This window comes from Helianthus annuus, chromosome 16, assembly GCF_002127325.2.
Source record: "Helianthus annuus cultivar XRQ/B chromosome 16, HanXRQr2.0-SUNRISE, whole genome shotgun sequence".
Classification (NCBI taxonomy): domain Eukaryota; kingdom Viridiplantae; phylum Streptophyta; class Magnoliopsida; order Asterales; family Asteraceae; genus Helianthus; species Helianthus annuus.
The window spans coordinates 4141-76229 of NC_035448.2; the positions used below are offsets into that span (position 1 = coordinate 4141).

Sequence of the window (72089 nt, forward strand, 5' to 3'; positions counted from 1 at the left end):
ATCGTTTAACTAATTACAAGACATCCAAAGACCAAATCTAAGCTGTTGTCACAAACATGCACCAACAAACTCCCCCTTGACAATAGCTTCATAAAAACTTTGTCTTCGGTCAAAACTTTGTCTTCGGTCTTCTTGCAATCTTCATGTAATCTTGCACTGTCTTTGGTCTTTGGATAGCTTCAGCTTCAATAGCTTCTGTCAGCAACAGACTGTCAGCAACAGACTCCCCCTAAGCTGATGCATCCAATCACCAAACCTTCAACACGTTAGCGTTTGAGTAAACTCCAGTTTAGCATTTGCACAGCATTCTTCAAACTCTTCAATCTTGTCTGCAATATAGAAAGGAGGTTCTACCATGCAGCCAATCAAACTCTCATCTTCACACTTCACAGCAACTTCTCAGCAACAAACCGCTTCAATCTGTATACTATAAAACAAATATCTCGAGAAACCATAAGAATTTTTCAACTTAAGTTAAACAAATCATTATTATTTTTCAAGAGACAGTTAAACTGTATCACAGATTAAGCATTTTCAACTCATCACCAACACGCAAAACTTTTTGTTCAACACACAAGAACCTGCCTGATTGAAAATTTTGAGCTCACTTACTAACACCGTCTCTCCCTATCAGTAACAATTCCTCCAAGAATAACAGTTTTCCGTATGTTAAGAATTTTAAACAGAAAAAGACACTATTTTTGGATTTTATATTTTTCTGAAAGCAAGTAAATAACAAAAACAATAAACACTCTATTTTTGTGAGAATCACTGGTAAGAAGATCATATCAGCATAATCAAACTGTTTTACACAATGAGATTATTCTTTATTTAATTTTTCATGAAAAGCAGTTCAAGACGATTACCAGTATATTTGTCCACTTAAACAAAATGCATGAACATTTCAAGTACCATCACCATATGATACTTTAAGGTAAGTTTATTTATTTATTTATTGAAATACGAGCGTGTCCCACAACAGGATATACCCCCGCGATCAAGGTATGCACAAAGATTCATCGTAGTAGGTGAGTATACTGATGTCATCCTTTAAGATATCATGACTGTATCTAGGTCTGCATATAATCTGTTTTATCATGTTTTGATTGCTTAACAATGAACACCCAAATAAATACTCATCAAATCCTGGAAATATAAACAGCACACTCTATCATGCAAGTATGTTCCCTACCACATATTTCACAAGTCCAATCCAGATTTCTGAAATCTTAACTGGGAATAGGTTGAGAAGAGAACAGAATAGATCTTTAGTAGAGAAGGTATAATATACAGATCAAATGAGTTTTACTCAATTTGATATAGGTTTCTTGGGTTTCTTTTGGGCACTTGAGGGCCTCTTTCAGGTGTATTAGATCTATAGTGCGACAACGTACAGCTAGGTCAGCATGTATCTGGATGCAGCAGAAGCTGGCGTTGCCTAGCACCTCTAGGTCAGCATATATCTGGATGCAGCAGAGGAGGTACACGACTTTGTTCAGAGAAGATTTCAGAATCAGATCAAAATTCTGTGTATCGGGAAATATACAGACATTCAAATAGAAATGAGCTAATTCCAAGTGACTATCTTTCCTGGGGTCATGTACAATTTTATTTCTAACAGACAGACAGCCAAGATATCCCTAGTTGAAACAACAGTATAAAGACCCAAAACTTCAGATTTTGGCAATCTATCAACGCAAGAATTAAGGTCATTAAACCATACACCACTAATGTGTTCCCCACTCATATTCAGTTCATTTAAGTTTATATCACATTAGTAAGTTGATTATTTCATGCTTTTTGCCTACTGGTACATCATATAATGAAGCTGCTATCACACTTAAGCAATTCATGTTCAATTTCAGTGTGACAGTCTAACTTGCTGATGTACTATCATTTCTTCTTTTTCACACAGTGAAATCTCATTTTTGATTTTCTATTTTTTTTATGTTTTTTATTTTTCATTTTTTTTTATGTTTTTTATTTTTCAAATTTTTTTTTTAAGAAAAACAGTAAACTATTTACAAAAATTCTTATGAAAAACCAGTTATTCAGGATTCCTCATCCCGTTGAGTTCGACTAAATGTTCAAAGCGAGCCCTGTCAAATGCTTTAGTATAAAGATCTGCCAGGTTATCCTCTGTGTCGACTCAACACTTTGAACTTCAAATTTAAATCATTTAATATACATATATATCAACGATCTCACATCCCCCGTCCAATGCATTAAGCAGCCACTATCAACATAAGTTGATAATCCTCCTTAGCAGCTCCTGCACACACTAACTTAAGAAATTAGTTAGATTGGGGGACCCAAGCCTTAATGGTCTTGGGTCGTCCAAATTCACCAACCACCGGAACATCCATCCAATATCCATTACTCCTAACTGGAGTCTTGGATCTTAGACCTGTTGATGGAATTTGATTTTGATTTCCACTAGGCCTTTGGTCCTGAGGGTTCCTATATACATTTGGACAATTTGACCTTTGGAAATTTTGATTTTCAAACCTTGAACTTTGATTCCAAGAAGCATTATTGTTGTAATTTCTAAAGCCATTGTTATAAAAATTTCGACCACCATAATTTTGGTATCGATTTTGATATTGACTTTGACCTCTGAAATTATTTGAATTATAATTGTTCATTCTAGGTGAACTGCTTCTAGGTCTCTGATATCTGCCTGGTGGAGATCTAGGCTGAAATCTTTGTTGATTTCTTTGAAAACGTGGAACTTGTGGAGTTCCTGTTCCAGCCTTATCTACACCAACAGCCACATTTTGTGGTTGCTTAGGAGCAGATTTCTTTGGAGAATCTGAACCTTTCTCCTCACTATCACCACTCTTCTCTGGCAATTTCCCTCTCTGTTTGTCACTCATTTGTGCTTCACTGTTTTTGTTAGGACAACAGCTAGCTAGCTACATGTCCCTTTGCATGACACCTGAAGCACGATCTCCTTTTCAAAGACTTCTTAGCAGGAGTCTCTGAGGTAGATCCCTTATCCGATGGTGATGATGCCTTAGAAGAATTCTGTTCAGTTTGCTTAATTTCAGATTTTTCTATGTTCTTATTCTTTGCAAACTCTACATTTGATTCATTTTCAATAACAGCTGTTTCGTTTTTCATGTCACTTCCTTGAACAAAACTAATCTTTTTAACAGAAGTTGAGTTTTTATTCCTAGGTTGTGAGGTTTTCGTTTTCAAAACAGGTTTGCTGTTATTATCCTTCTTGGCCTCATCTCTCTCAGACTCCTCTCCTCGACCTGCTGTGGAACTACTCGGTGCTGTTGACATGAATTTGGTTAGCTCATCTTCATCAGGTAGGAATGAATAATCATGACTAAGAGGAGGTGGGACTTCATTATAGCCTTGGAATCCCACACTAGTCTTGTCATTACTCTTCTTTAACCCACCCATCATGTGTTTCATAACAAAAGCAGAATCCCTGAATTGACCCAATTTCTTTTCAAGTTCAACAATTTTGAGTTGAGCATCTGACAACTCTTTGTTTTTATCAGAAATCTCTTTTGTTTTTTCAGCCATCATGTCATGAGCTAAGTCAATGACTTGAAGTTTTTCATTTAATTTGCAGGTTACGGCTTCAAGTTCACTTTCATAACCTTTTATTTTCTTCAAGTATGACGTTTCGTTTCTTTTAGCAAAAAAGTTTGATTCTTTAATGTTAGACATTTCGCTTACCAAACTTTTGTTTTGTGCAGACAGTCTGTCAACCTCACCCTGCAGTTCACGACATTTTAAACACACAGAATTAGATTTTACCTCTCCTGTTTGTTTGTCAAGGTTGGCCATGAGAGCAGCAAGCTGAGCTTGCAATTGTTTATACTTGGCATCCTTTTCCTCAGCTTCTTTTTCATATTCAGACTTTTGTTTTTCGTCTTCAGCACCTGTTGTCTGATCAACCTTCTTCTCTTCAGCTCTATTCTCTACCTTTACCTCAGCATCCACCTTCACATCAACATCCACCTTCACATCAGCATCCACCTTCACATCAGCATCCACCTTCACATCAGCATCATCTACTTTAGCTTCACCGTCAACGACTGGAGTAATCTCTGCCATGAATGCTTGAGAGACATCCCCATCATTTTCTAAGTGAATGCTCCAATCATATGAACCCTCTCTTGCAGTAGAGATCAACGCCTTTGAGCTAGAGTTGTTTGATGCATTTCTGTTGTTTGAACTCTGGCTCGAATTATCTTGCTTTTGTTTCTGACATTCCCTAGCAAAGTGCCCATAACTTTGACAATTAAAGCACCTCACTTTGGTCTTGTCGAAACCAACGCTCCTTCCAACAAATTTCCTCCCAGTTCTATTCATAAACCTCTTCACACGCCTAGAAATCATGGCCATTTGCCATTGCAAATCCATCTCTTCAAGATCATCAGGGTCAATCTGATCATAGTCTTCATCTAAAGTAGCAGGATCAGAAATCTTTCCCTGAATATAGTTTTCATAGGAAGCAACAAACGAAGCAAGCAGAGCCAGATGCTCTTCAGCAGACTTCACACTCATTGGCATTGACTTAGCAGTAGTACTCTGCTTAGAAGCTGACGATTTCTTAACTCCTGATGATCCTCCTGAAGCAGCAACAAAACACACATCACCATCCTGATTCACCATAACCTGCTCATTCTCACATGATAAAAACGCAGTAGCAGAGTCGCTAGAAGCGTTGTGAGATGAAGAAGATGTAAGCCCATTGTACACTGCCGGATCTTGAACCTGATCATATCCAGTATCTTTCTTCTTCATGCTGAGCTCATAAGCTCTCAACTTTCCTACAACCTCTTCAAGCTCTTTTGTTTCATAATCTGCTTCACCCTTGATCATTAAAGTGTAGATATCCCACTTAGTAGGCAAAGCATCTAGCAGCTTGTCATTCTTCTCTACATCAGAATAGCAATCGATCTCATAATTGTCCATTTCTGACATCAGATGGTAGTAACGTGTGATGACGTCTTCAAGTGACTCATGCTTCATGTACTTGAAAACAGCAAACTGCTTCTTCAGTAGATCAATCTTGTTCTTCTTGACATCAGCATTACCAGCGTATCTTTTCTCCAAAGCATCCCACATATCCTTTGAGTTAGTGTACTTTTTGAAGGTATGTTTGATGCTATCAGGCAACGACATTTTGATTGCAGCCAAGGCTCTCTTTTCAGCCTCATACATCTTTTTATCATTGTCTTGCATGTTCACATATTCTGTTCGACGTGGTCTGCCCTCAAAGTCGTGTGTTGGATTCACGTAACCATCTTCGATGCATATCCACATGCGCGTATCCTGATATTCAATGAAGGACTGAAAACGATCCTTCCATGTCAGATAGTTTTCCACCTTCATCATCTTAGGTGGTTTGTTGGTAGTACCAACCTCATGCTCCATCTTCAACAACTCGTTCAAAGTAGACATGTTTGACATTTTAACGTTAACAGACTGAGAAAACCGTACAAAATTTGTCCGAAAACAGTGGTTACCAAATTACACCGTTAGAATCGTCTCGAAAAGACGAATCCAATGATATATAATGTCAAAGACCGAAATCGGGATTTTCCAAACGGTTTCAACGGTCCAAACGTTTTTTTTTTTTTTTTTGTCCTAAAAATCACACGAGTTCAACGGTCCAAACGGTTCTGTCAAACGAGCTACGGATCGATTTCTATTTTCAAAACACTGAAATTTTTCCGACGCTTGCCAACGAAAATTCCACCCCTTAATTTCTCTAGTAATTTCGCTGGAAAATCAGGTCAATTTCGCTGGTCAGTCCAAGTTCAATTTCGCTGGAAAATCAGGTCAAGTTCGCAGGTCAAATTCGCTGACAACTTCGCTCCAAACTCGTCAAATTCGCTGGTCAATTTCGCTATTACGACGACCAGTAAATTCGCCGAGAAACCGTGTTAATTTCGCTGTGGAAAATTTACACGGTCACCAAAGTCGCCTTTGGATTTAACTTCGCTGATTAATTTCGCAGATCAGTCAAATTCGCCAGAAACAGCCAATTTCGCCCAGTAACTATGGAAAGTCAATCTGTTCGAAATTTTTGATGATTTTCTGGATTTTCTAACAACTTCCTGCAAAATCAAAGCAGCAAAATCAGCAACAAATTTCGAAAATTTATCAAGAACAGATTGAATAAACTCAAGAACACGAAGAACAGTCTTCGAATCTTCAAGTCTATCAGCCAACAAACTATTCCAGAATCAGCCAAATCTTTCCAGAAAACCTGCAAACCACCAAACAAACAAACCAGAAGATCAAAACAGCCAACAAAAATCAAAAATCAGAATCAAAACACACCACAATTTCGAAAATTTTAAAAACCCTAATTATCAGGTTTCAAAAATTTCGAATTTTTACTCCCTGTTTCTGTAGCAAACAATTCTGAACCGAGTAATCAAGAGCCTAATGCTCTGATACCAATTGTAGGTCCCCTTGATGTTATGGATCTTAACAGAATCGTCTTTCCAATCAAGAGTGCGGAATCCTCTTGATCAGAATCAGCAGAAAACGTGTAGGAAACAGAAACAGCAAGACACTTTCAATCAGGGTTTCTATTGATTATCAATCAAACAAGAATTACAATCAATCTAAACCCTAACCCTCTCAATTTCGTCCAAGACTTAATCTCTCACGAAATCTCTCTCACACAAACTGTTTTGGCTGATTAACCTAAACCCTAATGTGTAACCTTGTTTATATAACACAAGGTTTACAAGTGGGCTAGGTCAAGACTCTTGGGCTGCGAATTGGACAGGCCCAATTCGCCCCCATCACCCAATTCCTTGGGTTTAGTTAGCCCAAACATAACAACTAACTATTACAAAGCTAAACCCGCTAACTGTTTATCGTTTAACTAATTACAAGATATCCAAAGACCAAATCTAAGCTGTTGTCACAAACATGCACCAACACTTCGCGCATGCGTCATGGATCTAGGCGGCAGCTGGGATACTCACCTACCCTTAGTTGAGTTTTCCTATAATAACAGTTATCATACAAGCATAAAGGCCGCGCCGTTCGAAGCTCTGTATGGCCGCAAGTGCTGATCGCCCCTATGTTGGGCAGACGCTGGTGACAAACGTATGGTTGGTCCTGAACTAGTACAAGAAACAACCGACAAGATTGCGCAGATGCGAGAGCGCATTAAGGCGGCTCGAGATCGACAGAAGAGCTACGCTGATCAAAGACGAAAACCCTTAGAATTCGAGGTGGGAGACAAAGTATTGTTAAAGGTCTCACCTTGGAAGGGAGTAGCCAGATTCGGAAAACGTGGGAAGCTGAATCCACGATACATCGGACCATTCAGAATCTTGGAGAGAATTGGTACCGTGGCAAGTTGGAGTTACCGGAAGACCTTAATGGAGTACATGATACGTTTCATGTGTCCAACCTCAAGAAGAGTCCAACACAAGAGAACGTGATCATCCCCGCGGATGAAGTGCATATTAATGACGCCCTCCAATTTACCGAACAACCCGTTGAGGTTACCGACTGGAAAGTCAACAAGACCAGGAGGAGCAGTGTGAAACTTGTCAAAGTAGGTTAGAACTCTAAGCATGGGCCCGAATACACATGGGAACGCGAAGACCAGTTCAAGGAAAAGTATCCCCACTTATTCAAGAAGACTCCTGCGAGAGTTAGTTCAGTCAGAATTTCGGGACGAAATTCTTTTAACGGGGGGAGACTGTGACAACTGGCACAAAACCGGTAACTTCTGTACACTTTAATTATTATTTAATGACTGCAATTATGTGCTTAAATGTCAACATTGACTGATTAGATGCTAAGCAAGTGAATTCATGCACGTTGTATACTACAAAATATTGCTTCATGCAATCGAGAGCGCTGCGTCAGAAATATTAGTAAACTCACCGGTAAGACACACTGTGTCAACGGAACTGCAGAAAGCAGTCAGACATTAGAATTGAGGCCTAGGTGTAGGTCCTACGACAAAGGTACATTAAATCCAAGAGTACATATAATGGTTTAATTTATGGTCGTTACGAAAGCTAAAACACGCACTAAAAGGCACCCGAAACACACTTTAAGTGCAGAACTTTATTAAATTCAGCACAATTCAGCTTTTAACAACATAAATATTGTGCAGAGATGTCGTTTTATCATCCAGAATATTTCCCTAAGTGACGGGAATTCTTTGTGTCACTAAAAATAACACTAACGACACTTTAATGCTTATTAAGCACTTTAACGAATCAGTATCTAACCGAACAACCGAACAATTTGATTCGATACCGATTTCAAGCTTTAAATCACTTTCTGGAAGGTTATACGCAAACTGGTGCTTAAACGCAATCAGTTTAACGCGACGTACACTCCAGAACTGTGACGTAAGCCAAATATACCCAAAATATCCCTTACATAACTTAGAAATAAGTTTCGAAGGATTCGGTATGGCGAAAACATGTTTATTTGAACTAAAGAACTAATTACGACAAAACTGCGAAACGAACGTTGGTGGCCGCCCGGATAATATTTAATCCCACAAATATTTTGTTATGATTGAAATTAGGTTCGTGTTGAAAAATAAATTAAAACGCTTAAAAACGTTATTTTTCAAGTTTAAGCGCGTACCGTGTGTTCCTACGCGACACAGTGCTTACACTGCAAAACGCAGACAACGCAGCAAACCCAGGAATATGCCAGGAATATGCCAGGAATATACCAGGAATATGCCAGGAATATGCCAGGAATATGCCAGGAATATGCCAGGAATATGCTATATGGAAGATCTATAAATACCACCATTCCATCACTCCATCTTCACTTCCCTCTCTCCCTCCCTTGTTCTCGGCCCAACCAAGCACCACCGCCACCCTCATTTTCCAACATCATCCATCCATTCCAAGGTGATATTGAGGAGTAATAAGGCCACTAACGAAGCTCAGTGCAAGCGGATCTTGAAGGATCTTCTTCATTTGCTTTTATCCACCTCTTTTGTCCTCTTGAACTCCCCTAGCCTTGTGCTAGTAGTAAGTGCTTCTAAACATCTTCTTGTTCTTGTTTATGATGGTTAATAGATGATTTAATGGCTAAAAATCATAAACACTAAAGATCACCAACTAAAAGTCTTGTAAAATGATGAACTTAATGGATAAAAGGAAAGTAATGGTGTAAAACTTGTTAAACTTGTTTTGTGATGATTATTTTGTGTTGTTTAATGCTAGTAGTAGTTCGGTTCGTCATCTAACCCGGCTAGGTTATGTTCATAGAACATGAACTAGTGCATGTCAAAGTATGAAAAGGACTAGATGATGAACACTACTACACAATAACATGAACTTGTGTAAAAGTAAATTTTCTTGTAAAATGAAGTTCTAACCTAGTAGATCTAAAGATCTACAAGTGGTATTTTTGGGAAACCAACTGTAAGACGAAACCATGTTTTAAAACCGGATCTTTCATGAACTAGAGGTGTTTTTATGAACAAACAAGTGTGTGGACACTTGTGTAACAAAAGTTTTAACAAAGAAATAATTTTCGTAAAAACCGACTAGAAGTTGTGAAACTTCATATTCCTTAAAAATAAAGTTTTTAAGAAATTAAACTTATTTTTAAAGATAACAAGACTTACTAAATGTGCTAGTAAGTTACTACACATTTTTGTGAATATTCAAGTTCATGGAATAGAGGAATTAGTATATATTGTTGGTGATTATTGTTGAAGACTGATTGTTGATGAATTAAAAGAAAATAAACACATGTTTTGAAAACATGGGAAACCTCCACTTTTAGGGGAAACTCTGTCAAAATTTTTATAAATTTTGACACTTAGAAAAATATAAGTATTTGAGAAACTTATTCCCTAAAAATGTATTTAAGAGTATTACCAAGGTTTCCCTAAATTTTTGTGATAAGAAATAAGGATTTCTTCAAGAATAAAAATGAATATAAGTATGTATATTTTTTTTAGAGAAAAATATATATTATTTTATCACCAACTTTTGTGCTAAGTGTATATACGTGCTAGCGTATTAAGACTTAAAAATACACTAAATACTCATGAGGAGTATAAACATAAAAATACACATACAACATACAAGATACATAATTCGGGTGCAAAGTGCAAAACACGAGATACTTATATTAATTTTAGAGAAAATAATATAAGTAAGATACTTAGTTAAAAATATAAAATATTTTTAACACAAGAATATATACACCAAAGAGAGTGACTGTACTTGTGCGATACAAGTCTAGTGACTAACGTTAAGAAAACGCGTATAGGTTACCACGTTAATTAAGCAAACCCGGTGAAGTTTACGACGCACAGGAACGCAAAGTTGTGAGTTCATGCTCCCCCTTTTCTTTTAACTGTTTTTAGTTTTATAACTCGGGGGTGAAATACATGTTACAAATACTTTAATATTTACAAATTGGTATGTTGTGTACTGAAACGAGAAGTACTCTTGGCGAAAACTAGTGCCAAGAATTGATACGAGAAATCGTGTCACGAATAAGGTACCATAAGCACCATTAATCGTGTACATACTAAGACCGCAGAACAAAAGGTTAGATCTAATGGGTTTCAGGGCAGCCCCACTCTTGGTGACAACTAGAACCAAGTAGTGGTTTTGTGTCTCAGTCGTGAATCGACTATAGAAAAATGCCTATGGTTTGGTGACTTCCTATGTCGTGTCACATGTTAATGGCTTTGCAACCCATTAACACTTGATACATATAGAGATACTTGACTCATTCATGAATACGCGTTTTGAAACAAAATACATACCATGTTTTTCATACAAAGTATACAAACGTTCAATACAAAAACTGCATGAATTCACACCAACATTATGTTGATGTTTTTCCAAAACTCTCATGTATTTCAGGTAATTAAAGGTGGATGTGCGCGCGGTCTTACTTATGCTCGTGGATGTCGCTATGTTTTAATTTCGCTAAATGAAGTTGTAACTCTTAAGACAATATGCTATCACGTGTTGTAAACACTTGATTTATGTTTTAGTAATGTAATGTTTGAAGTTATTTTGAGCATATAGTATGTTTACCTTTCGTATGCAATGAGAACCTTTCATGATCACACCTCATGCTTCCGCCGCAGAAAGGGGTGTGACATCGGCATTGAAAAATCTTCGTAAACTAAATCACACGTGTATATGTTAACATTTAAGAGATATACAGTCAAGAAAATCAAGGGCAATGGTGATATATATGCGGATTAGACTCCAAAAAAAAACACTCGACAAATGGCTACAATTTAAGCAATGTGTTTAGTGACGGCATCAGATTCCTAATTGATGGAGAAAGGTCTGGTGGCAATAAAAGCTGCTTCTAGGAGGTAGTCAAGTGTTTTCGCTCGACGATTCCATTCTTGGGTGGTTGGTTTGGCCCTTGTACCCGTAACTCAAATCCTAGCCCGGTATATCACATTTAAATTTTACACCGTTGTGAACCATACGCCTTTTTAACTCTCTGATCGAGGTTCTCGGCATTGAAAAATCTTTGTAAACTAAATCACACGTCTATATGTTGACATTTAAGAGATATACAGTCAAGAAAATCAAGGGTAATGGTGATATATATATGCGGATTAGGCACAAAAAAACACTCAACAAATGGCTACAATTTAAGGAATGTGTTTAGTGACGGCATCAGATTCCTAATTGTTGGAGAAAGGTCTGGTGGCAAGAAAAGCTACTTCTAGGAGGCTGTCAAGTGTTTTCGCTCGATGATTCCATTCTTGGGTGGTTGGTTTGGACCTTGTTCCTGTAACTCAAATCCTAGCCCGGTATATCCCATTTTAATTTACACCATTGTGAACCTTATGTCTTTTTTACTCTCTGATCGAGGTTCTCTGCATCGAAAAATCTTCGTAAACAAAATCGCATGTGTATAGGTTGACATTTAAGAGATATACAGTCAAGAAAATCAAGGGCAATGGTGATATATATGCGGATTAGACAAAAAAAAAACACTCAACAAATGACTAAAATTTAAGGAATGTGTTTAGTGACGGCATCAGATTCCTAATTGATGGAGAGAGGTCTGGTAGCAAGAAAAGCTGCTCCTAGAGGTTGTCAAGTGTTTTTGCTCGACGATTCCATTCTTGGGTAGTTGGTTTGGCCCTTGTTCCTGTAACTCGAATCCTAGCCCGGTATATCCCATTTTAATTTTACACCATTATGAACCTTACACCTTTTTTACTCTCTGATCGAGGTTCTCGGCATTGAAAATCTTCGTAAACTAAATCACACGTGTATATGTTGACATTTAAGAGATATACAGTCAAGAAAATCAAGGGCAATGGTGATATATATGCGGATTAGACTCCAAAAAAAACCACTCAACAAATGGCTACAATTTAAGGAATGTGTTTAGTGACGGCATCAGATTCCTAATTGATCGAGAAAGGTCTGGTGGCAAGAAAAGCTACTTCTTGGAGGTTGTCAAGTGTTTTCGCTCGACGATTCCGTTCTTGGGTGGGTGGTTTGGCCCTTGTTCCTGTAACTCGAATCCTAGCCCGGTATATCCCATTTTAATTTTACACCATTGTGAACGTTACGCCGGTTCTCGGCATTGAAAATCTTCGTAAACTAAATCACACGTGTATATGTTGACATTTAAGAGATATACAGTCAAGAAAATCAAAGGCAATGGTGATATAAATGCGGATTAGACAACAAAAAAACACTCAACAAATGGCTACAATTTAAGGAATGTGTTTAGTGACGGTATCAGATTCCTAATTGATTGAGAAAGGTCTGGTGGCAAGAAAAGCTGCTTCTAGGAGGTTGTCAAGTGTTTTCGCTCGACGATTCCGTTCTTGGGTGGGTGGTTTGGCCCTTGTTCCTGTAACTCGAATCCTAGCCCGGTATATCCCATTTTAATTTTACACCATTGTGAACCTTACGCCTTTTTTACTCTCTGATCGAGGTTCTCAGCATTGAAAAATCTTCGTAAACTAAATCACACATGTATATGTTGACATTTATGAGATATACAGTCAAGAAAATCAAGGGTAATGGTGATATATATGAGGATTAGACACAAAAAAACACTCAACAAATGGCTACAATTTAAGGAATGTGTTTCGTGACGGCATCAGATTCCTAATTGATGGAGAAAGGTCTGGTGGCAAGAAAAGCTACTTATAGGAGGCTGTCAAGTGTTTTCGCTCGACGATTTCATTCTTGGGTGGTTGGTTTGGACCTTGTTCCTGAAACTCAAATCCTATCCCGGTATATCCCATTTTAATTATACACCATTGTGAACCTTACGCCTTTTTTACTCTCTGATCGAGGTTCTCGGTATTGAAAAATCTTCGTAAACTAAATCACACGTGTATATGTTGACATTTAAGAGATATACTGTCAAGAAAATTAAGAGCAATGGTGATATATATGCAGATTAGACACCAAAAAAACACTCAACAAATGGCTACAATTTAAGGAATGTGTTTAGTGACGGCATCAGATTCCTAATTGATGGAGAAAGGTCTGGTGGCAAGAAAAGCTCCTTCTAGGAGGCTGTCAAGTGTTTTCGCTCGACAATTCCATTATTGGGTGGTTGGTTTGGCCCTTGTTCCTGTAACTCGAATCCTAGCCCGGTATATCCCATTTTAATTTACACCATTGTGAACCTTACGTCTTTTTTACTCTTTGATCGAGGTTCTCTGCATCGAAAAATCTTCGTAAACAAAATCGCATGTGTATATGTTGACATTTAAGAGATATACAGTCAAGAAAATCAAGGGCAATGGTGATATATATGCGGATTAGACAAAAAAACACTCAACAAATGACTAAAATTTAAGGAATGTGTTTAGTGACGGCATCAGATTCCTAATTGATGGAGAGAGGTCTGGTAGCAAGAAAAGCTGCTCCTAGAGGTTGTCAAGTGTTTTTGCTCGACGATTCCATTCTTGGGTGGTTGGTTTGGCCCTTGTTCCTATAACTCGAATCCTAGTCCGGTATATCCCATTTTAATTTTACACCATTATGAACCTTACGCCTTTTTTACTCTTTGATCGAGGTTCTCGGCATTGAAAATCTTCGTAAACTAAATCACACGTGTGTATGTTGACATTTAAGAGATATACAGTCAAGAAAATCAAGGGCAATGGTGATATATATGCGGATTAGACTCCAAAAAAAAACACTCAACAAATGGCTACAATTTAAGGAATGTGTTTAGTGACGGCATCAGATTCCTAATTGATGGAGAAAAGTCTGGTGGCAAGAAAAGCTGCTTCTAGGAGGTTGTCAAGTGTTTTCGCTCGACGATTCCATTCTTGGGTGGGTGGTTTGGCCCTTGTTCCTGTAACTCGAATCTTAGCCCGTTATATCCCATTTTAATTTTACACCATTGTGAACCTTACGCCTTTTTTACTCTCTGATCGAGGTTCTCAGCATTGAAAAATCTTCGTAAACCAAATCACACGTGTATATGTTGACATTTATGAGATATACAGTCAAGAAAATCAAGGGTAATGGTGATATATATGAGGATTAGACACAAAAAAAACACTCAACAAATGGCTACAATTTAAGGAATGTGTTTCGTTACGGCATCAGATTCCTAATTGATGGAGAAAGGTCTGGTGGCAAGAAAAGCTACTTATAGGAGGCTGTCAAGTGTTTTCGCTCGACGATTCCATTCTTGGGTGGTTGGTTTGGACCTTGTTCCTGTAACTCGAATCCTATCCCGGTATATCCCATTTTAATTATACACCATTGTGAACCTTACGCCTTTTTTACTCTCTGATCGAGGTTCTCGGTATTGAAAAATCTTCGTAAACTAAATCACACGTGTATATGTTGATATTTAAGAGATATACTGTCAAGAAAATTAAGAGCAATGGTGATATATATGCAGATTAGACACCAAAAAAAACACTCAACAAATGGCTACAATTTAAGGAATGTGTTTAGTGACGGCATCAGATTCCTAATTGATGGAAAAAGGTCTGGTGGCAAGAAAAGCTTCTTCTAGAAGGTTGTCAAGTGTTTTCGCTCGACAATTCCATCTTTGGGTGGTTGGTTTGGCCCTTGTTCCTGTAACTCGAATCCTAGCCCGGTATATCCCATTTTAATTCTACACCATTGTGAACCTTACGCCTTTTTTACTCTCTGATCGAGATTCTCGACATTGAAAAATCTTCGTAAACTAAATCACACATGTTTGTGTTGACATTTAAGAGATATACAGTCAAGTAAATCAAGGGCAATGGTGATATATATGCGGAATAGACACCAAAAAAAAACTCAACAAATGGCTACAATTTAACGAATGTGTTTAGTGACGGCATCAGATTCCTAATTGATGGAGAAAAGTCTGGTGGCAAGAAAAGCTGCTTCGAGGAGGTTGTCAAGTGTTTTCGCTCGACGATTCCATTCTTGGGTGGTTGGCTTGGCCCTTGTTCCTGTAACTCGAATCCTAGCCCGGTATATCCCATTTTAATTTTACATCATTGTGAACCTTGCGCCTTTTTTACTCTCTGATCGAGGTTCTCGGCATTGAAAAATCTTCGTAAACTAAATCACGCGTGTATATGTTGACATTTAAGAGATATACATTCAAGAAAATCAAGGGCAATGGTGATATATATGCGGATTAGACACCAAAAAAAACACTCAACAAATGGCTACAATTTAAGGAATGTGTTTAGTGACGACATCAGATTCCTAATTGATGGAGAAAAGTCTGGTGGCAAGAAAAGTTGTTTCTAGAAGGTTGTCAAGTGTTTTCCATCGACGATTCCATTCTTGGGTGGTTGGTTTGGCCCTTGTTCCTGTAACTCGAATCCTAGCCCAGCGTATCCCATTTTAATTTTACACCATTGTGAACCTTACGCCTTTTTTACTCTCTGATCGAGGTTCTCAGCATTGAAAAATCTTCGTAAGCTAAATCACACGTGTATATGTTGACATTTAAAAAATATACAGTCAAGAAAATAAAGGGCAATGGTGATATATATGCGGATTAGACACCAAAAAAAACACTCAACAAATGGCTGCAATTTAAGGAATGTGTTTATTGACGGCATCAGATTCCTAATTGATGGAGAAAGGTCTGGTGGCAAGAAAAGCTGCTTCGAGTAGGTTATCAAGTGTTTTCGCTCGACGATTCCATTGTTGGGTGGTTGGTTTGGCCCTTGTTCCTGTAACTCGAATCCTAGCCCGGTATATCCCATTTTAAATCTACACCATTGTGAACCTTACGCCTTTTTTACTCTCTGATCGAGGTTCTCGGCATTGAAAAATCATCGTAAACTAAATCACACATGTATATGTTGACATTTCTGAGATATACAGTCAAGAAAATCAAGGGCAATGGTGATAAATATGCGGATTAAGCACCAAAAAAAACACTCAACAAATGGCGACAATTTAAGGAATGTGTTTAGTGACGACATAAGATTCCTAATTGATGGAGAAAGGTCTAGTGGCAAGAAAAGCTGCTTCTAGGAGGTTGTCAAGTGTTTTCGCTCGACGATTCCATTCTTGTGTGGTTGGTTTGGCCGTTGTTACTGTAACTCGAATCCTAGCACGGTATATCCCATTTTAATTTTACACCATTGTGAACCTTTCGCCTTTTTTACCCTCTGATCAAGGTTCTCGGCATTGAAAAATCTTCATAAACTAAATCACACGTGAATATGTTGACATTTAAGAGATATACAGTCAAGAAAATCAAGGGCAATTGTGATATATATGTGGATTAGACACCAAAAAAAACACTCAACAAATGGCTACAATTTAAGGAATGTGTTTAGTGACGGCATCAGATTCCTAAGTTATGGAGAAAGGTCTCGTGGCAAGAAAAGCTGGTTCTAGGAGGTTGTCAAGTGTTTTCGCTCGACGACTCCATTCTTGGGCGGTTGGTTTGGCCCTTGTTCCTGTAACTCGAATCCTTGCCCAGTATATCCCATTTTAGTTTTACACCATTGTGAACCTTACGCCTTTTTTACTCTCTGATCGAGGTTCTCGGCATTGAAAAATCTTCGTAAACTAAATCACATGTGTATATGTGGACATTTAAGAAATATACAGTTAAGAAAATCAAAGGCAATGGGGATATATATGCGGATTAGACACCAAAAAAAAACACTCAACAAATGGCTACAATTTAAGAAATGTGTTTAGTGACGGCATCAGATTCCTTATTGATAGAGAAAGGTCTGGTGGCAAGAAAAGCTGCTTCTAGGAGGTTGTCAAGTGTTTTCGCTCGACGACTCCGTTCTTGGGTGTTGGTTTGGCCCTTGTTCCTGTAACTCGAATCCTAGCTCGTTATATCCCATTTTAATTTTACACCATTGTGAACCTTACGCCTTGTTTACTCTCTGATCGAGGTTCTCGGCATTGAAAAATCTTCGTAAACTAAATCACACGTGTATATGTTGACATTTAAGAGATATACAGTCACGAAAATCAAGGGCAATGGTGATATATATGCGGATTAGACACAAAAAAAACACTCAACAAATGGCTACAAGTTAAGGAATGTGTTTAGTGACGGCATCAGATTCCTAATTGATGGAGAAAGGTCTGCTGGCAAGAAAAGCTGCTTCTAGGAGGTTGTCAAGCGTTTTTGCTCGACAATTCCATTCTTGGGTGGTTGGTTTGGCCCTTGTTCCTGTAACTCGAATTCTAGCCCGGTATATCCCATTTTAATTTTACACCATTGTTACCCTTACGCCTTTTTTACTCTCTGATCGAGGTTCTCGGCATCGAAAATATTTGTTAACTAAGTAACACGTGTATATGTTGACATTTAAGAGATATACAGTCAAGAAAATCAAGGGCAATGGTGATATATATGCGGATTAGACACCAAAAAAAACACTCAACAAATGGCGACAATTTAAGAAATGTGTTTAGTGACGGCATCAAATTCCTAATTTATGGAGAAAGGTCTAGTGGCAAGAAAAGCTGGTTCTAGGAGGTTGTCAAGTGTTTTCGCCCGACGACTCCATTCTTGGGTGGTTGGTTTGGCCCTTGTTCCTGTAACTCGAATCTTTGCCCAGTATATCCTATTTTAGTTTTACACCATTGTGAACCTTACGCCTTTTTTACTCTCTGATCGAGGTTCTCGGCATTGAAAAATCTTCGTAAACTAAATCACACGTGTATATGTTTACATTTAAGAGATATACAGTCAAGAAAATCAAGGGCAATGGTGATATATATGCGGATTAGACACCAAAAAAAACTCAACAAAAGGGTACAATTTAAGGAATGTGTTTAGTGATGGCATCAGATTCCTAATTGATAGAGAAAGGTCTGGTGGCAAGAAAAGCTGCTTCTTGGAGGTTGTCAAGTGTTTTCGCTCGACGATTCCATTCTTGGGTGGTTGGTTTGGCCCTTGTTCCTGTAACTCGAATCCTAGCCCCCGGTATAGCCTATTTTAATTTTACACCATTGTGAACCTTACGCCTTTTTTACTCTCTGATCGAGGTTATCGGCATTGAAAAATCTTCGTAAACTAAATCTCGCGTGTATATGTTGACATTTAAGAGATATACAGTCAAGAAAATCAAGGGCAATGGTGATATATACGCGGATTAGATACCCAAAAAAACTCAACAAATGGCTACAATTTAAGGAATATGTTTAGTGACGGCATCAGATTCCTAATTGATGGAGAAAGGTCTAGGGGCAAGAAAAGCTGCTTCTAGGAGGTTGTCAAGTGTTTTCACTCGACGATTCATTCTTGGGTGGTTGGTTTGGCCCTTGTTCCTGTAACTCGAATCCTAGCCCGGTATATCACATTTTAAGTTTACACCATTGTGAACCTTACACCTTTTTTACTCTCTGATCGAGGTTCTCGACATTGAAAAATCTTCATAAACTAAATCACACGCGTATATGTTGACATTTAAGAGATATACAGTCAAGAAAATCAAGGGCAATGGTGATATATATGCGGATTAGACACCAAAAAAAACACTCAACAAATGGCTACAATTTAAGGAATGTGTTTAATAACGGCATCAGATTCCTAATTGATGGAGAAAGGTCTAGTGGCAAGAAAAGCTGGTTCTAGGAGGTTGTCAAGTGTTTTCGCTCGACGACTCCATTCTTGGGTGGTTGGTTTGGCCCTTGTTCCTGTAACTCGAATCCTAGCCCGGTATATCCCATTTTAATTTTACACCATTATGAACCTTCCACCTTTTTTACTCTCTGATCGAGGTTCTCGGCATTGAAAAATCTTCGTAAACTAAATCACACGTGTATATGTTGACATTTAAGAGATATACAGTCAAGAAAATCAAGGGCAATGATGATATATATGCGGATTAGACACCAAAAAAACACTCAACAAATGGCTACTGATGTGCGTGAATTAAATATATTTTTAATTGAGTTTTCCTTCACACAAATTTAGTTTTAAAAATAGTTTTTCACCTAGGAACTAACTACACACACAAAGGGCAAGTGTACCCGTCGGGTGGTAATATAGCTAATCGGCAAGAACCGGATATTAATCCGTGGATGCGGTGTCTCGATACTAAACTTTTGCTACTTTAAAGCCTTTTCAAATGATTGGGTTGATTTTTCTAATTTAGCATGCAAAATTAATAAACTACTAAAATTTCTAACAAATAACAATATCTAAGAAAGGTTGCCTAAACTAAGTATCCACTCATTCACATGTGACAACAAAGAGGAAGGGATTGTATGATGCAAGCTCTAATTTTAACTAAGTCCCCAATCAAGGCTTCCTAGTCTATAATTCTTAGGAAAATTAAAAATGAATTAACATTCTAATCACCTAAAAATTATTCTTTTAAGCTCACTTGCTAAGTTGATGTTAGTCTTTAATCATGAGTTATTTGTTTGTCAAAACTCCTAACTCTACAAATTAGGGGAAACTAATATGAGAAACACACTAATCACCCTAACTTGGTTTTAAGTAGTTGGCACTATCATCATGTTCTTGATATGAACCACAAGCATGGTCATGCTAGCTAACAACTTTGGCCTAAATCATCAACCTAACATGAACACAAACTATAGAATTCATATAAACATACTTTTGATCTTTCCAAATCTAGATGCAAGAATTCACACACAAGCTCAAATCATTGTTCATATCACATTAGCACTCACCATTCCTAGTTTCATGCTATGAATCATACTAACAAGATCTTCCACAAAGATCTCCAATGGTTAGTTTGTCATTGGTTCGTCTAAAGGGGCTGCCGGTTCGTGGCAACTTCGTCTTCGATGACGGAGGTTGAAGATTTTGGTTATGTATTGTTTTGTCTGCTAGATATCTTTGCATGATGTGTAGTAGGCTAGGTTTGATGTCATGTCATAGGTTCTTTTATGATTGTTGGCTTACATATATGGGGCATGTCCTGTATATGAACTAGTGTGGAATTCATCCTCACTACTTGTACTTATTTGCGGTTTATAATAGATTCACCGGGGTAACCCTTTACCCAAAAAAAAAAAGATTCAATAATCATAATCTCTACATGGGCTTTCCAACACAACATGTAAATACTTATGAGCAAACATTCAAGAACAAGAACTTTAAGCATGCATATGAATTCAAAGAACAAGACTAAATGACAACATGAAGATTAACAAGAACAATCATCACATCTACTTCCATATTATCACATGTTCATAAGCTTCAACATAGTTTAGACAACACAAGTGTTTAGCCCATAAGGCTCATGAGTACCAAATCAAGTGCAAATAAACATAAATTGTTCATGATGGAGTAATCTAACCAAGATAAAGACAAGATTAAAATGATGTTTGAGTAGATCTTCAAGTGATTTAATCCTCTTCAAGGCTCCTTCTTGGCTCCAACAAGCTTCCAAGACCAGATTCTTGAGAGAAAAAGTCACCAAAATGCTCCCACTCCTTTGCAAATGAGCTTAGAACTCGTATTTAAACTCTGGGCGTTTGGCACTACCATGCCACCTTTTGGCACGGTCGTGCTTGGCAAGTGTCAGACCCACTTTCTCGAATGTTGACCAAGTATGCTACCATTTTGGGAAAAATCACGCTCAAAAGTTCCCGAGGTCGCACGACCGTGTTTGGGCCTGGTCTGGTCATGCGAGCCGATAGTGCTCGGTAACAACTGGGTCGATCTCGGAAACGAGCTGATCAGGAGCTGAAATTGACCTGGCACGGTCGTGCCAGTGGTTGGCACGGTCGTGCTCCCCTGAATTTTGATGGTGCTTGTGCTGGATGCTAGTGTTGCCTGAGAGTGCCGATGTCGGAAGGCCTGGCACGGTCATGCCAGTGTTTGGCACGGTAGTGCCATATCTGGCAGTTTGCTGGAATGCATCATTTTCGCTCCATTTTGCTCCAAAAGCCTCCGTTTCAACACCGGGCCGAAGCCAGGACCTGTATTTTCACAAACAACTCAAATGAGTACCAAAATCAATGAAAATACAAAGAGTTTTCGCATAAACGGGGCGTATTTGACGTTTAAAAGATGTATAAATTCTTATACATCAAACATCCCCACACTTGAACTTTGCTTGTCTCAAGCAAACTAAAATCAACAAAACTCTCTAAATGGCAATCATCTCAACTAGCATTTCATAAGCACAAACAAATAACTTGGCTCAAAACAATCAAGGAGTGCTCGATATAAAGAAACAACCGAAAAGAAATATGTAAAACATGTAAAATATGAGCAATGATCCATCTTAGAAATTCCTACCAATTCACCAAGCATCCTCACCATGTTCACACACACTCGGCTTAATATAGGTGCACATACAATTCATGGAGTATGTTTAGAACACTCGATGCCAAGACGATAACTATGCGATATCATAAGCTTGTGGAAGGATCAAATCTAATCACTCGGAAAAAATATAGCATAAATCATGAGGTCTTGGTTGGGTTGTAACTTGGCTTGGGCTAAGGGTATGGAAGTGGATTTTGAAAAGTGGCTAAAACGGTTGTAACCCGACGGTTTGACTAACTAAAAGCATAATAAAAATAGAACTATACAACTAAATGATAACTAACCGAGAGCTAACCAACAAGTATTTCTTTTTGCTCCCAAAATCGCTCTAACAAAGCCATTTGGTAAGGCTCTTTCAACTATTTTTTTTTAGATAACTCATGCTTTGGAGAGAACTAAGTACGTCTACTTAGCTAAAAACTCTTGATCATGAGGGATGTAACAACTAAGAAGAACCTATACAAAAGCTACAAGTTAATCATTAACCGAACCGGGCTTCCAACCAAAAATGGGTTAAAAATATAAAAGGCTAATTTGGCTAAGTGGCTAATGTTTTGGGGTTTTCAAGAAACGAACGGGAAAGGCTCAATTTGGTTTAACTAGGGGAATAATTTGGGTAGGGAGGTGAATGAAAATGGCTAAAATGAAAAGGTTTCCTAATGCCTCAATCATTTCTATGCTTGTATTCTCGCTTTGTGGCCTCGAAATGTATACCTAACACAAGTTCTAAATCGAAAAAGTTATCCGGCACACTCAATCTTTGCCCGCAAAAACATGAGCAAAAATAATCCTAAAGCTATAAGGCTCAAAAATAACTCACGGAAACGAGCGTATTGGGTAAATATGCAAGGCAAACAAGTAGGTCAATCGCTTGATTTCTCATGCTCCATTTTATACAAAAAAAAAACATATTACTTGACGGTTTTCCTTACACGAGCAAAGCCCCCTTTTTGTGCTAACCCAATTTATTTATCAAAAAATTTTGGTGCTTATTTCGATACTTATGTTGATTTGATTTATATGCCACAAAAATTATTAAAAGAGAGCTTTGCATTATTATTATTATTATTATTATTATTATTATTATTATTATTATTATTATTATTATTACTATTATTATTATTACTATTATTAGTTTTATTTTGACAACAAAGCTCAAGCGATAGACCACCTCCCCACACTTGAATTGTACATCGCCCTCGATGTACAACAAAAAATTGAATAAGCAAAGGAATTGCGAATTCAATATAAATAAAGGAATGCGGGAACACGAAAACTCCCCTGAAACATAAGGCTAGAATCGGAACAATATGAAGCAAAAAGGAGTATCCACAACAACTACCAACACATCCACCAAGCCAACATCTCACTGTTTATTCAACAGAATTTGAGCCAACACTGCACATTTAGCAAACATGGTCAAATACACAAGAATCTTACCCAACCCATTTTTCCCTTGCCTTGGTTTATTAATTTAACCCACTAATCAAAACAATAAAAACTAAACATCTACGACGGAGGGGTGTACGTACGATGGAAAATGGCACACCCCTCAAACATGAAATAGTAATAAAAGTACGAGATGGGGAGCGGGACTAAAACCTCTCACCGGGTCCCGAAGGACCGGCGTCGTCCCTGCGATCAAATCTGGATCTACGCGCAAAATGCGGCGGCGGCTGTGTGTATGGATGGTTGAGTGAGTTCGCGATGTGCTGCTGCGAACCAAACAACCAATCCATGCTACGTCGGGTCTGCTCGTACATTTCCTCCATAAAGTTGCCCGGCCGGTGTTGCTCCGCGCGTATGAGACCCACATCTCGCCTCACTTCTTCTTGGTCTAATGCCAGCCCGTCCATGCGCCTTCAGAGATCCATCGGTGACGGCTCGTGAGGACCGTAGGCGCCATAACCCCCATGCTCATAACCTCCACCACCAAAGCCACCATACACTTTATCCCAATTCGGGCTATCAAACCCGTGAATCACCTGTCCAACCTGCATGTGGGGGTTCGCTCCTCCAGCGCCCCCATCCTGCCCCTGAACCGGGATATCGTGCATGTGCACATCGTGATCGCCACCATCACCATCATCACCATCATCACCACCACCTTCCTCAACTACAGGTAGCGGGTCCCAAATTCTTCCCATTCGGTCAACAAGCTTCGGAATCCCGTTCACTTTCCTGGTCAGATACATCGAGTTCAACTGTTGCAAATCGAGAAGGCCGTAGTCGCAGGCTTCGGTTAGGTGGTTTAACCGAACCCGATAAAATTTGGCAAGTCTAGTTGCAAAGGCTCCTCCACAAATCCGTGACGTGGGTGTCGAACCAACGCCTCAAAATATCGATTCTGCAACGCTGACCGCTAGGTTGCAGTTTGAACCAGAAATGATGCAGTATAGGGGAAAGAGGTCATGGGTGGTGATGTTCCCTGTGCTATCACCTCGACCTCCGATCACGTGGAAAATGGCGCTCCCAATCTTGCAGGTTACCATGAAACAGTTCCGAGTCTATTTCATCGTCTTCATACAACCCCAACACCGTCCCGAATTGACTCATTGATTGGTGATGCCATTTCCTCCCCAACCGGTATTTAACACCAACATTTTTGTCATAGACATCCGAACATGGGAAGGTGAATCGGAAGGATGCGAAAAACTCGATAACCAGCTCCACGTATTGGGGTTCCGCGATCTCAAACAGACGGGACCACGGGGGAGTCATCAGATCATTGAACCTCTCGGACTGTCCGAGCAGGTCCAAATCCACCATCTGCAGCCTCCTCATGGGCTCAATAAGGTGCCGACGGGCCCATAACCTCTCCACTTCCGGGATACAATACCCTTCCCTCGCATTGTTTGAGAACCTCAAGTAGGGGTGATCCATCTGCAAAATTGAGACAAGATTAATCAGCAGCCAAAACAAACAGACAAAAATTTCGGGACTGGACAATATGGCACGGTCGTGCCACCATATGGCACTACCGTGCGAGACCTGCAAATCAGTGAGTTTATGAAGATTTCTGGGAAAATTATGAAGTCTGGGTTTTTATTCCCCAGGAGCACGACCGTGCCATCCCACGGCACTATCGTGCTCGGCCGTAAACGGCTCTGATTTGAACCACGATTTCTGTGAAGCATGATCGTGCCACCATATGGCACCCTCGTGCCGGACCGATTTCCGGTGACTGATCTCAGCGATTTTCCGAGAAGCACGACCGTGCCACTATATGGCACCCTCGTGCCACTTGAAGTTCTTGGCAGAATTATGAAGATCCGACGAACAGTTTGAAGATCACGACCGTGCCACTATGTGGCACCCTCGTGCTTGACGGAACCCAGGCCGGAAAAATCGCTCAAAACAGCCCCAAAACCCCGATTTTTTCAACTGTGTGCTTAGGGGTTTTGTAAATCGGACCATTGTGGTTCAAATCGACACAAAAAACACTAAAAACGGGCTTGAATCGGGTGATTTAGACCAAGCCCTAAAAACTTAAAGAACTACTATGAAGAACACTAAGAACATGACCTCAAAACACATAAAACTAGTTAGAAAAAAGGAAGGATTCGTACCTGGAATGATGTTGGAATGAAAGAAAATTCTTGGAGGAAGCTAGGAGATGAGGGGAATCGTGAGTGCTTTTAATGGGCTCAATGAAAAAGATGAAGTTATGAAGAATATGGTTTTGAATGTTTATTAAAGTGGTTCTATTATTGATTCTGCAAAGGGACTGACACCAATTGTTGGGGAATGCCAGAATTTTGACGATAATGCTAATTTTCGGACTTTTTTTTCGGATGTAGAAAATAGAATTTTATGTAGACAAACTCCTTGAACCCGGGGCACTCACGAAGCATCTCCTACCAAGAAAAAGAACCGAACTAAGATACCTGAGAGCTGGCAGCAAGCTCTAACATCCCTCGCGACCAGAACGAACCACAACCTGAAAATAAATAGACAACCACACACAAAAAATAATAACAAAAACAATAATAACAAAAACATGCTAAGTTTATTTACGAGTCTTCAGCTAGACTCACCACCCCGAATTCATTTGTTCTTGGGGTGGAGGGTAACAACCTCCTCACTCGGGTCAACGGGCCCTCCAACATAAGCCTTTAGCCTATGCCCGTTGACTTTGAACAACCGGCCATCCTCATGGCCTATCTCCACGGTCCCATAAAACACTGACCGTATAGTGTAGGGGCCCGACCACCGAGATTTTAGCTTGCCAGGAAACAACTTGAGACGTGAATTGTACAACAACACACGATCACCCACTCGGAATTCTTTCTTGTCCTTCAAGCGGGCATCATGGAGCGTCTTAGTACATTCCTTGTACAGCTTGGAGCTTTCATACGCATCGTGCCTAAGCTCCTCAATCTCGTGAATCTGCACAAACCTGTTCTCACCCGCAGCAGCCATGTCAAGATTAACTGTCTTCAAAGCCCAGTATGCTTTGTGCTCGAGTTCAACAGGCAAATGACAAGACTTCCCATAGACCAATTTAAACGGTGTGGTGCCTATAGGAGTCTTGTAGGCTGTCCGAAAAGCCCACAGTGCATCATCCAATTTCTCGGACCAATCCTTACGGCTATAATTAACCGTCTTCTCTAGAATCCGCTTGATACCCCGATTAGTAACCTCGACCTGCCCCCTCGTCTGCGGATGATACGGTGTAGAGAATCGATGTTGTACACCATATCGGGGACTGGTGGACCCCAAAAAAAGAAGAAAGATATTTTAAATACGGAGATAATACTTGTAGAAAAATTTGAAGGCAAGATTAAAAAAATTGAAATTTAACACCTAACAAGAATTTGGTAGGTATATATTAACCACATTCACATCCCGTTCATCAAACTCACCCCTATCCTTAAAATTCATAAAGTTCTACTAAGAACTCACTACATCACATCCACCATTTCATTACCCCACCTCTATATTTTGAAAAATTGCTACACTAGCTTTATATTTGAAAAGCTATTATTCATGTTCCATCAAATTATTTCAAGTGTATAAAAACGAGATAATATAATAAAATAAGTGTTTGTGAGTAAGATAAAAATAAAAATGATGGATGAGATGTGAGGTTATTTAAAATTAGAGAGATATTATGACTTTTAGTTAAATTATAAGGTAGAAAATGATGAAGGGATGTGCATTCTCTAACAAGAACCAAACTCATATTAAACACTAAAGACCTCACAAGATTTGAACATTAAGCCTGATCCACGACATTTAAATGTTTTACAATGCTTACTCAAACCTAGAGGTGGCAACAAAAACCCAACCATGATATTTTGGGTTATTTTGGGCCTCTTTAAAAAAGGAAATAAGTCATGGGCAGGGGATTTAGTCAAGATGGGTTAGGATGGGTTTTAAAATACCCATCTAAATTTTAACATGGGTCAGGATGGGTTTTTAACTATCTAACCCTAAATCATCTTTGCGTGATTCACAAGTCTTCTTTCTTTCCGGTTAGGGTTTAATCTTCTCACTCTTCCAATCCAGCCTTCTTTTCTTCTATTTCTCCGATCATTCATGACGCACACATACTATTTTTGTAAGTTTTATTATTCATTTTAACGTTTTAATCATGATTATTACCGTTTCTATTGTTCTGTATCACTGTATGTGTATGTTTTCTCTTAATTTCTGATGAATTCAGCCTGATAAAATGTAAGTGATGATAAACTGTCGCTGAATATGTGGTTTTAGTATTGGAAACCCTAGGTTTTTGTTACTGAAATTGCATTTGTTTTGATTCACTTATTGGTAAATCAAAGACATGAAGTGCTGCTTACTTAATCCTCGGGTTTGTGAATTAATTTTATGATGATGCTGTTAGGTTACCTTGCAATTATCTAAATTCGTATAGTAATTACTGTGAAATTGTGCAGCTAATCCGCTTCTGTTGTAAGTGATGATTAATAGATCTTTGTAGTCTCCCTTTAAATCGAAAGTTTGTTTCATTTTGTTCTTGATTCGAATAAATTTAGCTTCTTTTTAAATAGTTGTTGGTTTGAATAAGTTTTGTTTTTTAGTTCCGCAAGCGATAAATACATCTGTTTTATTATAAATTTAGCTTCGTTTTCTTGTTGATTCGAATAAACCATACTCTGAATCGAAAGTTTGTTTCATTTTGTTCTTGATTTGTATCTAAGAAAGTAAAATAAAGCATGGTGGATTTTTTTTTTAAATTTTTTTATTTTTTCAACTTTTTTATTTTTTTGATTTTTTTTAATTTTTTGATTTTTTTTTTGTAAACTCTTTTTTATTTTTAAAAATTTTTTGATTTTTTTTATTTATTTATATTTTTAGCTTATCATGCCAAAATCCATCTTGACAAAAACTCATCCTAACCCATTTCTTAATAAACTCATCCTAACCCATTACCCAAACCTGCCCAACCCACCCATATTGCCACCCCTACTCAAACCCCAATATAAAAAAAGAGTCTCAAATAAACAAGTAAATCCGGTATATTTGAATTTGAATCTACTACAGAATGATGACTTCACTTGAATCGATTCCAGTTTCTTTAAATAAAAATCAAACGTTTACTCTGCAAGCCTAAACACAAGCTAGCTTTCCACATTTTCATTTCAACTACATAAATAGTATAATTCGGTAAAACCAAGCACCGTGTAAGAAAACATATAGAGGAGAAATGGAAACTTTAGTTATAAATTGAGAGAGAGAGAATACTCCTCTTTCAGATTAGCCAGCAGCCCTAAACTTTCAACACCAATAAAATTCAGTCAGGAGCTGCTCCAAATCATGCGAGACAAACAACAGACTGAGTTGTGAAATATAACACCTAATCAGAACCCAACTCACCAAGACCTTGCATGCATGCATGCATTAGGCAGGCGTGACCCATGAATGACACTACAACCATTACTTGAAACCAAGAAAAGAATCTCTCTCAATCAACAGCAAACATCCCTATCATCATGTATTTGCTATTTTGAATGACAAGAAAAATTCTTCACATCAAGACATGCCCTAAATACACATACATACATACATACATACATTTTCAATAATATAAGTCAGTCTGCAGGTGCTCCATTAACGGGAAAAACAAGCACCGTGTAAAAAAACAAAAAAACATGTACAGGAAAGAAAACTTTGGTTATAAATTGATGTAATCTGGAGAGAAGATATTGTTTAGCAGCTCTTTCAGATTAGCCAGCACATGCCGTGGCCCTAAACTTTCAACACCAATAAAATTCAAGAGCTGCTCCAAATCCTAATTAAGCCCATGTCATAAACACAAACAAACAAACAACAGACCCAAAACTGTTTATCATACATACGTGGTGGAAAACAATTTATGAGGAGGAGACAATTTTACTTGATAAGGAGGGCTCCATCAAACAAACACAAGATTACCGTAGCAGCATTAGTAGTTAGGATTATTATTAATAAAAGAGAACATATTTTTAACCCAACCCCATTTGGACAAGTTACCTACTAGCCCATCTTGCCACCACTAGTGAGTAAATAAATGTATCAGACACGGAAATCTCTGGATGGGGGGCTATAACTTTCTCAACAATTGTAAACAAAACAAAACAAAACAAACCAAACCTTTACCTGCAAGAACTAGGAATTTTGAACAAATATGCCCGGTACAATGGCTTTTCCCCATCCATACATCTACATGTACATGAGTTTTTCTACAGTCACTTTTAACCTAAAGTGTCCTTTTTATTTTCATTTTTGCCACAGATTGTTAGTTTGCAAGGAAAAACCCCATTAGGATGTTCAAAAAAGTAGCTACTTTAGCTGGCTTATGATAATTACAAACCGTGCTAACAAAACAAAAAACAAAAGTACTTTCTTTTGCAATTTCGTAACACGTGGTATTTTGCGACAAATACGAAGATTTTTAAAGTCGGCAGTTGGCTTTAGACAGCTGACTTATGATCGTCATATATATATATATTATACTAAAGAGAAACCACAATATGAAAAGTTGTGGACTTAAAAGCTTTGATCTCCTCATGCATCATATAGAAGAATCATGGGTGTAAACAAAAGGAAGCTTGGAGCTCAAAAGGAGTCCAGAGCTGTTTTTTCTTTTACCTTTCGTTTTAAAATATAATGTAAATGTAAATGTAAAATAACTATAATTGGTAAATAGTCAACCAAGAAAGGGATAAGAAAAATCCATTCTATTTTGGAACTCATTTCAATCCATAAGTATGAAGTAGTAGAGGTGGCAAAACTGGGCAGCTAAGGGGTAGGTAACAAGTAGTAGTTTTTGGTACATGATGTCAGGTCAGATTGAATTTGGCCCAAAACACTTTATGTCCGCCACCATTTATAAATAGTTAGGGTCATGTAATAATATTTCACTGACAATACAATTTATGATTTACAAGGTTTTATGCCTTAAATTGCAATTGTGCCTTTCTGCCTTTTAAGCGATTTTTATTTACTTTATTATGTGATACGAGCCCGCTAAAGGTTTATACGAGGAGGAATAAAGGTCGGGTCAAAGCAAGTGAGACGGGTCAGCTTAATTCAGTGTTTGGATATTGGACTGACCCATTGGGTCAAAGCTGTGAAGAGATGGAGTGGTGGGGACCAGTTAACAAGCCCACTTTCAGGAGCAGTTAATCTCTAGAGATGTTTTAGCAGGCCATTCATTTTCATTTTACGTAGTTCATGTTTTTAATCATTTGATTTCTTTTGTACTGGAGACTTTGCCCATCTCGAATCGGGCAGCTTATTTTCAATTCAATCAAAGTGCCTGCTCTTTTTATTTAATTTGTATCATTGGTTCCATTACCGGGAAATCGTGAAGATGGTGGTAACCCGGAGTGATGGTAGCGCCACCGGTGCTCAACCGGATCCGATCGCGTCACAATTAGCAGCAATAATGGCTAAGCTGGATTCCATGGAAACAGATGTAGCCGTTTTAAAGACTCAGAATCAAACAAAAGGGAAATCAGGAGGCAGTTATGGGAAGTCAGACGATGGAGACTCTTCCTGGAACCAGAATCGGAACAGACCCTACAACAAAATCGATTTTCCCACCTTTAGTGAAGGAGATCCTCGTGGCTGGATTCTTAAGGCGGAAAAGTACTTCCGGTACTACAATATCCCTGCTGAGGAACAGGTTGACGTCGCTTCCATGCATCTGGAAGGTGATGCACTGGATTTCTACTCTTGGCTATCAACGGATCAATCAATTGAATTTTGGGAGGAGTTGGTCCAGGCTCTCCAGAAGAATTTCGGTCCGGCTGAATTCCAAAATCCAGACGAGCATTTATGTAGCATTCGACAAACTGGTACCGTGCAAGAATACCGGCAAGAATTCGCTAAACGGTCATCTCGGGTCTCGAATTGGCCTGAACACTGCCTATTGGGGGTATTTTTAAATGGCTTAAAGGAGGAACTCAAAGCTGATGTGAGAATCCAAAAACCCAGAACAGTCTACAAAGCTATGAGTATAGCTCTTGAATTTGAATCAAAAGTGAACCATATGCGACCTGGAAGATCAGCCACCTGGACACCCCAATCAAAGTCATCCCAACCTGATTCCAAACCTGTACCGCATACCTCAAATCAATCTAATATCCACTCTAAACCACCCTACAGAATTTCAGATGCAGAAAAACAATCACGGTTTTTAAGAGGGGAATGTTACAGATGTGGAGATAAATATGGCCCGGGCCATAGGTGTAAAACAGGTTCGCTCAAGATTCTTGAAGCTGATGACGAATTGGTGGATCAGCCTAAACCCGAAACAGAAAACACAAACAACACTGATGAAGAGGTAGCGGAGATCAGTTTGCATGCTATACTCGGGAAGTCGCATCCAACAACTATGAAAATCCACGGTATGTTAAATTCTACCGAAGTACTTATTCTGGTTGATGGTGGATCAACACACAATTTCATATCAGATGTTTTGGTGAATGAATTAAATTTGCCAACCCACTTGGTGTCACCGTTTGGGGTCCAAATCGGGAATGGGGATGTTATTCGGTGTAATAAAGTTTGCAGGGAGTTATCGGTGCAAGTGAATGACTTAAAAATCAGCCAAGACTTTTATCCCTTTTCTATTGGTGGAGCTGATTTAGTCCTAGGGATACAGTGGCTGGCTACGTTGAACACAGTTCAAGCAAACTGGAAAGATATGTTTATGATTTTTGAAATAGAGGGGAAGAAATATAAATTACAGGGCATAGCCACGGGACCTCAGAAATCCTCCAGCTTCCAACATTTAGCCGTTGAACCAGCAACCGAACCCGAAATACCACTTCCCCTACAACCCATTGTTTCCCAGTACTCAATCGTTTTCACCGAACCACACCAATTACCACCTTATCGTACCCAAACCCACTCAATCACTTTACTACCAAATTCAACCCCACCAAACATACGCCCATATCGTTACCCCTTTTCACAGAAAACTGAAATCGAAAAACAAGTCGCGCAACTGTTACAGGCTGGATTTATCAAACCTAGCACCAGTCCTTTTTCAAGCCCAGTTCTGTTGGTTAAAAAGAAGGATAATTCCTGGAGGATGTGTGTCGACTACCGAGCCCTCAATAAGATAACGGTAGCTGACAAGTATCCTATCCCTAATATTGATGAATTATTGGATGAACTCTATGGGGCTAAGGTTTTTTCTAAATTAGATCTGCGTTCGGGGTATTATCAGATCAGAGTACATGACCAAGACATTCCGAAAACTGCATTTCGAACCCATTCCGGTCACTATGAATTTAAGGTCATGCCGTTCGGACTAACCAATGCTCCATCTACTTTTCAAGCTGTCATGAACGACTTATTCCGCCCTTTTTTACGACTTATTCCGCCCTTTAGCAAAGGTTTTTCTCCAGCCAACCGTTTTAAATCAGCCTATGACCGGGAGTTACTTGCTTTGGTTTTGGCAGTGCAGAAATGGAATCACTACTTACTTGGTCGCCACTTCCTTATCCGCACTGATCATTATACCCTAAAGTTTTTATTGGAGCAACGTATCACCACAACTGAGCAACAACGGTTAATCCTAAAACTCATGCCTTATGACTTCACAATTAGTCATAAAGCAGGTAAGGAGAACCGAGGGGCTGATGCCCTTTCACGCCGTCCACATTCCAGTGAGTTGTTGGCTCTCACTGTCCCTTATTGCGTGGAACTTGCTGAGGTGAAGGCTGGGCTGTCTTCCGATTCTTATACACACGATTTGCTGCAGCAGTTGGTCACCGATCCTTCTGCTATCCCGGATTTTTCGTTGGTCAATAACCTCCTTTTCTATAAGGGCAGATTGGTAATCCCGAACATCCCTACTCTTAAACTTAAATTGTTACAAGAAGCACATGATACTCCGATGGGTGGTCACGGTGGGTTTTTAAAAACCATGAAACGCCTCTCCACTCAATATTTTTGGCCACATATGAAGCAAGAGGTTCGCCTGTATGTTCAGCAATGTTTAGTATGCCAGCAACAAAAGTATCAAACTGTAGCTCCTGCGGGCCTACTACAACCCTTGCCTATTCCCACTCAAATCTGGGAGGACCTTTCTATGGATTTTATTGTGGGATTACCTGTTTCGAATAGGATTGATACTATTCTGGTGGTGGTGGATCGATTAAGCAAGTACGCCCATTTTATCGGTTTGTCACACCCGTTTACTGCTAAAGGGGTGGCGTCAATTTTTTGTAAAGAGGTAGTGCGTTTACATGGATTCCCGAGGTCAATTGTTTCTGATAGAGATGTGGTTTTTATTAGCAACTTCTGGCAAGAGCTGTTTCGGCTAACTCAGACTAAGCTACAGCTAAGTACCAGTTACCACCCGCAGACTGATGGTCAAACGGAGGTGCTGAATAGGTGTCTTGAGGCCTATTTACGTTGTTTTGCTCACGAGCAGCCAACCAAGTGGAGCACTTATTTAGCTTGGGCAGAATACTCCTATAATACTGGTTATCATACATCAGCAGGTATGACACCCTTTAGGGTGGTTTATGGCAGGGAACCTCCTTCTCTCTTGCCTTATGTCATGGGGGAAACAAAAAACGCAGACCTGGAACACCAATTACTTGATCGTGATGATATGCTGAAGCTCCTTCGCAGCAACCTCCAAAAGGCCCAAGATCGTATGAGAAATCAAGCCAACACTAAGCGCAGGGATCAAACTTACAATGTCGGTGACTATGTTTTCTTGAAAATTCAGCCTTACAGGCAGAAGAGTCTGGCCAAACGTCGATTCGAGAAATTATCTCCCAGATTCTTTGGTCCTTACCGTGTTAAACGTATCATTGGACCCGTTGCATACGAATTGGAATTACCTTCCGATGCACGGATTCATCCCGTGTTTCATGTTTCAATGCTTAAACCAGCTCACGGTGCTTCCTTTTCTGATTCATGCCCTCCACTGCCCATTACGAAGGACTGGGAGATTCACTTACAACCTGCTGATGTTATTGCTCAACGTTGGGTCTATGAAGCAGGTCAAAGGGTCTTAGAATTGCTCATCTCTTGGTGTAATCGTCCTGTAGAAGAAGCCACTTGGGAATCCTATGAGTTGTTCACTAATCAATTTCCAGATTTTCGCCTTGAGGACAAGGCGTTTTACGGGGAGGGAAGTAATGATACGAGCCCGCTAAAGGTTTATACGAGGAGGAATAAAGGTCGGGTCAAAGCAAGTGAGACGGGTCAGCTTAATTCAGTGTTTGGATATTGGACTGACCCATTGGGTCAAAGCTGTGAAGAGATGGAGTGGTGGGGAGCAGTTAACAAGCCCACTTTCAGGAGCAGTTAATCTCTAGAGATGTTTTAGCAGGCCATTCATTTTCATTTTACGTAGTTCATGTTTTTAATCATTTGATTTCTTTTGTACTGGAGACTTTGCCCATCTCGAATCGGGCAGCTTATTTTCAATTCAATCAAAGTGCCTGCTCTTTTTATTTAATTTGTATCATTATGCCTGGCCCATTCATAAGTAAATGGATCAAAAATGTCACCTCTATGTTTGTGCTCGAGAGTAGACATACATACATACCTTATTTAGTAGAAAAACGGCATAAGCTGATCTTGTTGTGTCTTGTCCTTCCAAGAACAGGGGAAATTCCATTGGCTTTGAGCTCAAGGAAGGTAATGAGATTGATGTAAAATCAGATGATGTGGGCTCCACTGAGGGAGCATAATCACATATATATGTACGAGAACCTCCTAATCGTAACGGGTAGCGCAAAGGAGTTTCTAAATAAAAAGCGATTAATGAAACAGCCTACAAAACACATGAACTTAAGCTCATTTAGATTAAAGCAATCTCTGATTTCAATTCTTGCTAGTTCACTTGTAGTTAGGCATGCAAACGTAATGCGATAATTCTCACTATTTTGTCGAGAAAAATGTCTCTTCTGTACTTTCATACCTTTAGCATTGTATGTAAATAACCTTTTAAAGTAGGTAAAACTGGTGATGTGGTGCAACCATCACCATGTTAGCAAAAAATTGTCGCCATGGAACCACTTTAACTGCCATAACAAAGTACTTGCATACATAGTTGTTAATGGCGAATAGCGACAAAGAGCGATAAGGTACCTATATGCTACATAGCGAGTAGCGAAAAAATAGCGGGCGTTATTTTATAAATAGCGATACACTAGCAAAAAAAAATTTAAAAATTTTATACGTCATCATATCTAAATACCCTGGTATATATGCTATTTTACATGTATATTTAACAAAAACCGAAAATCCAGCTAATTTATAGCTATGTTTAATTGCTAGTTATATTTAAACAAAAAACAAAAAAAAATGAGTCGCTATTCTCGCTATCAATCGCTACAACTCTAATAGCGACACTAGAGACCTATACGCTACGTAGCGCGCTATAGCGATCGCTATTGACAACTATGCTTGCATACAATGGGAAAAAAACAACACTCTCTTGCCATTGTATGCAACCTCTTATAAAAGGACAACGTTTTAACCAGCTATAAAAGGTTACTTGCATACAATAATAAAAAAGCTAGAAGTATGTTAACAGAGAATGGAAAAAATGCAATTGTTTTTTTACCAGTACTCATTTCTATCAGGTAAAAGATACACCACACTAGTAAAAGGTCGAACGTACAATGACAAAAACATGTTTTGATGTAATTTGAAAACAAGAAAAAATGGTATGTGGAGGTTAAGAAACATACATACATGTGCAACATAACCAAGAGCAGTTGCTGAGCTCTGGACTTCCTTCTTATCAGTGAAAAAACTCATTTTCTTAAAAGGGAGTACAGTCAGATGAAGACCTGATATAGTCAGAGATCCTGAGGCATCAAGTGCTTTCACTCCAGAAGGATTCCCTGCATGTAGAAATTTACTCAATATGTACAGAGAGCAAGCATTCAGACAGTAAACCATCAATTGTGAGAAGAAACTTAGAGCTTAATTTTACCATTAAACACAAAAATAAAATCGAGAGGGCTTTTATCACAAACAATGGGGAAAAAGAAGGGCCTACATTTATTTAAAAAACACTGCACACACATATACATATACATATGCATGTAGATTTCAGATGCGTCACAGTCAGCAAACAATTAACACCAAATATAATAAAAAGGTGAATGAATCACCCCTTAAAAAAGATATTAACTTTGATTTTTTTTTCTCCAAGAAAAATATGAATACCTTAGGCAGGCCTAACTAATGAAAAGAATTACCTGATTTACTGTTGTTGGAATATGAATCAAGTTCTTGGTCGAATGTATGTCCAGTGGCAACTTTCACAGGATAGAGTAATGAAATTTGGAACACCAAGAATTGCTGTCTCATCCTCAGCAACTTCTGCACATTCTTTAAATGACCATACCCTCTTTCTCCAGCCAAAGAATTATTTTCTTCCTACAAAGTTAAAGGGAAATCCAGCAGAAATATAATAATTTCTAAAGGACAAGCCGTTTTATAACGGGAAGTTTGGGATTGCTCATTAGTCATTAAAACTGCTTATAGTGTTATGTTGGTTGAAGCCAAGCCGATTATGATTATCTAAGGGTGAAAGAATTATTTTTACTTTTTAGGGTTGCTTATTCAAACTGATTATCGGATTCTAACTATTATTTATACCTCTATTAACTCCATAATTAAACAGAATTTTCATACAAATAAATATCTGATTATTGCTTTGTGTAACAGTAGAAGCAAATCCAAACAAAGGCTCATTCATATATTGCGTCTACTAAGCATAAGCAGTTCTCTATGCAATAAAGGCTTAATTACCTGCAAGCTCCTACTAGCAACAGAAAGAGAAGTTCCGGCCATAAGCAGAGATCTAATCTGGGAGTTTAGTTCATCCTCCTGCTTTTTAGCCTTTTCTTGTACGACTTTTAAATTCATTGACGTGTTTCCCATTACCAGTTTCCGTGCTTCCAATTTTTCACGCATCTCATCTAGTTGATTAGACCAACTTAATGACTCTGCTTCAAACTGTCACATAAATCAATGAATCTTCATTTTATATGCAAAATCTAAAGGACAGTAGATGTGATACAATATAAATATATTAATTAATTAAACTAATAAAAATACATCATTGGGCTGGCAAAAGAGGCCTTAACAGGTAATTACCGTGAATACAACTACTTTACAATTGTATGTTTTATAATGTAGCAAGAAGGAGCCTAATTTTAATTATTTATTATCTTTAGAAAGGAAAAAATTACAGAAACAGGTCATTTCATGGTAAATTCAACTATGTCCCAAAAAATAAAGAAGAGTTGTAGGTTTTCAAAATTCAACTAGACAAATTACACAACATCCGAAGCAATAATTAAAGTTTAAGCTAAACCAGGTACCTGTAAATAGTCGTTAAGTTTCTCTTGCATCAAAGACTTGTTATAATTGGCTTCATTAACCGCAGACGACAAACTGGAAAGGCGAGCAACCTCATGCTGATAATCCTCCCAATTCACAACCTTCTCGTGACTCTGTTGTTCTTCTACAACCTTCTTCTTTGATTCCATAACCAGAGCCGGCTCAACGTATTTGGAGGCCCTAAGCGAACCAAAAAAGTTGGGGCCCTTTCAGAAAAATATAAACTCTCATCCTTTACCCGGGCTTGGGACTAGACCTGGCAAACGGGTCGGGTTGGGTCGGGTCAATCAAAAAAAAGGTTGTTTTGGTTCGGGTCGAAACGGGTTCGGGTCGGAACGGGTTCCGGTCAGAACGGGTTCGGGTCGGTCGGGTTGGTTTAAAAAATGTTTTTTTAAAGAGATTGTACATCAATGGGCAATTTTGTCGGGGTTGAAATGGGTCCGGGTTGAGTACGGGTCAATACTTTTTGACACCTAATCATTACAGTATCGCAATTGCACAAACATTACAATATGAAAATACGCAATTAAAGATCAAAACAACAAACAAGAAAACAAAAAGAGAAAGACCGACCTCATAGAAGTACGCCAGCTCTATTAAAAGGCCTACAAACTTTACAAATTCCCATAAACCTTTGCTAACTCAAAACTATAACAAACATATTCTCAGGTCTGCCAAAATAAAACCAATCCCAAACTGAACAGTACTTCCCATAATAAACTATTGGACTTTTGACCCCATCTTCCAAATTGCATCAATCAATAACAATCCACCAAGTTTTACAAATCAGCAAATTTTCAACAAAATTATTACACCTGCTTTGATCACATTTGACCATCAAAGTTATCTGATGCAATACTAGAATACAGATGCACATAAAACAACTTCAGTCTTCAGATGCATCCAAATATCATACTTATAATTTACTTGACCTCTAATACAATCAAGTTTGGATTTTTTTTTTTTTTTTTTCTGAGAAAAACATAACATGGACCATGACTATGATAATCTGAATTTAAATGCCACTTTAATCAGGTTTTTTTTTATTTTTTTGTTATTAAAGTAATATGAAACTTTTGAAAGCTCTCTATCTTTGGTTTTGGTCAGTAGAAAGTAAAAACATGAACCCTAAAAAGTAAAGAAAACTAGTGTTTTAATGGGCCAGACCTTGAATCTTTTTGAGGAAGATAATCTCATAATCATCCTTCAATGTGAAACCTTAATTAATTCATTAATCCATTTTCAAATTTTTAAATTTTTCCTAAATTCTATACCTAGTTGTTGCAATTGCAGACCTGCCACTTAATTACAAATCCAAAAGTTTATCAATATACCAACATTTAGCAGTTTCAACAACTTCATAACATCAATGTTTCAAAACGAATCTTTAAATAGACCAAAAAGTTTACCTCTAGGGTTAGGGTTAGGTACGAGAACAATGTAGAAGACGATTATGGATGGTTTCAGAACAAATCGATGATCAATTTAGTCAGTCTCAGACGCGATTTCTTCATCAAGGATTTCAGATTTTTAGTCTTCAAATCTTCACAGTTCATCACCCGTTCTGTTTTATGTTAAACCCAATTTCACCCATTTTGTTTTTTATCTTGACCCGTAAAACCCTTTTAATATTTTTAGTTTTGCCCAATTTAACCCATCCAAAATAACACTAAACCCAAATCAACCCACGATTTTTTTATTAATTTGGGTGGCCCTAGGCCTAGAGTCGGAAGCCCATTGGGCCGGCCCTATCCATAACAAACTGAAGCAATCGATGAGATCTGAAAATCGATCAAGTGTTGTAGAATCCACCTCACCATCGTCTTCAACAAGTAACGAGAGATTTTAGGGTTTACATCACATTGTGGATATGTCGTTGGTTAAATTTAGGGTTTGTGGATTTTGGATGCGTACAAGTATGAATTGGTACTGCTAGGGTTGATTGATGTGAATTCAGTTTAGTTTGATCAATCGATCGATCGATACATGATGATTTGGGGAATTGGGTTGGTGATTGGTTATTACAATTATAAAGCACCCCCCCCCCCCCCGAACACTGAAGTTGCGGCATGCTAATGCGAAAAAATTAAACCGAAACGTAAAACATATAAAAAAATAACTAAGTCGATCTAGGGCCCGCGCGTTACGATGAAACTATCAAACAGGAAAAAATAGATGACATAAAAACGTTTAATCACACACACACGTTGTATCGTGTTAACTAGCAAAATTTATAACGGAACGTAAAACAAAAATATTGCGAAAAATGAAAAATATAGAGGACTAAAGTTGAAAACAAAAAAATTGTGAGGTTAAATTGCAAAAAATAAAAAGTTTTGGGGTTAAAAGTAAGAAAATCAAATAGTTTTGATTTATAAGTAAAAATGAAAATTTTTGGGTTAAAAGTAAAAAAAAAATCAAACAGTTTTGGGTTAAAAGTAAATAATCAAATAATTTTGGGTTAAAAGTAAATAATCATTTTTTTTAAACTCCCAAAACAAAACATAAGGTACAACACATCTTTGCCTAAAAAATATTGCAAATTATAATACTAGGTAATTATAAATTATATAACAACAAGCTTCGACTAAAAAATGGAAAATAATAACTAAGTCAATGTAGGACCCGTACGTTATGACGAACCCATCAAACAAGGAAAAACAGACGAGTAAAAATGTTGAACCACACACGGACGTTGCGTCGTATTAACTCACAAAACTTAGAATAAAAACAAAATGTAAAAACATTGAACCACACACGCATGTTGCGTCATTTTAGCTATCAAGATTTAGAACGAAGCGTAAAATGATAAATTTGCGAAGGATGAAAAATATAGGGGACCAAAGTTGAAATTAAAAAAAATCATGAGGTTAAATTGCAAAATATGAAAAGTTTTGGATTAAAAGTAAAAAATTCAAATTGTTTTGGCTTAAATGTATTTTATCAAATACTTTTGAGTAAATTGCCAAAACCATCTTGAAGTTTGGGCCTATTTGTCAGTTTCATCCAAAATAATTTTTTTATACCATTTTACCCTTCACTTTTAATTTTTTTACAATTTTCATCAAAACCTCTAATCAGGTTAAAAAGTGTCGTTTAATCAGCGATGACTTTGGCAATTTATGTTTTTTTGTTTGCCTTTTCACATAGATATATTTAAAACAAAAATAAAAATTATTTACTTCTCTTTACTCTCTCAATCATCTTCCTCTCTCTACTCTGTCTCTTCTTGAAACAACATCTACTCCTCACTAAGAAGAAACATTGATTCTTGTAAGTAGTATGCATTTAGGTTTAAAATGATTGGAATTTGGTTGTCAAGGAATTGTTTCTGTTTGGGTTGAATGTGTTCATGAAGTATATAAATGGTGGTTGTGGTAGTGCTTGCCGGAGGTTGGTATGGGTGTCGGAATGGTAATGGGGTTTGATTTGATGGTAGTGGTGGTGGAATTGAGAGAGAGAGAGAGAGAGAGATTGGGGTTGTTTATTTATTTAAATATATTTAAGGGTAAATTACACATCCTTTATGTTTGTATCAAATTGCAATAGATAACTTTTAACTTCAATAATTACAGTCACAATCCTTTATTTGAAAAACCCATTACACCCTACGTCCTTTAGCACTAACTAGATTAAAATTTTTTATTAGAGTTAACTGCCATTTCGTCCCTGTGGTTTGGTCACTTTGGCCATTTCAGTCCATTTTTCAAAAATGCGCCATTTTCCTCCCCGACGTTCTAGAAAGGTGCCATTTCAGTCCAAAAATCATAACCCAGTTAAGTCGGTTTGTAAATAAGGACTGATTCTGTAAATTTGTAACATAAAGGACCATTTAAGTAAAATGTATAAATATTAATATAATTATAAAATATAATATATATATATATATATATAATGTATACATATATATATATACAGATCAGACGAGAGAGGGAGAGGGTGAACCGGAGCCGGAACCGGAGCTTCGGTGGTCACCACCGCCGCCGCCGGAACCACCACCATCAACGTCATCATCATCATCATCTGTTATCATCATCATCGATCATCATCGACCTTCATCATCATCATCACGATCTTCATCATCATCATCAGACCTGCATTCTCACCTTACCTGCATACTCACCACCGCCGCCGCCGCCTGCAACTCACCGGACCTTCATCATCAGACCTTCATCATCGACCTTCATCATTGACCTTCATCATCATCATCGCGATCTTCATCATCATCATCAGACCTTCATCACCACTGTCGCCGCCTGCAACTCACCGGAAAAACGGCACCCCCACCGTCGCCGGTTCTCTCTCCCACCTCTCTCTCTCTCTCTCTCTCTCTCGTCGTTATCTCTCTCTCTCTCCGACTTTCTCCCTCTCTCGTCTGATGACGATGATGACGTTGATGGTGGTGGTTCCGGCGGCGGCGGTGGTGACCACCGGAGCTCCGGTTCACCCTCTCCCTCTCTCGTCTGATCTGTATATATATATATGTATACATTATATATATATATATATATATATATATATATATATAGAGTGGGGATCCTACGGAAAGTGTGTTTTTCCTAAAAAGTGTAAAAAGTCATAAAACACAATAATTTCAGGCATAAAACACACTTAAAACTCACAAATAATAGAATGAATATTACTAAAACACCATATTCAAACTCTAATAGTCCATAAAAACTTCAAACACACCATCGTAGAACAATGAATATAAAACACACAATGCTAAACAACATAAAACACAATAATATTTGTCATTCCACAATCAGAGCCTTAACATCTAAAACACAACACAAAACCTACCTACATGATGTTTTAGTAATCTTCATCATATTATTTGTGGGTTTTGGTGTGTTTTATGGTTGACATTATGGTGTTTTATGACTTTTTACACTTTTTAGGAAATTTGGACTTTCTGACCAACTCCTATCCTATATATATATATATATATATATATATATATATATATATATATATATATATATATATATATATATATATTATATTTTATAATTAAATTAATATTTATACATTTTACTAAAATGGTCCTTTATGTTACAAATTTACACAATCAGTCCTTATTAACAAACCGACTTAACTGGGTTATGATTTTTGGACTGAAATGGCACCTTTCCAGAACGTCGGGGAGGAAAATGGCGCATTTTTTAAAAATGGACTGAAATGGCCAAAGTGACCAAACCATAGGGACGAAAATGGCAGTTAACTCTTTTGATTAAGTGTGACATGTGACTTGCACATGAGGGTACATTGGTAATTTTACTTGTCTATTTATTTAAAGACTTTCTTTCTCTCCCCCAAACTACTCTTTTTCTCTCTCTAAGAGTTAAATGCTTGGTTGGTCCCTATGGTTTGCAAAAATTGCATACTTGGTCCTAGTGGTTTAGTAATTACACGTGTGGTCCTAAAATTTGTCAAAAATGAACTCAGTTGGTCCCCTGACCTAAACTCTGTTAAATTTCTCTGTTAACTATGTGTAAAATGACTATATTACCCATGAACAATTAAAAGAAATAAAGAAAATATATAAAGACTCATCTTCTTCAACCTCTAACACCACCACCTCCTCCACCTTCACAACCCACCACAACCTGCAACTACCTCCACCATCACTGTTTTCTTCTGCCTTCTTTTTTCAATCCACTATATATAGCTTGTTATAAACTCTAACCCTCATTTCATTTCTCAAACAATAGAACCCGCCACCACACCCACCTCTGCCCTCTCTCTTCTCCGGTCACTGGAACCCGTAATTCCGGCGAGGATTCTCCGGCCACGCACACCCCTCCTGTACGTAACACCCGTATCTCTCTGCCCTCTCGTTTCCTTGACCGGCGACTAGAGCCGGACTCCGGCGGCTATGACAGCCGGTGTCGGTTGTAAACCCGACGAAATATGCACACCACACACCCCAGCCCCTCTATTAACCTGATTGAACGGCCGGCCACCACCGGATGGTGGTAGCGTACGGCGACAAGAAGAAGCAGATCGGAGAGACGGTGAGAAACAGAGAGAAAGAAAGGGGGAGCTGGCGGCAGCTGGTAGGTAGAAGAAGAAGATCGGAGAGATGGTGGAGGTAGTTGTAGGTTGTGGTGGGTTGTGAAGGTGGAGAGGTTGAAGAAGATAGTCTTCTTTATATATTTTCGTTATTTCTTAAATTTTGTTCGATTTACAAATCTGGGTTCGATTTGGGTGCGATTTACAATCTGGGTTCGATTATGAAATATGGGGACTTGGGTTTGATTTAAATTTTGTTAACTAGGGTTCTTGTAACATTTCATTTGTTTTTACTTATATTTGTTGATCAAATAATTTTCATTGATTGGAATCTGGAAACTTCTATGCTCAAGCTTATTAGTGGTGGTTGCAGGTGGTGGGTTGGTGGTGGTGGGTGTATGACTGAGACAGAGAGATGGGGTGATTTGAAGAGGGTTAACACACATATATGGATTATTGTTTTGTTATTATTTTTTTAATAAATAGGTTAAAAGACGATTATACCCTCATGTGTGATTCAACCATGAAAAGTAACCAAGTTAGGATTAAAGGATCTAAGGTGTAATAGGTTTTGCAACTAAAAGATTGTGACTGCAATTATTGAAGTTAAAGGTTATCCGTTGCAATCTGATGCTATGTAGTTATAGCGCTCCAAAATCAAATAGCGGACAAGGTCCGCTATATGATATACAGGTTATAGCGGTAATTTTTATATCATGCATATTTTATGTATTTATATGTATATAAATATATATATTGAAAAATATTATTAATATTAATAATAATATCAAAATTTATAGTAATATCATATTATCATGCAAAATATTAGTAGTAATATCAAAATCCAAAACATTAACTAGGGAAGTACAACGATTTAGAGATTTAGGTTTAATTTTGTTGAATGATGAACTGATGAAGAACCAACGAATGAAGAGTTTTGGTCTCGATTTAGGTTTAATTTTGGGTTTAGGCCTTCACTTTTGGGTTTATTTATAAACAAAAAGTTAATTAATGTGGGCTTTACCTTACTTTTGGGCTGAAGTAAGAAAAACCGCTAAAAGCAATGCTACGACCCCTATACGGGTTTCAAAATAGCGGTCCAATAGCGGGATTTAGCACCGCTAATTGCAGGACTGCTATTTGGACCGCTATGGGTTCGTATGTCCGCTAAGCGCTATAGCACGCTATTGACTGCATAGATCTGATGCAAACATAAAGAACGAAAAGTGTAATTTACCCTATATTTAAATATATATACTAGTAAAATTACTAAGTTACGCTTGTGTGCAAGGCACATGCCATACTTAACTGAAAATTTTGACCAAGTTAAGACCAAAGGACGTAAGGTGTAATTGTTTTTACAAAGAAAGGACCATGAGTGTAATTATTAATGTTAAAGGGTATGCGTTGCAATTTGATACAAACATAAAGGACAAAAAGTGTAATTTACCCTAAGCAGTAACTGAAACAACTTATACATTAAACGAAGATAATTGTTATAAAGGTTGATTGGAAGTTGTGTTGTAAAGCTGGAAGTTTTACTTGAAGTTGTGCGTCAATCATATTATCACAAAATCCGTCTCCAAACGGGTTGAACCGAGAAAATTGTTATATACCTGTTACATCTCAAAAGGAGTTATCAAACGAACTTGTTCACATAAACGAACATACATATAAGTTCGTTTGGGAATTTGGAATTGTTAACTTGTGTGGAGTTGGAACAGATTCGTTTGGGTTCGTTAGGAATTGTAGTCGTTCGGATTATTTAACTAACAAACTTCGTAAGGTGGTCGGTTAGGACTGTTCGCCAAATGTGAAGACATTAAAAGAAAAATCTGAGAGAGTAATTTTTTCTCATCCATCTAAATGTGGCTTAAACTGCCATTACAAAAGCAGAGAGGGGCTATTACATTAAAAAAAAAAAACATTAAAAGAAGAATACTAACCGGAATTTTCATCTCCATTAAGTGTTTGTAAGAAGACTAAACAATAGATGGTATGACTGACTATATGTACAGCAGCCCAAAACTTTTGCAGCTATCAAGAAGAATGCTTTGATGACAAAATAGCCAGCTGCAGGTGCCCAGATTGGCATAATTTGAATGGATTTCTGTAAATAGTGATCTGGGCGGATTTCCCTTGTGATAAAACAACACGCGCAATGCTAAACGATTCACCTTTCTCAACAGCAAACTGCCATTCTCTTACAGTTATAACAAACCAGTCTTTTCTTGCATTTGAAGTTGCTTTAACTTCAATATATTCCTTCTTGTTATTCTCACCTTTGACAACAATATCATATGGTAGCCCCGATTCTTTAACCTCGTTCACCCACTTCACACATTTCTCCCCAATTTTTGATAAATAATATTTGAAAGCCACAACTTCTCCTGTCCTCCCGGTTATCACCTGTTGTGGGGTGACGGTACCCAAACTTAGCTCATCTTTTTCAATTAGATTAGTAGATGCACTCGTGCCCGGTTTACCAGCATTCATATAAGAAGAAACTGTTGTACTCTTTGGTTGACCTTCAAAGTCAACATTCATATTGGTTCTGGAATCGTATTGGTCTATTAAAGCTTCATCATCTTCCAAGATCACTGAAGCTGGATTTTCTTCAATGATCCAGTCATCATCAGTTTCGGTAACATCCCGCCTCATTTGACCAGTGTTGAATGCCTTTGTCTTTACCGCATATTCAAACCCGGGTGCGGTTTTCCAGTTGACAGGTGGCCAACTCGAGTTACTACTTCCAAACTTCTTGGCAGTAGTAGATTTTGGAGGTGGACATAAATCATCCAATGAGCTTGTTGTCGGTGTATCCTCCTCTTCTGGTGATGACCTGGATATTAACCACGGTGATTCTTCACGGGGGAGCTTTAGTAACTTTTGGCTACTCGTAATGAACAATTCCATCTGTTCCTCTGTGGAGCCTGATTCTGCCATTGTTGTAATCATGTGAAGGAAATTTGCCAAGGGCAATTCAGGAATTCCAGAAACTAGAAAACGGGAAAGCTCCATATACAACGAGTGAGTATCAGATTCACGGGTTACATACAGAACGTTGTCTTGTAGAAGACAGCTGCACTCGTATCTTTTGATAGATTCGATGCCAAATTTTTTAATGATGTTTTTGTAGAACAATTTCTCAACCACAACAATTTTCAGAGAATTTAGGTTTTTGAATCCAGAGAGCTTGAATTCAGAATATTCATTTGGATGAATATTATAAATGTAGCGTTGTGCATAAGGGAGAGCCCAGCTAACCAGTGAAGTTTTAAAACTACTTTCTGTGGGACCGTAGTATATTGCTTCACGTGTCACAACCTGCACAAAGACTTAATATTAAAAAATCTTTCAAAGAAAAAAAGTTTCTATTAAACAATGTGTGTGACTGTGTGTGAGAGAGAGAGAGAGCCCAAGCACCTCGGAAAGAGAAGGGATTCCCAAACTCTGGAATAACACAGAAATGTTATCCCGAAGCATTTGCTTTTCTTTAGTATCAAGCTCCCCAAAAAATAAAAAATCAACATTACTCAAATTCTTGAATTCCTTTTTTAGCTCCTCGTCGTCACACCAACACATGAGACCATACGATTGATGCAATGAAACCCATTTATCTCGCACAGTAGGAAGAATCCTCATTTCCTTTTCCTCCATATTTTTCTTCAAGTAGTTTATATCATCTGAGCTCAGAAACCCCGAGGCTAATCCATCACTCCATTTTTCGAAAACTTGAAAAACCTTGCACATTCAACAAATGAATTATGAAAACGGACCACTTCAGGTAATCGTTTAAAAGCTCCCAACGTATATATTAATGTGCATTTCTAAATAAAGTAGGTTGATTAATAAAGAATGAAGGGGCCGGGATGTTTCTAGTTTAGAGCCAATTCAGTCCCAAACACGACCATAAACCAGTGGCGGACATACCATGTAAAAAAATTGACGTTTTTTCGATTTTGTTACCCCTCTTCAATATTATTACAAGCCCACATATACCAAATAACACCCAACATCTAAAGCCTATCTAAAAGTTAAGCCCAAAGCCCAATATTTGTGACTCCCTTTTGTGCAATGTTTTAAAAACCGGTATTTTAATTGTATCGGGTTAGACTCAGAAATGGTTTAACCGGTAGAAACGAGTTGTACCAAGTGGTTCAACCGTGTTGACTAATTAACTCTATAAATCCATAAAATATAGTTTCAACTCAAAAAATAATCCAAAACTATATCATTCCATGATAAAAAAAAATATTCTAAAAGTTAATCCATAGTCAAAAAATTATCCAAAAGTTTATGATTAAATACCCATTACATAGCAACTAGCAAACTAACAATTAACAACATGAATGATTGAACAAAAGTTAAAAGAAGGTAAACTTGGATGATCGGTTGAGAACTTAATTTGAAAAACTCAATGATTTTCTATCTTTTTGATCGATGTGGATTGTCAATTGTGGGTGCTAAGTTTTACACTTTAACTAAGAAGTCACTTTTTTTAGGCACATAAAAATTAAAAGTTCATAATTTTGACCTTTGGCCCAGTATGAACCGGTACCAATATACCGGTATAACCCCATTTACCGGCGGTACAACTTCTTTGTCGTTTCCTTACTTTACCGGTATGATTACTGCCGGCCAAGCATCCGGTTTTTAAAACTTTGCTTTTGTGATTTTGTGAGAAAAGATTTAAAACATTGCTTTTGTGATTTTGTGAGAAAAAAGAACACTACGCGCACAACATCAGAGCAGCGACCAACAAGCACAGGCCAGGCGACTGCCAGCGCACATGCCCGACCTCCCGGTCACAGTTTAGACCTGAACCGTTTCGAAGCGCACCATTTCGACACGTACTGTTTTCGACCTAAACTGTTTCAACCCGTATATTACGACCCGTCCTGTTTCAACGCGCAGTTTCGGCCCGAACCGTTTTTTACCTGAACGATTTTGACCCGAACCATTGTATGAAGTTAAATAAAAAAATTGAACGTTGCCCCTATAATTATTTTCTATATCTGCCCCTGCCATAAACTGAATAAAAAAAATCGAGGATATAGTGTCTGGAATTTGAATATAAAAAGACAATGTTTCAAGTTTCAAAAAAAATGAGTTTCTGAGCTTGAATTTGGTTGAACTCGTGCGTGCCCGGACATTCTGCGGACACAAATGCAGCTCCGAAAACCCACGTGAGGCACGCGGCAGTTTTTGCACGCACTCGGTTTCATCGTTTTTTTGTGTTTTCTGCTTATGCGCTGCGCCTCAGCACCGTTTTTTCAAAAAAAAAAAAAAAAAAAAAAAAAACCCCATTTTTGCGCCTAGGCTACCACCAAGCGCTATAGGTGCGCCAAGGCGCGCGCTTTTTGCGCTTTTGACAACATAGTAAGACACCCGATTTTCAAAAAGTATTACAAGAAACAGCTTTCGTAAACCCATAAGAGTGTTCTCTACTCCACGTAAGCCTGTTTTGACCCAAACCCATTTCAACACACTACCAATCCACCCTGCCCGTTTTGCTACTAATTAGTGTATACGGTACTCACTGTTTTTGCTGCTTGAGATGGTAAGCTTGTAGTTGATAACTGTAGCAAAGACTGAAGATAGCTTAGAAGAGGAGGATTTTCAGCGACTCCAAACTCTTTTACAAAGAAATAATGAAGCCCGGGATAAACGTTGCATAACATCTTGCTGAAAGAATGATGTCGGTCAAACTGAGGATAGGTTGATCTTGTTTGTTCCATTGAACCGGTAGAATCATGCCAATATACTTCATTGGGGGATAAGAATGAACCAGATGCAACTTCATGGGTGGATTTAAATGAGTAAGGAACAAATATGAAATCTTGAGAATGCAACTTCTCCATTATCTTCTGTTTTGAGATGCTCATCTCGTTCCATATATATGTGTAGAATTTGGACATTTGTGATACGCTGGTATAATAAAAGGAAGATCATAAATAAATATTTAAAAAGCATAAAAGAGAACAACTCAATAAACAAAACAGTAATACCTGGCCCTAAAAGGCTTCTCGGATCTTCTCCAAACGTCTAGAACTGACAAAGCATCATCAAGAGTGACAGTATTCTTCAAGCCGATATCAGTTAATAACTTCACATTGTTTACCTAATTTATATCCAATATTAGTACAACAGGATAATAGTTCAATAAAGTAATAGTTTTGCCAAAATTACCTACCTTTGGAATAGCATATGGTGCACTGTCACCAAGAACCGCATACACTGTTTCAGAGTTATGAAACAAATCTTTAGGAAAATGAAGTTTATCATCAATACTAGAAGCCAACCATTGACAACTATGAAGGATTCTTATAACAGAAGATTTAAAGGGCTTCTTTTGTCCATTAATAGTGCTGCAGAAACCCGTAACCTTATCACTAAAAACTTCATCCCATAGTGTATCAAGTACCTCTAAAAGGTACTTACCCTTTTCCCTATCACCATTTGAGGAAACATGTGACAGCAAATCCATTAACTCTTGAGAATCATAATCTTGGATGATAGTGGATCCCCCCGAAGATATAATACAATCATCATCTAACATCATGTTCTTGAGAATGGTATGAGGTATGTCTGAAATATGCTTTTCAACTTTACAAATTTTCACAAAATCAGTCACTCCTAATTCCTGCAAGAATTTCCTCCATTTCAATGTTTCTGATTTGTAAACCGGGTGATTTAAATAACCCATGTCAGTCTCAAACCACTTCATATCAGCGCCATTAAGCAATTTCCTCACATCAATTGGATTACCGAATTCTTTACTGAAATGGATCGACACATCAGCAAGCCGTTTGTACCCGTGATTTGTGGAAATAAAAGCATTGTTACGTAACTCTAAGAGTATGTGCTCTTTGTCTAAAGCACACTCAGGGCAAGATGATTCTAGGTGAAACATAATAAACGAAAGATACTCGATCATCAATTCCAAATTTTCAACTTTTTCATCAGAAATGGCTGGTAAAATGTGCACTTTTAAAACTTCATGTGCAGATAGCCGTTGTACCCCAACTTTATGAAGCATATTGGTTATATTTTCAACACACGAATCTTTGAAAAGGGTGGGATTAACAATTCGGAGTGTGGGATATAAATTACCAAACGCCTCAAGACCATGGTTATCAGCGTGTAGCCAAATTGTACCATCACTAATTGCAGCATACTTACCATCCAAGAGGGGTATAAATGGTATTTCACCAAGCAAACTTATGACATCTGACTCGGTTCCATTAGCCGACATCAGATACATAACATTTAGCCAAGAGGATAGCCAGCTGAAACCCATTGACTTCAGAGAACCGGCTCGACATAAAGATGTCATAATCTGAATAAGAATTTTGGGCCCACACTCCTCGATCCCTAAAGCATGTGACAACGAATCGCTTAAAACCGTATCCTTATTCAAGTACCCAACACCAAGATGCTCTTTTATCAAACTATCAGGCAACAAAGAACGGGTTTGCTCAGTCCAATTTCTTAGTACTTTACATGGTGGGACCCACTCATTGTCGTCACCTTCTAGAAGCAGACAATTAGACACACGCAACTTGGAAATAATCATACGTGGAAGACAAGAAAAGAACCCGTGCACCTCACCTACAAGAGGAACAAACCTCATAAAGGCTGAAACGCCCTTTGCAGGAATCTCCTTAAAACAAGGAAGACTACAGAATGCCACCTCAGCACTAACAAACAAATTTGGAAATTCAGATAGCAACCACTGGTTCCATGCACTATCTCCATCAACTTCCTCACGTGATGAAGGAAGAATAAAATCAGCTTGAATTATGAACTTTAAACCATAATTTCGTAACGGAAGAAAGGCAAAAACAGGTTGGTGTTCCAGCTTTGGGATGTAATTTCCATCATTTAAATCCTCTAACATGAGTGCCATTGATATTTCGGTTGTCTGAACATCATGACGAATATGATTAGCTTGTAATTTACAAGCTTTAACAAACCAAGTCATTTTCTCTTTCCCAAGAGAAACATTTACAATATAGTCCCCAATAATTTCCTTCCTCATGATAATGAATGAATCATTTATAAGATTTCTGAATCTGATACATTCAAGACGATGAAGGAATAACAATAACGATGGATGGAGATCAGAAAACATGGAAATGAGATTCTCGATTGAAAAAGATTCATTTTTTTTGTTTGATCTGAAAGGAAGAACAATGCATGTCTTCCAAACTTTCTCGTTTGTTGGATCGTTATCCATAGAAACCAACTTGCTGAACAAGTTAACATCACAAGGTGGAACGACAGTTGGCAGAACAAAACCAATCTGGCCATCAGTTATGTCAAACTTGATATGGAATCCATTGGAATGAATTTCAGGAGCGTCAGTAACCTGAAAGTGGAACAATTGATGAAATTAGTTAAGCATCTTTGACAAAATGGCTCATTCTTCAAATGCAAGTTTTGTTTGTTTACATAAATAACAGAAACAATGAACTAAAAACATCAAGTAGTTGAAAAAGGCTATATACCCGAAATACCGATTTGAAGCCAATGCCCTTTTTACCAATATATCCAGCACTGGGTTCCTTCTTTGTTGAATTGCCAACATCACAGAGTGCTTTAATGTTTTCAACAGAAAAACCTTGCTCGTTATTCAGTACTACAACACCACCTTCCTGAAGAATGAAGCTCAGAGTAGGCTCCACATCACATGGGTACACATTGTCATCAGCATTCTGAACCTAAAAACAGAGAAGGCATTGTTGCATGTGAAGTCACAAAATAAACACGAAAAGAAAGTCAAATCAACAACATAAGAAAAGGGATAACTTACCATAGGCCACATGAGTATTTAAAACTTTTCACTAAGGCCACCTAAACCTTGGAACAAATTTAAAGACCACCCAAGAACCAATTTCGTTTTGTTTATGCCAACTCTGGCAAAAAACTTGCTGAAAATTTGTACAAGGACAAAAATTCCCGTCTACTCAAATAGGTTTTGACAATCAATCTAAAACTGATCCTTTTGAGTTGATTCAGGAGCAATTTTTTTCATTTTTACAACTCGAAAGGTGACGCGTGCCTTAAGTTTTAAGGGTATTCTGTCATCTAAAAACTTTCCAGCTAGTCTTTTTGCCAGAATCCGCATTAAACAAATCCAAAACAACACTAAAGTTGCCTCTAAAATCAATTTATTAGTTAGGGGGCTTAAATGAAAACATGAAAAGGACGCACTTACAAGTTCAAGTAAAAAATGCGAGTCCTGAGAATATAACTCTTGGGATAGACAATGTAGTGCTCTACCCAAACGAGCATGTTGTTTCTTCAAAATGCTATCCTCTTTAGCTGAAATTTCCGGATCCAACCCAAATTCTTCTCGCCTAATACGCTCGATAATCTTAGTTGATTCCTCTTCATTAATACTTGTCGATAAATACTGTTTGAAATCCACATTTCTGCCAGTGAAATTGGCTACTTTATATTCCTCTTTTTCCACCTTAGGATCCTTGGTTGATAATATATATTCCCCCTTTCCATGCGAAAAACTGGTTGAAGTAACCTTTTCTTGGACAAATTCAGTTGACTTACTGGATTCAGTAAAAGAAAAGCTATTGTAATCATTAATCCATTCCACTATACCAAGAGAAAACCCTATTTCATGAAGCATTAAACGGTCTTCTGAGTGTCTGCATTGGCTTAAAATGGATGAAGGAGCCTCTTTAACAACAGAGCGAAATCCCGAAAGCAACAAATCAGTGGCAAAGCAATGAAACTCTTTTGGTAGATAAGCCAAACATTCTAAAATAAACTTTGAGGCGCTAGATATGCCATCAGATAAATCATTGTTGACTATGACTTTAAAGGCTTTTTCCACATGGCATTTTAGAAGAGATGAAGGAACATTCTTTTCACCACCGTATAATGCAAAGAGGGAAAGCAAATTTACTGCTGTTTGGAAAGAAGACCCTTGAATGGACGCTTCTAGAAACGAATCCACTGTGGCGGTATTATCAATACGTATCGCATTCCCACTTCTAGTCACCAAACAAAGCAGATCCTTTGTGTTTGTTTGATTTGATAACCATATGGAAAGAGGGCCAAGAGAAGGTGCAAATAAAACATCCCAATGTGACCATTTATTTAAATCGGTCAACATCGGAGCACCAAGTAAAACTTCAATTGCATATTTAGACGATATATGTGTTTCTGAATAACTTTTTACATTTGGGTGTGATAATAAAGCACCTGAAAATAAAACACTTTTAGATACTGGATTGCTCTTGTTAGCCGTCACAATATCCTCAAGGGCTTTCAGAGAGCCTTCGTTTTCCATCTTGAAGGGTATTAAAGGGAACTGCCGTGCCAACAACTCTAAAACACTCTGAATGGTTATATTTTCATTTTCAGATAAGTTATGTGAAGCTTGTGCTACTAGCAAGTTTAATAACTGGTGGGACATGCAAGCATCTAGGGAACGCTTATTATGGGTCCCATCAGTCACAAAGTACTTCTGGAATGAAGATGGCAATGCAGAGACATTTCTTTCGATGAACGTAAGAAAGTCACCATATCCAAAAGACTCAAACTTGTCAACATCAAACTGCTGAGTAAGCCATACCTCACATTTGTAAAGATTTCTGAGAAAGATCGCATTTTTACCAAGAGAGGTGTTGACATCACCCATGACATCATGATTATCTTTGAGAAAGTCATAAACTTTCTTCAAGATGTCTTCAAGACTGACTTCTGCATGTAGCATAGAAACAAACATAAAGGGTTGAACTATAATAATCCTAAACTGCATATCTCAAGTGTAGAATAACACTCACCACAATGTTGTTTCGGAACACGCTTAGTGACAAGCAGACTATCTACTGGTTCAGTCTGTATGGTTACATTTTCAGCATGACCCTCCGAGTCTGCTACCGGTTCTTCTTGTTGCTCAAATGTTTGGAAAGTATCATACATGCTATCCCACATTCCACGTTTAATAGATCTTATCTGAAAACAGTAAAGTTTAATCATCGATCTTTTTTCAAAATATTTAAGATTTTTCTTATTTTCCAAGAAAAGCAGAAGATGTGACAATATATTGATGATTGATTTGACTAACCGCAACATTTGTCAACCCAACTAAAGGGTGAGATTTGTACAACTGTTTAGGCAATTTGACTTTGTAGAACCTAAGTATCTCCTTCAGGGCCTGCCATGGGCATCAACAGAATGTGATGTTAGGTATATAAAAATAAACCAACAATCTAAAGTAAGATGCTTTACACGCAAAGAGATGTAAAACAAACCTCGTAAACATTTTTCCTTTTGCATACATCTTTCCACAATGTAATGAATGCCATCATTGAATCATGATCCAGTGACATAGCTGCATGTTTAGGTTTACATTTAACTTTCTTATTTATTTTGACACCCACAGAAACCTGTCCAGTACCATCTCTTTTAGGGACTTTACAGCAACCAGAAGATGTGGAGTCTATTTCATCTGATTTTCTCTTTTTATTTGATTTATTATTTATGCCTTCATTGCAACTTGTGTCTTCCTTTTCACCAAGGATTCCAAGTCGTGTCTTCTCTTCAGCTGCAGAGGGATATGGACAACTGCTAACTCGATCAGAATTTTTCATATCTTGAGATGAGTTTTTGCTTTGACTAGTCAAACAAGTTTCATCCTCGTCATCAGTATCAATATCATCTGCATCATCTTCTGAACTTGATGATTGAAATCGTATGTGTTTGTTATGCTCTGAAGTAAATGACTTGATACGTTCAGATATGACACTGAAATTTTCATCCAGCTGCTTTTTCTGTGTTGATACGTTCAGTAGAGGGTGTGTGTTATTTTTCTTTACGGGAACCGTGAGAAATTTCTTTATTGTAGCGTTTTCCATTGCCCTTGCTTTTCGGATAAGAGAAATATGCAACCTACACCAAAAAGAATGTGTCTCTTATCAAGATGTCGAGTGCTTGCAATATTACAAAAAAAAAACTAAAAAAACATACCCCAAACTTTGGATACGAACATGAAGCTTTTCCTTGCTATCAACTGATAGTTTTTTAGCAATAAAATCCAATAATTCATCTGCCTTTACCTCTTTGCCTTCATGGGTGTCCATAAACTCTACAAGAAAAGTAAGTATCTCTTGGCTGGATATTTTGAACACTCCAGTTGAATCAGAACTCACACAAAAATAATGATTTACAAGAGGGTGTCGGATGAGAGGTCCCAGCTCAAGCTCTTCAAACTGCTGAACTCCCTCATTCTTGCAGATTGCTGTCTCCAAGTCAGATAATGTGGTAATCTTCCGTACTCCAACAAAACAATTGATAAATGCATTGATCTGAATAAAATTGAAAAAGAAATCAGTCATGACAGAACAATATTTACACGCATACTCACAATCAGTTCAAATCACATCCAAGCAGGGGCGGACAAGACTGGTCAGTGGTCACTGGTGTCACTGATGCTTGTAATTTCTTCCTATATGTACATGTCAACCGATGCCACGTGACCTTTTCATATGTAACTGACAATCTATTCATACAGTGAGGCATACTTTTCAGGCGAAAATGACAGGTGTCATGTGAAGCGTACTTTTCAGCCAAAAAAGTGGCTTCAGGTGCAAGTGAGGTGCGCGCCACATGTACATAACGAATTTTGGTGCATCTTGATGTTGTACAGCAAGCTTTTTAGATTGTACATATAGATTATTTAGATATTAAATCATATATAGAGCTTACTTATGTCTAAATATTGGGTAAAATGCTAGAAACCTATAAGAAACATATATAATAAATTTTGTGCCTAGCGTACAAAAGCTTCTTGATTTTTTCAAACCCATACGGTATATTTTTGGACGATAAAAACAGTATATTTTCGAACAGGGTAAGCCCAAAATGAAAAACTTTTACAGTTAGTTAAGCTCATAGGATCAATTAAATCACAACTAAAAAACTCTCAACTTAATATATATGTAAAAAAATGTTAACTTCAAATTCAGATTGCAATCTCATTAAAAAAAAAATTAAACCAATACAAGGTAAAAACATAGCCCCCTTTGTTTAAAAAAGCTACACAACAGTAACTAAAAACACAAGTAAACACTAAACTAAACTAAACTAAACCAATACAAACAATATATATATATACGTGTATGTATGTATCATTTTACCTTGCCTTCAATGACCATAAGGCGATATAAAGAAGGCACCTGCTGTATCTGAAGCCCTAACGAATCCCACGAATCCGCCTGAAGCACGACAAGAACCCCCTGCGACACCTTCAACGCCGACACGTTCTCTCCGGCAGCAATAAGCTCATGGCGAGCCTTCACCACCGCTTTATCGATCTTCTCAACAGTTCCATTAACCTGTACCCCTCTGTTATTGGCTAATTGAGTATGCGGATCGAAGCTAGGGTTTGGAACATGAAAGTTAATGGGGAAATTGGGGAAGGGGATTGGGAGGAAATAGTTGTTGTTGTTGAGGTAGTTAGGGTTGAAGAGTGGTGGTTGGCCACGGCCGCCGTTGCGACGGTGGGAGCGCGGTGGATGGCCGTACATAGGGCTGCGTATGTAAAACCCTGGAGACAGTTTATTTTTTTGAAAAGGGCGGAAATTTTATAAACTCAAGCAAGATGCTCAAGAAACAGTACAACTAAAAAGAAACGATACAAGAAATACATGATTAAAAACAGTAACAAAAATAGAGACTAGAAACTGAAGCTCCTCCATTTCTCCCATATAATCTCCTGTAGCCCGCACGATTTTTGATCCACGTGTATGATATTGCCTTTATGTTTCCAATCAGATTTGTAATATTAAGGGGTTTATTCTTAAAGATACATTCGTTTCTCATTAGCCATAGATTCCAACAAGTAGCCGCCACAACCACGTAAACCGCCCTTTTGATTTTCTTTTGCCAACTGTGAGAATCAATGGTTTCCAATAGTTGGACCACACTCAAGAGGTACCCTGGAAGAGGGATGTTCATCCATTGAAAGATTAATGACCACACCAATTGAGCCGATTCACAGGTCATGAGGAGATGATTAACTGATTCCACCGCATTGTTACAGAGGACACATTGCAAAGAAGATAAGTTGATTCTTCGGATTTGAAGTGCTTCTTTAGTAGCAATCCTGTCAAGAACCACCCGCCAAAGAAAACAGTTGACCTTTTTTGGAATCCAATGAAGCCATTTGAGAACCTTCGTTTCGTTTAAGACGTTGATATGGTCCAGCTCTCCCCTAATCGTTTTTACCATAAAATCTGATGTCACCGAACCTGTCTTCCAAAGCCAAACGTCCGATATCTCTTGAATGTTAACTTCTTTTACAGCTGAAATGCAATTGGCCCATTCACATAACAGATCTTCACTTGTTAGTGCATTGTTACTGCCCCAGAACCACTCGATACCATGCTGACCGACTTTATACCGATCCGAAACTTTGCACCCTTTCTCGCTTTCCATAACATAAAGATTGGGGAATCTTTCACGAAGTGGTCTGTTTCCCACCCATTTATCCTGCCAAAATAAGATCTATGGTTATGACATTTGTGCTGAGTTATTGTACGAAAATACCTCTTACTAATGGTTCAGACTGTTTGTCTCGCGAATAGATATCTAAATGGTTTAGACATTTGCTTCTGAATGATTAAGTAGGGGTGTGAATCTCTCGATCTAAAAACCCGTTTAACCAAATTATATTATATTTTATTTTTCAAAATGTATTTTTATGTTATCAGTTAAATTATGTATGTCTTTTGTATATTTGTATGTATGTGTGTAAACGACAACTCAGGGAATAGCGCTTAATTGTAAAAGTGAAGTCCGAAGGTTGGCTTGTGTCACCCGATCGGATGGCCATCCGATCGGATTGCCACCCGATCGGATCACCACCCGATCGGACAACATTTATTCCCTCCCTAAGTTTGTCTATAAATAGCAAGCTAGGACTTGTCATTTAGAACTTTTGTTGCTCATTGTAAGGAACCTCTGTCAGTCTGATTCTCTACCGGTGCTCGTGTACTTTCACATCATTCTAATAGATATCAAACGAAGTTTAATCGTTGAATACACTGTTGATTGATTCTCTGACTTGATTAATGGATTCCGCACATTGATCGAGATCGATACGACCACGTTCCAGACGAACAGATCCTAATCCAAAGGCCTAACAAATTTCCTATATAAACACCAAAAAAAAACCAACTTATGTGACAAATTCTTTTACATACTGTGTGTGTGCATCAAAAATCAAAACAAAGAAATTCTATTGTGATCACTCTCATATGTCCCGGAAATATTGTTAGCCATATACCCAAAATGCCCCTCTAGAAGAAAAAAATAAAGAACCTGCGTCGAGCAGCTAGTTTTTCAAAACTTGAACAGTTGTGTTAAGTTATCTCTCAGTTGATCTAATTATATTTTGTGAATGGGTAAAACGGGTTGAAAGCTGAACAAAGTCCACTTAATGCATACACACTCCTAGGTCATGTTAATCAAAGAGTTTAGAATATAATTGTAGTGATATGTGTTTATATGTTACATGAAAGAATAGACATTAAAAAATCAGTACCGTAATCTTGGCAATCCGGATTTTATGCACATCAACCAGTTCCTTCATTATAATAAATTAGTTAGAGAAAGCACTATTACCATTCTAGCTATAGAAGATTCTTCGACATCGCAGAGTAAGCTGTGTGATATCAGAAAGAAAAAAGTTAGGTGAAATGAAACCAAGAAAGGCTCTAGTCCTAGATATTGTAAGCCAACAAGTTAGAGAAATCACAATTTCACATACTACTATTACACGTTAAAAAATTAAAGAAAATACCAAGTGACGGCATCCATAGAGCATCTAGATAGACCAAGTGACAAAATATGTAAAGATATTATTGCCATCAGTTAAGTAACCTTGAAACCGAAAAATCAAGAGTGAACACAATAATGTTTAGTGGTAGAAGAATAACAGCAGCCCCATTTGCACCTGCACTACATCCGTTACACAGGTTCCACATATAACAAATAATTCTCAATAATGCAATGCAAATCATGTCAAATTTCCAGAGATATACAACAAGGATTCAATATATGCCAAAATCACAGACAAAATGGGACAAAAGAATCGTCATGAGCGTAGATCTAAGCCGTACACCATGAGCAAATGTCTTTATCTGGTAGATAGAATTGATTTCCATTGATCTCAGATGAAGTATTTTCTTTATGGAAAAAGAATAAAAATATACGTGGCTTATTTGGAGATGGAAATGACTAAATTGCCACCGTAAATCTAAATCAAAATAAGCAAAATTAGATAAACAAATCACACATAATCATCATCAACAAACAATAATCATATTCAATATATCAAAAAAAGTACCAGAATAATAAGATAAAAGGAGTACTCTGATCCACTTTGACAAAATCAACATCAACAACTTATGATCTTCTTCACTCATGAGATGTCACACCCCGATTTCCACATGTATCACCGGTGGGCCCGGCGGGGGATTACCGTGACGTAGTTGGCAACAATATAGTCAAACCACAATATATAAATGCACAGCGGAAGCATAAAGATAAATATAATCCAACCATTGATTGTAATATCGAATGTATCACATATAGTTGAATAGTATCCACAGGAGGATCAAAATAATAAAAAGTATTATTCAACAGACAAGGCATCAAGGCTTGCGAGACTTCTTAAGATGCTAAGGAGCTATTGCCAGCCGATTACGTGTAGTACCTGCACTTAATCTTTTTGGGAAAATACGTCAGTTTACACTGGTAAATACATTCAACCGACACTTTTGTAAAATGTTTATTAAAATTGATTTGAATGCACAAGGCACAAACTCTTTTATAACTTGGGAGAATTATTTAATATTATAATCTTGTGAACGAATTACATGTTCCTTCTTTGCGTTCAGTAGCCCGGATCTAGTCCGGGTTAAAGACCAATAGACACACCACATTTGCGTAAAACCGAGGTGGGTAAACCAACGGTTACGTCTTTTATTAATATAGACATAATGTCGGGTGTACGCCTACACCCGGATGTCGAGGTCGTGGCCATTTCGTAAAATGATGCCTAGGATATCCGGGACATGGTCATTAACCCCCCAAAGGCTTTTAAGTAACAAGACTGTTTAAATGAGCCTATCAAATTATTCAATTAACCACCTAAACGATGGAAGATTTGATGCTCAATCAAGCGGTATTTAATATACCGTAACCCAAGCCCGTATAACGGAAAATAAGTTAAAAGTATTTACCTTTGCAACTATTGTCTTTAATTGATTAAATCACAGATATCTTTTACTGGGGCTCCTACTCTGGAACGAAGGTTTTAAAATAACCTATTAGAATCCTAACGGGTCTTTATATTAGCCGTAGCCTAGACCGGTCAGTTTCAAGGGGTAGATACGGTTTAATCGCGTGAAAGGCTAAACCGAGAATGGAATGTGATTCTGACCCAACAAGTTCGAAGACTTGTTTTATATGGGTTTAATGTTCACACTCTGGATTTTGGGGTCAAAATAATATGGTTTGACCCGTATCGGCTAATTTATGTAAACTAGTTACATAAGCCGAACCGTGCGCGCAATAGGCGCAACGGGTAACCGTAAGAGTCTTACACTTGTTTCCCAAGTCAATATGCCTTAAAGAGGTTGTGGTATCAGTAGGATACCTTCCGTGATGCCCGTAACGAGTTTAAGTTCATTATACGCCCCGTAGGGGTTTCTCGGTCATTTTAAAGACTTTTAAAAGGGTTTTAGAGTTCTACAGGTGAGTTTCCCGTTCAGTTTATAAAGTCCAAAATACTTTATTTATTATTTATAATCAGTAGCAACTGGAATCGGGTCAAAAGACCTTGTAGAACTCAAGTTTTGGCCGAAAAGTGCATATTCGGTATTTACCGAACCGTAGCCATAACCGCAGGTTATGAGCAGGCTAAAATTAATTAAAAATCTTTAAAAATCCCAAAATATTATTTTACAACAGTGAGTAAAAGGTTTGGTGACGAAATCTTGGTTTAGGTAGGCGTTATGCTAATCGCGCCGTTTATTACAAAAGTTTCTTTTAATTGCGCTATTTAGCATAAATCCTATTCCAGACATCGGATTGGCGTGAAACTTTAGGTACATGCTTAGAACTTGGTAAGCAAGGTTATGGTCCCTTCACGTGTCCGAAATACTCGTTTTATTTTGAAAAGGGCGTTACGGTCAACTTTTAAGCAATTAACGGAAAGGCGTAAAAGATTCGGACAAACAACGAACCGGTCACAGAGGGTGATACCCTCACGTGACTTGGTCCTAATAGAGTCCTAAGGCATATCTACATTGCACTATAACGGGTCAGAACTGAGGTCAAAGCAAAAGTCAAACTTTCGCGACATTCGGCTCCGAACCGGGTCAATATAGCAAATGGCCGAATCAAACGAGTTTAGACAAGTTTATATACTTAACATCATGTTTTATGAGTGTTCAAACAGGTTTCATATCATTTATTTTACAGATTATGCAAGAATCGCAAAAATGGCTTTCTGTTGACTTTTTAAGTATACGTTTGACTCGACATTTGAACTAGCTAGAATGGTGATCAGGGGGAACCCTTTTAGGGGTTTATTACCAACATAAATACCAACTTATAACTACTTTCAATTCGAGATATGTCTGAGCCATTGTAGACTAATCTCGAAGTCAAACCGTAATTACGACGGTTTGATTTTTAGCTATATACTAAGCAAAACTAAACCACAAAAGGGTTAGACAACTTACAGAAGGTTAGTGCATGACTTAGAATGATAGAGTAAAGCTTGAGAGCTCCAAGAATGATCAGAAGGTGAGTTTTGAGGTGTGTTTTAATTGTGAACTATGAATGGCCTTTTATAGTGCAAGATTGGCCTCTAGATCATTACAACACATCCTATAAATGAGTATGGATGAATGGCAGGTGTCCTAAGGTGCTATGGGTCGAGTAGGGGGCGCCCATACCTCTGGGAAACCCATTCATACATGTTTTACCGCTTTAAACAGCCAACAACCAACTTTCTGTCGCTGGGCATCGCTTACGGACCGTATGGCTTGGGCCTTGCGGTCCGTAAGCATGTGGCGGAGACAAGCTTAATCATTCACCCCTTTACGATCCGTAAGGCAGGACCCTTGCGGTTCGTAAAGGTTGTTTTTTAATCTTTTTCAATCTTTTGTAATGATTAACAAAATCCTTGTAATTAGTAACGAAATCTTTGGTAATTAATAACCTGACCTTTCGGGTTTGAAGGGGTAACTTTGCGATTTGGCCCTCGGTTAATTACAATTAAGGGCCTCGTGCCTTTTACTCGTACTGTTAAGCCCCCGGTTAGTTTAATTATTATCCGAAAAGCCTTAACTTTCATTGTTGACGCTTTTAACCCCTCTCATACGAATTTGATCATAACTTTCTCGTTTTAAAACGGAACTTTGCGGAATTTATATAGTACATTCTAGTGAGCGTATTTTACTGTTACAAAGCCTCGGGTACGTCAAAGGGTCACTCAGAGGTATAATTAAACATGTTGACACAGTTAACCCCTGCAGCTTGTAATCTCTCACTTTCTTCCGCGTTTCGCTTCCGTACGATCCATGATTTATTCGTTTGAAGGTATGAGCATCGTTTAGGGTTACTATACAGTATACTTACCCTTGTTTGACATTTATAACCCTCGAATTTACATACTTTCAAGGTTTGTCAACTTTAGTCCTTTATTTAATATTAAATGCCACGTGTAAACTCAGGACACGTGTCAATACATTATTGGACACAAAATTTCGATGTGTTACATGAGAGACCTTCTCATCGGCATTCAAAGTCTCATCGACATTCAAAGGACGTTGCTGGTGACGTTAGGAAGCAGGACAATGGTGTCAGCACATCGTCTGACTCCATCGCTACCACCTCGCCCTCGAATATTTTCCGTCGGAACTTCTTAGAACAATTGTCTTCTTCCTCTTCATCAATTTGAGGATGAAAAGAACCCCTTATTCGTTCGATAATATGGGAAAACCCTAAAAAACACATCAGTAAATGGCTTGGCTTGTGGAGGAAAATAGATACATTTGACAATTAAGAGATTCAATTTGAATGAATGGTTTCACAGCGATCGGATGATTTGAAGAACAGAGGTATAAAAGGAAGAAACTTTATGTAGAAGAGAAATTGAATAAGAGACCTTTCATTTGCCATCTTAATTTTGATGGCAAGTTATTAATAATAACACTGAATCGATTTAAATCTGACATTCAATTGATTTCAATGGAGGATTGGAGAGGTGAAATTCCTGGACTGCCCCTCTAGGCGTCTTAAAACTTTGGAGAATGTCCCATTTCAATCCCTCTAACCTAACTTCTTTCTCTTGTACATAATGCTTTAAAATTTATACACGTGGCAAATTAACAAAAGGGCAAAAAAACCCAGTTTACTTAATGATGTAGTATATATAGATAGATATATACTATTGTGTTTAATAAAACTTAAATATCCAAACCCGTAAGTATTCACGGGTGATAACTTAGTTTTACCGTAAAAAAAAAAAAGTCGTCATGGGCATTGGTGAAAGGATGGGCATTTAATATGCTTGTGTTTTGGGCCAGGTGTAGATGGGCCGAACAAAAAATCAAATGAGGATGGGTGATACAGAGCGAGCGGGTCAGGATGCGCGATCGCACAGCCCTAATCGCCTGATTCTTCTTCACTCTTCTTCTTCTTGATCAACGACGATTCCTTCAATCGCAGAGACCTAATCCTCCCCCTGCTACTTCGACTTGAGATGCAATATTATTTCTGGGTTCTCGCTACTTTAACTTGAGACAGACAGAGCCCTAATCCCGCTGTTGGTAACAATCACTTTACTTTAATATCTTGTTAACGAAAAACCCTGATTTTCTTATCTTTGATTTCAAACCTAAATCAGTTATTGTTCTTTGCCTGATTATGTTATCTGACACTTATGAATTAGATATTGTTTCATCACTTACATGCTTCATAGGGTTTGTATGATTCGAATTAGACTTTATAAATTATAGTTGACATCCTAAACGGAAATAGGTGTTTACTGCATGTATTTGAGAAACAAAATATAGATGAAAGATCTAATGGAATGGAATAAAGATCATGGTTGTTAGGGATACAAGGTAGGTAGGTTTCTACACTTACGAAGAGGACATAATTGGAATTGACGATGAATGCTAAAATATTTTTAGTGAACAACTAATCATAATGGTGAAAGATGTTTATAATGTCAAATAATGGTTATGCACTTATGCCCGACATAAAAGAATTGAAATAGGTTGGTGATAGGGATACTACGTATCTGTAAACATTTTTCTTTGGATCATGATACGAATATATGACTACAATGGACGTTTTCCTTAGGTTATGTGATTAAGTATTGTATAATCGTGCATAGAATCTATAGTCGTATATGGAGAGTGCATACAGGTGTCAAGACTCAAGAGGGGCAGGTGGGACCCAGTCCCACCCCAATCTATATGGGTGCTAAAACTTAGGGGAATGGTGGTTATATGTGTGAATATCTTGAACCCAGTTTAGATTCAGGGTATCCTGAAAATTCCGCATCATCCTGGACTCTTGGTTGTTGGTATATAGTATAGGGATGAGTTCGGTACCAACCGGGACCAAGAAATCCCCAAATATGGGTACCGGTACTGAAAATACCTGGTACGGTACTACGGTTCGGTACAGGTACTGAAAAGCCCCAAATTTGAAGGTAAAAACCGGTACCGTACCGGACTGGTACCGAAAACGTCAAAAGTTGGTACCGAAAATATACCGGTTCGGGAAATTCGGTACCGGTACCCGCTGCGGCGCTGCCATTTGCTCATCCCTAATATATATAGTATTTTAAAACCTCATACATGCTTTTAAGTTTATATGTGGTATTGTGTTTCTAGATTGTGATTAATATATTGTAATATTCACACTTTTATGCCTAAGAGTTTTAGTTTGTGTATATTATCTTGGTTGTTTGCTAAAATTCCTATAGACAAAATGAGTTGGGGTAGAACGTATATGGAACAGTTTATGTTTTTTTCACAGTGATTTTAACTATCTCATGTAAGTTGCTATAAATAATGTTGTAGAATATAGTAGACTTATATCTTGAGTTTTTGTTTTTCTTCAGGAAGTTCTGCGATGCATCGTGTGGGAATTGCAGGCAGTGCCTCTAATTCGGTCCGTTCTCGTAAAGAGAAGAGAATTACATATGTACTGAATGACACTGATGACACAAAGGTTAGTGTCTGTTTTAATTAGCTGATTATCCTATATTTACATCTTTTAATCCTAAGTAGGTTTGTGCAAATTGTAAAATTATGAATGTATAGTGCAGTTCAATGACATTTTTTGTGTTTGCTTATGTGGAAAAAAGCCTCTTTTTGTTGTTGTTTGTAGGCACAGTATAATTTAATGCAATCTTCTAGAAAGTAATCACATACTTAAAAGTTAGAACACTCACGAGGAATATCTTTTTTTTTTTTTTGCAGCATTGTGCAGGTGTAAACTGTTTGGCTGTATTAAAGCCATCGAAACCAGATAACTCAAGTTACCTCTTCACAGGGAGCCGTGATGGTACATTAAAGCGATGGGAATTGAATGAGGAGGATGCCACATGTTCAGCAACCTTTGAATCTCATGTTGACTGGGTATGATTCTTCATTCCTGCTAACTTTTCACTTGAAAAAAAAAGTTCTTAATTCAACTTTAAATGCAGTTTTAATAAAACTTTAAAGTGTACAGGTCAATGATGCAGTCCTTGTAGGAGGGAATACTCTTGTATCTTGCTCCTCGGATACTACCGTCAAGGTTTGTTTTCAGTGTAAGATTAAATATATCATATCAGTAAACTAAGATTTGTACAAAATTTAACTAATATTGTATTATTAGGCATGGGATTGCTTTTCTAATGGAACTTGCACAAGAACTTTTCGTCAACACACAGATTACGTCACTTGTCTTGCAGCAGCAGAAAGAAACGTAATTGTTTTAACAAAATTATTCTTAAAATAGGTCCAATACATCTGATATGGTATAATATTGTTGCTGCATATGTCTGTTTATGATTCTAGGGCAATATTGTGGCCTCTGGCGGGCTCTGTGGTGAGGTGTTTATTTGGGACGTTGAAGCTGCACTTGCTCCCGTCACCAAGTCCGGCGAGGCGGCTGACGAGGACCGTTCTAGCAGCACCAATGGCTCGGGAATTTCTAGTCTACGTACTATTGGCTCAAGTAACAACATTTCAATGCAAACAAGTTTACCTCAAGGATATGTTCCTATCTCTGCTAAAGGACATAAAGAATCTGTGTATGCATTAGCGATGAATGATACTGGAAATGTTCTGGTTTCTGGTGGAACAGAAAAGGTAATTAGCTATTATCATAGTTTTTATTGATTGAACTTTAAACTTTAAAGTAATATTTGATTTATTGTAGGCAATACGTGTTTGGGACACACGAACTGGTTCAAAGATGATGAAGCTTAGAGGACATACGGATAATATTAGGGCTTTGCTTCTTGATTCCACAGGGAGGTTTGTGTCTTATTTTACCTGGGCTTTATTAATTTAATATGGAATTCAAGTTTTGCACTTAAGTTTATTATTTCTAATTTCAAAGTTACTGTTGAAATGCTGTTTGGTTATTATTGGCTGTCTAATTTCATTGATACAGGTTCTGTTTATCAGGGTCCTCTGATTCTATGATCAGGTAAACAGCGTGGTTTATATCATACACAGACCCATCTTTTTTTGGTATTATATCTTTTTCCATTTTGTAGATTATGGGATCTTGGGCAGCAGCGATGTGTGCACTCATACGCCGTTCATACCGATTCTGTTTGGGCACTTGCTAGTACTCCAACTTTCAGCCATGTCTATAGTGGCGGAAGAGATCTTTGTGTAAGTTAACTTCTATGTGCACTCATACTCCGTTCATACTGATTCTGAATTTATAGGCGGCTATTCTTCTACTTGTAGTTGTATTTAACGGACCTTGCAACAAGGGAGAGTATATTGCTTTGCACAGAAGAAAATCCTATTCAACAACTAGCAATGCACGATGACAGTATTTGGGTTGCAACCACTGATTCTTCTGTTCATAGATGGCCTGCTGAAGGCCGAAATCCTCAAAAGGTGTTTCAACGAGGCGGTTCTTTCCTAGCTGGCAACCTGTCCTTTTCACGAGCACGGGCTTCCATGGAAGGATCTACTCCCGTTAGTCATCTATTACTCTATTTTCTGAGTTAATCAATTTCGTTTCTTGATTTTGATATCGGTTTCATGTAGGTTCCTGTGTATAAAGAACCGACTTTCAGTATTGATGGAATTCCGGGGATAATACAGTATGAAATTTTGAACAACAAAAGACATGTTCTGACTAAGGTAGCAATTAGCATTAAATTTCGCCTTCTTAATTTTTTCGATAGTTTAATATTTATTAACGTGTTTTGTTAGGATAATGCTGGTTCTGTGAAGCTTTGGGAGATCACTAGAGGTGTTGTGATTGAGAACTATGGACAGGTTACTTATTTATCTAAATAAAATAAAATGATTACATATTATTATTATTATTAGCATATATGCATTCACTTTAATGTGTGCTCTTTCAGGTTTCATTTGAAAAGAAGAAAGAAGAACTGTTTGAGATGGTATGTATTGTAACATGTACCATTTTATACAATTTTGTTAAATCTAATACGCTAAAAATATTTTCCAGGTCAGCATCCCCTCTTGGTTCACTGTAGATAGCAGGCTCGGAAACCTATCTGTCCATTTGGACACCCCGCAGTGCTTTTCTGCAGAGTTGTATACTATGGATCTTAACATCACCGAAAAACCCGAGGATGACAAGGTGTGCTTATTTTCCTGTTTTTTAATTTTGGTGTGTGTTTATGAAGGTAAATATATACTCTCAAGCTTCATGATTATAATAATAATAACTAATGTGATTAACAGATTAACTTGGCACGAGAAACCCTCAAAGGACTACTGGCTCATTGGCTATCTAAGAAAAAGCATAAACTCGGGTCCCACCCTTTGGCGAATGGGGAACTGCCACCTGGCAGGGATATTTCTACTAGAAGTATTACACTTTCAAAAGTAGAAGTAGACGGCACACCTGAAAACGACTCTAAAGTCTATCCTCCATTTGAGTTCTCAACTACTTCCCCTCCTTCAATTATTACCGAGGGGTCCCACAATGGTCCATGGAGAAAGAAAATTACGGAAATGGACGGGACTGAAGATGATAAAGATTTTCCTTGGTGGGTTCTAGATTGCGTTTTGCATAACCGTTTGCCCCCACGAGAAAATACCAAGTAATTACTTTCCTACTTTTATTTACTTATTTGAGTAAAATGCTATTTTTCGTACCTGAGGTTTGGCCACTTTCGTCCAAAAGTTTGTTTTTCCGCTTCTGGATCCAAAAGGTTTGAAATCTTGCCATTTTCATCCACCTTGGTAACTCCATCCATTTTTTTCTCCGTTACGCCAGGGGTATTTTAGTTTTTTTTGTTAACTTTAAGAGTTCTGAATACTTGTACATTATGCTAAATGCTTGTACATAAAGTGAAAAGGACCAAATTGCCCTTTAAGCTAACAAAAAAGACAAAAATACTCCTGACTTAACGGGAAAAATGGATGAAATTAACGAGGCGGATGAAAATGGCAAGATTTTAAACCTTTTGAATCCAGAACCTTTGGACGAAAGTTGCAAAACAGGCCAAACCTCAGGGCGAAAATGACATTTTACTCTACTTATTTTCTGCATTTTCACTAGAAAGTTAACGAAATTGTAAAATTTTCAGGTGTAGCTTCTATTTACAGCCATATGAAGGTTCAACCACCCAAACCGTGACACAAGGGAAGCTGAGTGCACCACGTATTCTAAGAATACACAAGGTATTGTGTAAAACATTTTTTGTTAATGATATGCAATAACGCAAATAATTATGTTGTGTAAATATGTTTTATTAGGTTGTTAATTATGTATTGGAGAAGTTGGTTTTGGACAAGCCATTGGATAGTTTGAGTATCGATGGAACTTTTGCTCCCGGCGGAGGAGACGGGTCTTTTAGATCTGGACTGAAACCGTGGCAAAAACTTAAGCCTTCTATAGAAATCTTATGCAATAATCAGGCAAGTTTATTTTATTATTAATCACAGCGTTCAACCTTTTTAAATATATTTGTTTTTAGGGGTGAACAAAAAGCCGAAATAACCGAACCGAAACAAAAACCGACGGTTCGGTTTTCGGAAAACCGAACTGATAAGTTGGCTCCTCCTCCGAATGAAATTCAATGGGATCCAGAGAGACCATGTTTTCATCCATAGGCTCCCAAGTACCCGGATCGATCGAAAAATTGTAGGGCCAATCCATATATTTTTATGTTTAAGTTGTATAAGTGTTTAACCCATGCTAGTAGGAATTATTAATTTTATTCTTGAATGTTAAGTATTTATAATAAAAACATTAACATGTTTATATGTCATTGAAATGATTTCTCAATTGGCTACTCGAAATAACAAAAGTTAATATAAAAATTAAATGATTTTTAAAGTACTAATCTAGGTCAACCCACTTCTCGTGGGCAGCTCCAGACGGGTATTTGACCCATTTAATTATTAGCAGGAATTAGTTTTGGGGGAACTATAACTTTGGTTTATACTTTTTATATTTTTGAATCTTAGGTAATTTTGTTTCAAAAACCGAAAAACCGAACCCTTGCTAAAACCAAAACTGAACGGTTTTCGAAAACCGAACATTTCGGTTACGGTTTCGGTTTTACCATAAAAGTGAACCAAACCGAACCGTGCACATTCCTATTTATTTTGATATAAATGCATCAATATGGTGTTATCTAGGTCTTGACACCTGACATGAGCTTAGCTACGGTGCGAGCTTATATATGGAAAAAGCCCGAGGACGTTGTTCTCAACTACAGGATCGTTCCTGGAAGATGAAGTCATGTTGAGGTAACAGTTCTACTTGAAATATATTATAATTTTAAGTTCTATTTAATTATTATTTTTTTTAATCTTGTAGGCGAGTGAGTGTATGCTGTTGTGCTGGATTTTGGGATTCTAAGATGCTTCTTGTATTTGACAGCATCCACTTGGGACAGTGATTAGTTTGTGAAGAGTTGAAGGATTGCTAGTTTTGATTAAAGAAATAGCTGTTGAATACAGAAGAGAGAGGATCTGGTGAAAAAAAAAAAAACTTAATTGGATGTTTAATACTTGCAAATAATACAATGTCAACCAGATAAGTTTGTGTTTTGTATACCTTATTCAAGTCTCCCATTGGATTCTTATATTTTTGTAACTAATCTAAACTTTAGAAGATGATGATGACTAATTAATCTTTGTTTTGAGCATTCTATTCGGGCCAACTTTATCAAGTGCCGAGCTGTTCAAATAACCCATAGAGATTCTTATATTAATGAGCAAATGGTCATGTCTTATTTTTCTTACTTTCGGCTAATAATTTACGAAACACCACTCAAACAAAGCCTTGTGTCGAGCAACAAATTATATAAAGATTAGTAATGAGATTTCATCTCCCATTCCATATTGTGTTTTAACTCATCTCTAGTAATAAAAATATGTAACAGAGCTCATGTCAAGCAACAAATTATATAAAGATTTGGATAAACAAACCCGCTATAGTCCTTGTCAAAGAATTGGAATGCTCTATACAAATTTTCTTCCCTGTCGGGTTTGTGTCAATGCATTGTTGCAGTGACCAACTCAATTGTTCCATTCTTATCAACATCATCCTGAAAAGTGACGAGAAACAAGCAAGTTTAGCTATGTTTGACTTTTCAGGTCAAATGAATTTGTTTTTAACTTTGAATTTAATATCAAGTATCGGATTCTTCTCAAAGAATATGATGAAAATGTAACAATAAGTAACGATTACTGATAAATCAAATCAGATGCTATATCTATTTTGAATTTGAAAGTAGATAGTTTGACCTCACAAGTCAAAGGAAGCATGCGGTTAATAGCTTACAGCGTCCTTGAGTTCTTCATATGTTATGGAACCACTTAATTCCATCGGTTGAACATTTGTTTCAACCCCTTTATCTCTTCTGTTGGTTCTAGGTTACCTTTAACAACCAAACTACTTGTTACACATTCATACTTTGTCACTTAATATACTCTTTGTTACATCTGACCCAATGGTTCTTGTGGTTGACTTAGAAACCAAAATTGTGGCCATCAATCTTCCGTTTCATAGCTCACTGGAACACAACTATTGTTGGTTAAATCTGACCCAAACATCCGCAAGATGAATATGAAATAACAGAGAAGATAATGTGGCTCACTCGATCTATGTGATCGTGCCATGCCAATTGTCGGACTAGAGAGACTTCCATCTTTATTGATTTTGTACCAAAAAAATATTGATCTCATGTGGAGTTGTTTATATAAATAAAACTTGGATTATAGTTT

The 72089-nt window shown here is 37.7% G+C and overlaps 3 protein-coding genes across 10 annotated transcripts; 1 reads left to right on the forward strand and 2 right to left on the reverse strand.

Moving 5' to 3' along the window:
• Positions 1 to 28377: 28377 nt before the first annotated feature.
• Positions 28378 to 39136, reverse strand: LOC110915043 (UV radiation resistance-associated gene protein). 2 transcript variants are annotated; one of them, XM_035985941.1, is made up of 7 exons: positions 38970 to 39136; positions 37542 to 37740; positions 36967 to 37173; positions 36411 to 36591; positions 35899 to 36050; positions 34745 to 34972; positions 28378 to 28725 (listed from the first exon to the last, which is right to left on the reverse strand). In XM_035985941.1, the coding sequence occupies exons 2-7, from the start codon at positions 37707 to 37709 to the stop codon at positions 28714 to 28716; spliced, it is 948 nt and encodes a 315-aa protein (XP_035841834.1). In that variant the 5' UTR covers positions 37710 to 37740; positions 38970 to 39136; the 3' UTR covers positions 28378 to 28713. The 2 variants fall into 2 exon arrangements, with proteins under 2 accessions (XP_035841834.1, XP_022015359.1); XM_022159667.2 differs by having other exon boundaries at positions 28378 to 28972.
• A 5794-nt stretch (positions 39137 to 44930) lies between these two features.
• Positions 44931 to 57315, reverse strand: LOC110916223 (protein NO VEIN). Of its 4 annotated transcripts, XR_002579573.2 has the most exons (13): positions 56745 to 57315; positions 55576 to 55913; positions 54861 to 55497; positions 54674 to 54763; positions 54390 to 54561; positions 52799 to 54306; positions 52089 to 52301; positions 49772 to 51949; positions 49587 to 49699; positions 49119 to 49506; positions 47002 to 47319; positions 45522 to 46902; positions 44931 to 45191 (listed from the first exon to the last, which is right to left on the reverse strand). XR_002579573.2 is itself a non-coding variant. In XM_035985942.1 (12 exons), exons 1-12 carry the CDS (start codon positions 57132 to 57134, stop codon positions 45616 to 45618), a joined length of 7629 nt encoding a protein of 2542 aa, XP_035841835.1. In that variant the 5' UTR covers positions 57135 to 57315; the 3' UTR covers positions 45337 to 45615. The 4 variants fall into 4 exon arrangements, 3 of the variants coding, with proteins under 3 accessions (XP_035841835.1, XP_022016668.1, XP_035841836.1); XM_035985942.1 differs by lacking the exon at positions 44931 to 45191 and having other exon boundaries at positions 45337 to 46902; positions 52799 to 54303; XM_022160976.2 differs by lacking the exon at positions 44931 to 45191 and having other exon boundaries at positions 45337 to 46902.
• A 6889-nt stretch (positions 57316 to 64204) lies between these two features.
• On the forward strand, positions 64205 to 71011 carry LOC110917651 (WD repeat-containing protein 48). 4 transcript variants are annotated; one of them, XM_022162136.2, is made up of 19 exons: positions 64205 to 64454; positions 65762 to 65871; positions 66123 to 66281; positions 66376 to 66441; positions 66523 to 66612; positions 66705 to 66998; positions 67069 to 67166; positions 67306 to 67341; positions 67412 to 67532; positions 67611 to 67847; positions 67920 to 68015; positions 68088 to 68153; positions 68243 to 68281; positions 68350 to 68484; positions 68589 to 68950; positions 69440 to 69533; positions 69609 to 69770; positions 70497 to 70607; positions 70678 to 71011. In XM_022162136.2, exons 2-18 carry the CDS (start codon positions 65773 to 65775, stop codon positions 70593 to 70595), a joined length of 2253 nt encoding a protein of 750 aa, XP_022017828.1. In that variant the 5' UTR covers positions 64205 to 64454; positions 65762 to 65772; the 3' UTR covers positions 70596 to 70607; positions 70678 to 71011. The 4 variants fall into 4 exon arrangements, with proteins under 4 accessions (XP_022017828.1, XP_022017830.1, XP_022017829.1 ...); XM_022162138.2 differs by having other exon boundaries at positions 70741 to 71011; XM_022162137.2 differs by having other exon boundaries at positions 64205 to 64450.
• The last annotated feature ends 1078 nt before the right edge of the window (positions 71012 to 72089 follow it).

What these genes read in the sequence shown, in the direction of transcription:
- LOC110915043 (XM_022159667.2), bottom strand. Translation starts at nt 37,709, where the DNA reads ATGGAATCAAAGAAGAAGGTTGTAGAAGAACAACAGAGTCACGAGAAG. An exon ending in AACTTAACGACTATTTACAG is followed by an intron (nt 37,174 to 37,541) that starts GTACCTGGTTTA and finishes TTTATGTGACAG; the next exon opens with TTTGAAGCAGAGTCATTAAG. An exon ending in TTGCTAGTAGGAGCTTGCAG is followed by an intron (nt 36,592 to 36,966) that starts GTAATTAAGCCT and finishes TTAACTTTGTAG; the next exon opens with GAAGAAAATAATTCTTTGGC.
- LOC110916223 (XM_022160976.2), bottom strand. Translation starts at nt 57,134, where the DNA reads ATGTACGGCCATCCACCGCGCTCCCACCGTCGCAACGGCGGCCGTGGC. An exon ending in AAAGGAAAAATGTTTACGAG is followed by an intron (nt 54,764 to 54,860) that starts GTTTGTTTTACA and finishes TGCCCATGGCAG; the next exon opens with GCCCTGAAGGAGATACTTAG. An exon ending in CATCTCAAGCAGCAAAAACA is followed by an intron (nt 47,320 to 49,118) that starts GTGAGTACCGTA and finishes TGAATGTGCAAG; the next exon opens with GTTTTTCAAGTTTTCGAAAA.
- LOC110917651 (XM_022162136.2), top strand. Translation starts at nt 65,773, where the DNA reads ATGCATCGTGTGGGAATTGCAGGCAGTGCCTCTAATTCGGTCCGTTCT. An exon ending in TTGCAGCAGCAGAAAGAAAC is followed by an intron (nt 66,613 to 66,704) that starts GTAATTGTTTTA and finishes TTATGATTCTAG; the next exon opens with GGCAATATTGTGGCCTCTGG. An exon ending in GTGGCGGAAGAGATCTTTGT is followed by an intron (nt 67,533 to 67,610) that starts GTAAGTTAACTT and finishes TTCTACTTGTAG; the next exon opens with TTGTATTTAACGGACCTTGC.